At 41.5% G+C, this 72089-nt stretch overlaps 1 long non-coding RNA gene across 1 annotated transcript; it reads left to right on the top strand.

Annotated features, from left to right (window-relative positions):
- The first annotated feature begins 32014 nt into the window (after window positions 1-32014).
- LOC121924417 lies at window positions 32015-36334 on the top strand. The gene is made up of 3 exons (XR_006102591.1): window positions 32015-32178; window positions 33285-33366; window positions 36200-36334. It is a non-coding gene; the product is annotated as an uncharacterized LOC121924417 (long non-coding RNA).
- The last annotated feature ends 35755 nt before the right edge of the window (window positions 36335-72089 follow it).

The raw sequence follows: 72089 nt of genomic DNA, 5'->3' as shown, positions 1-72089 counted from the left end.
TATTAACCAGGATGTAAACAGTAACTAAGGGGCAAAACAGACCACCCCTTTGGAGCGATGTCCTGCCGCCCCTTTTCTCGCCAGATTGGGGCCATGGCAGCTGCATGCCACGGCCCCGATCAGGTGCATTGCCAGTGTAAAAAAAGTGCAGCAAAATGCCTCTCCTTTTAGCACTGGCAAAAAGGTGCCCTTGCTGCCATGGTGGCAGCTTTTTGGCGCTCCTTTGGCAAAGCATGTCCAAATGTTGCACCAACAGAGTGCCGTAAATGAATATTATTCCCATTCCTAATGTCAGTAAATCTGTTCTGTTGTTGTTGTGTGCCTTCAAGTCATTTCTGACTTATGACAGTGCTAAGGTGAACCTATCACAGAATTTTCTTGGCAGGTTTCTTTAGATGGGGTTTGCCATTGCCATCCTCTAAGACTGAGAGAATGTGACTTGTCCAAGAGCACCCATGGGTTTACATAGCCAAGCTGGGATTTGGACTCTGGTCTCCAGAGTCGTAGTCCAAGACTCAAACCACTACACCACTCTGGCTCTCAAAACCTTTTGTAGTAGTTTCTATATCCACTATATGGGCAGCTCTTTGGTAAAGATAATGGATCTTAATTCCCAGATCAAAAAGACAAGCCTTCTATATATTTTACATTATACAAGGGATGCATGTGTATGTGCCTTCAAGTCGCCAGTCAATGTATTGTGACCCCATGAAGTTCATAGAGTTTTCTTAGGAAAGGAATACTCAGAAGTGGTTTTGCCAACTCTGAAATGTAGCCTAAAGCAACTGGGATTCCCTGGCAGTCACCCATCCAAATACTAGCCAGGGATGATCCTGCTTAGCTTCCAAGATCAGAAGAGATCTGGTACCTTTAGGGATTTAGATTAGTGCATAATAAATCCACCTTCCCACTCCTTCCCTGTACTAGCAGGATTTTAGCTAAGAGAACAAGGGAAGTTGAGGATGTTGGCAGTCATGTTGCTGCTGCTGCTGCTGCTGCTGCTGCTGTTGTTGTTGTTGTTGTTGTTGTTGTGTGCCATCAGTTCATTTCTGACTTATGGTGACCCTATCATGGGGTTTTCTTAGCAAGATTTGTGCGGTGGTGGTTTGCCTCTGTCTTCTTTTGAGGCTGAGAGAGTATGACTCGCCAAAGATCACCCAGTGGATTCTTCATGGCCACGTGGGGATTTGAACCCTGGTCTCCAAAGTCATAGTCCAATGCACAGACCACATCACCATGCTGGCTGTCATAGACCCCTGCTAATAAAAATTTCTTAGAGCTTTGGCCCTATGGGTCTTCGCCCCACTACCCCATTGATTTGGACTTGCTATGGGAAGAAGATGTACTTGGATGGGGAATTTGTGTGGTGAAGGCATGGAGAGAAGTGAATTGGTGGGCTCCCAGTTAACTACAAGATTTCCTGCAAGCCAAGAAATTCTCCTTTTCTGTATTGAAGTCCATGGATGATAAAACTGAAGTTCTACATCATAAATTCCCATTTGGGCACTCGGTTTTGAGAGCCTATATCCTGCATCCTTATCATTTTGAAGGGGAGCCACAATCGGTAATGAAATCTGCTTGCTTTTCACACACTGAAATTAGCTTTGATTCTTTGCCTGAAACATATGTTTAGAAGGCAACATGCACATCGCGAACACTGACCCTATCAAAGCAATAAATACCACTAAAGTCATTTTGCAAAGCTGCCTAGAGCTTCCATTATTTTTTAAATTTGAAGCTTCTTGTAGAAGGAGTACAAGAACGCTCAAGGGGAAGTTTTGTTTTCCCCTTTTCAGATAAAACAGACAAATTCCCCACATTCCTTATTAAGGAACAGAATGACGTAAGACATGACAATCTGTTTTTTTGCCATAAATCATAATTTAGTTCCACTGGGTTTTTGAAAACATTTTTTAATTTACTGAGAAAAGTGATACCTTCTTTGGAAGTAGGTCTGAACTCTAATTCTCAGCCTGAAACAAGAGCAGCTATTTGTATGATCGCCTCATTCAGTACAGAGTTCCTTTTGCATGCTGATTTATTCAAGTGATCTGCCTTATTCAAACTCATCCATATTTCCACCCCAGCAATCTGAGGATGAATCTAGGAGACAAAGAGGAGGTCATGTGGAAATTCTGGCCTCTTCCACATGGCGCAAATGTGACCAGAGGTGGCAATATTTGCTTCTGTATTTCCTGCTCTTTTAAAAAAATCCAAACAATGTTTTTTCCCCAGTCACACAATATTTCAGGTTATTTCATCTTTTCTGCAGTATTCCGTAGTATTTTGTTTCTGCCCAAAACATCATTTTTTAAAATAAAATAAATGATAGTACGCTTATCACATGGCTTGTCATGTCCATATCTCTTCTAGCTATTTGCCATAATAAAATTTTATCCATTCATTCATGTCCTTGTGGTTGTGTCCCATCCTTCATCCTCAGGATATTTTTACCCCAGTTCCTTCTCTTTCCTTGCCCCTATACCTTCTTTTGAGTTGTTTAAAATGTCTAAAGCAAGGAAGGATATACTGTATTCTACCAGCTGGATGTTGTCACTGGAAACTACTTTTGTGGGATCCAAAGACCTCTCACCTTTTCTCCAAAGCCTCCAATTCCCTTAAAAAGATTGTGTGATTTGGAGGCATTTTTTGGCCTCCAAATCATGCAGAAAACTTCTCAAATGCATGGGTAAAAATGCAAAAATGCCACATTCCAGCCCTGAAAAAAGCAGAAATATCTTTACCTCCATTTTCCTCTGCCATCCCTCTCAATATGGTGGTAGGCAGTGATACCTCCACCATTTTGAGAGGGACAGCAGAGGAAAAAGGAGTTATTTGGGGTTTCCAAGTTCAGGGTATAACTCATAGCAGGCCGGGAGGGGAGAATTGGCCCTTGCCAAATCTTCTTTCACTTGAATTCAGAAGAGAAAGAAATATAGCCAGTAAATATAAGCATGTAAACCTTCACTTATTTCTTTCCTGCTTGACAGAAAGAATAATTTCAGCAGTTTTCTCCCAGCTCTGAGAGAATAGAATAATTTCAGGGCACTTTTGAAGCAGGCTTTGTGCTTTGAGACTTTGTTGGGGGGTAAAAATCATTTTCACTAACATGAACAGTTTTCCTGTGCAGAAAACATTGGGGGAGCAGACAAGGTGTACTTTACATAAAATACACTGATTCTTGTGCCAAAGACCCCATGGACAGAAAATACATGCTAGAAAACTGAGTACAATGTTTGTGTTGTTTGGGAATCCATGTTTCTGTATAAACAGAGTAAAATTTTATGCAACTTGTATAAAAACACTGGGTGGCAGGGGTTGCATGTTGATGGTGGGAGAAGAAATCTGTTCTTGCCACCCATTTAATTCTCCTTTTCAAAAAGATAGAGTGTGAACAGAGATGTGTCAAGAAGGGAAATGAAATGGTGTGGAAGAAACTGGCACAACTGCCAGTCTGGCAGAACCCTTTATGAAGCTCTACTACTTCACATTGCAGGTTGGCAATCAGCTCTCTCTCTGTCTTTCTATATATATTCTCAGTATAATCACTTCAGTATATATATTAATATATACTATTAATATTATAAAACACATACACATATATTGAAATATATTATTATAATATATAATATGTATATATATAATATGATAATATATATTAATATATACATTAACAAACTGATTAACAAACAAAAGTATATATCTAGAGCAAAACATCTTTACCGAGCTGTACACTAGGTTGCAGTTTAGAATACACTGTTATCATCCTGCTTAGTGGATGATGGTGTCACCCTCGAAGTTGAGGCCATGGGGCATTAGAGTTTTCAATCTATACATTCAAATATTCTCTCTTTTGTCCAAAATATCTGCCCCCAAGCAGGGACAATGCAGAGAGGCTGTGATGTTCCAAAGAAAAATGCCTGGCCATGGGTTGCCCTAACACACACACACACACACCCTACACCTCACACTCTTTTTACATAGACAAGCAGTTGATGGAGAGACAAAGCCCAGACTAGCTTGGCTGAATTTAAAGTAGATCAGAACTTTGGTATTATAGTCCAAAATTGATAACTTTTCTGAGCCCTAATAGAATTCAGGACCTGCCTGCGGTCAACTGTTTCAAATACTACCGCATGTACTCTGCACATCCTCAGAAACTCCCTCCATGTTGTTTCCAGTGCTCTTTTGGTTTTATCTTAGCTAACGGCTCTGAGCAATGGTGGTCTCTGACATTAACACGCTTATAGAAGAATGAATATTCTGCTAGACGAATTCCATTTAGAATATATCACAAATCTCAGTGTGCTGGAAAACACCATGTTTTTCGTCAGTGACAGTGACAATTAAATGACACCAAGGCTAGTCTCTTTCATCATTGTTCTTTAATATTGTCAGCACCTTTTTAAAATAAAAATAATTCTGTCTAATGCATGGCTGGACTAATTTATTTTTCCTGCTGGCTCATGTTTCTAGGTCCTTTAGCAAGAAAACAAGGTGTCCCACCCAACCCTCTGGTTTCATACAAGCAACACCAGACTATGTCAGGCAAACAGTGACAAACTGCTTGCTGTTTGATGCATCTCCTTATAGAACCCTAAAGGTTAATTTTATGTTTGCTGAACACACACCAGTAGAGTAGTTCTGTTGCATTCCTTGCTTCTAAATATTGTTCTATGGCAGACAATATTATTTGAAAGCTATCCTCTGCTAAGCCTTATGTATATATGGAAAGAACAAATAAAATACGCTAAACAATAAATGAACTGAATTGGAAAGGAAAAGATAGGAACTGAGGATAGAGTTGCCAGATCAAAAACTGGAGGAGGGAGGTCAAGGACCTTTAATGGTTTTGTAGAAGAGGAAATTTCAGCGGGTGTCTTGTCACCTGGTTGGTGACAAATGACACCTGCAAGAATTCTCTCTTCTATACAACCATTAAAAGTTTAGGAGCCTCCTCCAGTTTTCATTCTAGCAACCCTAGTTGAAAGGGGGAAAAATGGCTATACACTTAGTGGTGTCACTAGGAGAATGTGGGGTGTGTGGACTATACTGGGTGACACTCCACAGGGGCATGTCACCAGGGACATAGCCTGGATATTGGGAAGGGGGGGGTCCAGACTAAGTGTCCCCATTATAATGGGGATTGGGTGTGGCGGCGCGGTGGCATGCACCATTCATTGAATCTAACGGAAGGGGGGGGTCCGGACCCCAGGGACCCTGCCTTGGCTACATCCCTAATGTCACCCAGTGGGACAGTACATCCAGAGACTCGCACAGCTATTGGGTGAGTGAGACCCAATAGCTGTGCCACTCACCTTGCAGCCACACCAGACCCTCCTGGAGGCTGCAAGACCGCTCCCCTCAGTAGCAATGGCTGCTGGGGTGTGGTTCCTTCAGAGACCAGCATGGTTGCAGCTTTTCCATGTGGTGCGACCCCCTCAGCAATGTTTGGGTGGGTGGCCAACTGGGGAGAGGGTACGGCAGTCCTCCCCCCATGCCTGGTGACACCAACCTTAGTGATGCCACTCGTTATATTGGAAAGAAAACCAAAATCTGCAATAGGTCAATACCTTCACTAAGACCAAACTGTGTGATGTGTAAGTTTTGGGAGTTTTCCAGAATTCTTAATCAAGGAAAAATAAGGTGATGCAGTGGAAGAAATCAAACATTTCCAAAATTAGGCTAGCTGGTGTGGTTGTGAGGCCTGCAGTTTAGACCCAATCCCAAAATGGAAATTGCCAGTTAAATGAATCATGCATAGGTATGCAGGTCTGAGGGCCTTCTTCGACAGAAAGGGCACATGAGTTGTTGGTCTCTTAGATTCTATTGTGCCCTTTTCTTGTGGGTCACCTGAAGAAATGTTAAAAAAAAAATCCTGGGGAGAAAATATAAAAGAACCTTACAAAAAATTTACAAAGAACTATTTTCACTGTACTATCACTGAAAGTCTGTGATTATTTTAAGAGTAGTTATTGTAAATACTGTACTACTGTATTATGTTTTCCTATAGGTCTATTTTAAAATGGATTAGACAAATTGATCACAATGAAGGAGGACAGCTTCTAGCCAAAAGAGCTCATGGAACTACCGACTTAGATGTCCCTCCTTTTCACCTAGAAGATTTTCAGACCAGAGCTTACCATGTTTTAAATTGTATGTTTTAAATTGCATTATTCCTTTAAACTGTGAGCTGCTTTGAGTCCTAATTTTGGGAACAATTAAATAATACTTGCATTCAGAACACCCAGTATTCATAGCTTGTACACAATACACCAATACATCTACTCTGTGTGATGTCATTTATGCACTCCTATGACAGCTGATATGTCTGCATGAGTAGTAACCACAGCTTGGCTGGGTTTTTCTCCTCTCAGGCTTCATATCCTCTAATTCTGGCAAAATTAGAGGAGGGGACCAGGGCACAGCTTGGATAGGTTCTTTTACGAATGAATACAGTGACATGCTGAAATCATCCCTAGGTGAGCTGTAGTAGGATGATGCTGTGGTTGGCTATCATCCCACTACTGCTTAATTATGGATGGCTTCAATGTGCTATTTTACTTGTTCGCTTTAAAGTAACTTTCCAGGCTCTTTATACAAGGTGGAAGGAACTCTGGTCAAGCCTGTAAAATTCTGATGCAGTGGGCAACCTATCCATACCAAATAACAGTTTCCCCAGCAAATTCTCTGCACCATGCTGTGCTGATGCTCTTCCTCTGCCTCACCACAGGAAACCACCTTAAACTGATGCAATCCAATATTCAGTCCATCCAGTCCATCTAGCAAAGAGGCCGCCTCGACTGCTAAATGAGATCTTTTAAATGAAAGTGCCAAGAATGGAAACTGGGTGCTTAACCTATGCAAAGCATGTGCTCTGAAGTGCTGTCACCCATCTCCAATGCATTTTATTATAGGTCTGTGCTTGAGACAATGGACTGGATTTGTTTGCTATGAATGGACACCAAACTTCTTGCATATAAACGCCATTCCTCCATCCCACCCCATCCCACTTTCTGCCTGAAAGATGTTTCTTACAGCCAAATCCTAACAGGCTTATTTAATTGGAAGGTAGAGTGGTGTTACATGTAGTTGCTGAAAGAAACAGAAAATAATAATGCATACATATCTTTGAACAGACATGGCTTTAAGACTTGCAAGAAGATGTACATATATGTTCCTTTCACACCTTAGATTTTTCTGCTGGAATATCACATTACCTATGACAATTGCAATGAGTATCACTGTCATAAGTCCTGTTGGCTTTGAATTGGGTTTACTTTCAAGTAAGAATGCTTAAGACTGCAGCCTTAGAATGCAAGCTTACTCAGAAGTAAGTCCCTCTCTGTTCAGTGAAACTTACTCTTGGGTAAGCATGCATAGGATTGCAGCCCAAATCACTAAAGCAATTAATTGTCTCAAGCCAATGGTTAAAAATCTGCAACTTGCTCAAAACAAAAGCCAAAGCAACAAAAGAGGAGAAAAGCATGAAGCATATCAAGGAAAGAGACAAGGAGGAAAATGCAAACCCATCAGACAAACAAAAACAACAACACAGCCCTAGGTACCTTGCACCACCTAACTGCTACTTCTGTTAGAATTAAAAACAACAACAAAACAATTCCATATCTAGAACTACACTCATGGAGTAATGAAGATTTGTTGCTTTGCTGCTGAAATAAAATCAGCTTTCCATTTCAACAGATGCGTTCTTGTCAAATGTATGCATCTCAGGCAAGGAACATTGTAGATTCAGCTCCATCACACCCTCTGTAATACTGAGCATTTAAATGTTGATCTTATTTATAAAATGAAGGAGTGTGGAGTTATAGAGGGAGGGGGCAGGGAGCAAAAAGAGGAGAGGGAAAGGAAAAACAAGTCTATTTTCATTTGGACCACCACCTTATTATTATTATTTGCATTATTGCTGTATCTATAATTTTCATCTGCCCTTCCTTCAGCATATATATATATAGCGCAAACCTGCAGTGCAGTGGAAAGCGAGATTTAAATATTTTCAGACTGACTGTACCCATCATTTGCATTCCACTGACTCATTCAGAGCAAAGACATCTGAGCAGAAATACAGCAGATAAAAGAGAAACCATTAATCCAAGGAAGATTACTGGCACAGAATCTTTATCCTGCATCCTCCCTGAAATGAGACAAAGATCTTACTGTGTGCATCCCTCTGGCTTAGCTTCAGAAAGTAAGCAATGCAGTTGGGTAGATGTGGTACTTTAAAAAAAAATAAAATAAGGTGCATTATATTGGACTGAAACTTCGGCCTCTTGACAGACATTATTAGAGATAGGAGGTTCCAGTGGTTGCTTCCTCAGTAGATTCCTGCCCCTTCAATAAAAGCAATGTGCGACACCCATCTTATTTCCTTTCCAGTACTGCATTGGCAGGAGGAAAGGGGGGGGGGGAGGAATACACACACACTCACACTCACACCACATCACATATCCCTTTATCTCCAACCAAGTGTAATGTACGCAGTGCTATTAAATACAGCTTGCATTCTTCACAAACAGTTTTTCTGGCTGCTACTGCAAACCTTCCTTATACTTGGCAGTCCACCAGCACAATTCCCTTGGACATCTCACTTATTTCATTGGTAGGGAATTAGACATAGGAATGAAAGGAATTTATTTGCTGGTGAACTTTGCCTGGCTTGTGCCCCGTTCATGATTCAAATGGGTTGAACAATGGACCATCTGGAGACAAACTATGCATACATAGACAGCTTTCATGGTTTGTAGTCAAGTAGTAGTAGCATCTACTGTTCTAGAACCTTCCAGATTTATTGGATTATAACTCCTATCATCCCAGACCACATGATCATTGCTGGATGGAGATGATGGACATGTAGTTAAGGACATCTGGAAGGCATCATGTTGGACAAGGTTGTTTGCCATGAGGGAGACTGACAATTTGGCTTCATGAATCTGAGGAAGTAGACTATGTGCCGAAACAGACGGACGCTATCAGGGCAGCTTGGAGCTGCCCCGTTTAGGATGGACTGGGGCTGCAGCTAGAAGCTGGCTTTACCGGGTCGTCTGTTTCAGCCCAAAGTCTACAAATGCTTATGCTACAACTTCAGAAGTTGTTAGTCTCAAAGGTGCTACAAGGTCCCTTTGTAATACAGCTTCAGTTGACTAAAAAAGAGGGCATAAAATTTAGTCTACAGCTTTCCTGATATAAAATGTGCCTTCTTGATCTGTCCCCAAGACAATTCAGCCGATGTGATTTGACCAAGGCAATAGACAAATCGTGGACTTACAACCAACCTTTTTGTCTACTGAGAGAAGATCAGTTGTAGAAACTGGTCTTCACACAACTATAGAGACAATAGCCATTAGATTTGGCCAGATTTTAAAACTTTTTATTTGCTCCACCATTGCTTAAATGTTATGCCAGTTAGCCTGATGGAGAGTTTGCAGAACCATTTCAGTGATGCTAGTTGAGAGCTGGAATATTGTTGATGTCTTATACATTGTTAAGTTCCCCTACTGAAGCAGTTGGACGTTTTCGTCTGATGCACAATCTCTGCATTTGGTTCAGTGTCACAGAATGTCTCAAAGGTGCTACAAGATTTGGTGTTTAAATTATGAGGGAGATGTTGTTCTGAACGTGGTGTGTTGTGGTTTTGTCCTTTTATCTTTTGATTTATTTAAAATGTATTTTAAACTGTTCTAACTATGGACATGATTACATGAGGCCTTTAAACTGCAATTAAAGTTGGACAATAGCATCTTTGAAAATAATTATCACATGACATCGTCTTTCTTTTGTTACTGCTGTACCTGTAAAGCATTATTAGAGCATCCCTTCTCATTGATGGGGCAAACCCATCAATGTGTTGCCAGTTATGCTGCTTTTCCATTACTCTACAGGTGCAAAAGATCTCATCCATGGTAGTTTTGATACTGGCAGTTATGTGGTGTTAGGCGCATTACAGACCGCCCAAAACGGGTGGTCTGCCCCGGCGCCGGTTGCTACATCCGGGAACTGCAGCGGCCAAACCGCGCGGTTCCCAGGCGCAGCCAGAAAGAGGTGCCGAAATGGCGCTTCTTTCTAGGCCCCGGAAGTGGTGACATGAGGTGCTAGTCACGCACTCGTGGCGTCACTTCTGCTGTGCGACATCCGGACGCTATGCGTCCGCGACGTCAAAATGGTGGCCCCCGTGTGGACGTGGGCCACCATTTTGTATGGACTCAGTCTGTACTAGGGTTGAGGGGCGTCAGGAAGTGACACCCTTTCTCAACCCGATCATGCCCCTTTTCAACCCTTGCACGCCCCTTTGGCGCGTCTGTAACGCTCCTCAGTATCTCTCCCTCACTCTTCCCAAGTAGGCTGTTCTTTTATTTCCTGTGTCTTTTCTTTTACAAATTGCATTAGTATAACTCTGGGTGTTAAAAAACAAAACACACGATGAGTAGGGCATAGGACAGGAAGGTGGGGTTAAGGAGGAGAATGGAAGAGAGTGGAAGTGACCAATGGCATCAAGAACAAAAACAGCACCTTTGCACTATTGTAGAGATATGAGATAATTGAATGCTCCCAAACTCATATGTTTGTTTTCTTTTACTAATGCAATTGTGGCTAGACTGAGGCTCATATGATAATGTTTTATATGTTTGTTTATTTTAAAAAATGAATTCCCTGTTTAATTGTTTATAACCTTTGTAAGGAACAATTTTAGCTGGACTGTGTTACATTTTTAGTAAGCTGCTTTGAGTCCCTTTCTGGGAGAAACAGGGTGTACAGACCAGCGATAAACGATGGCCTGGGGGTGGAGTGGGGCTGTGGCATCTGCACAGCGTATGCCCCGACTCTGCCCCCATGCCAGCATGACACTGCATGCTGCACCATATAGAGCAGGGGTAGGCAACCTTTTTGAGCCGGGGCCCGAGTTGCTGTCCCTCAGACAACTGGGGGGCCGAAGCCAAAAAATAAATAATTAAATAATTTTAAAAACATTTAAATAAATAAATAAACCAGGACAAATGTAGGACAACATGTTCTAATGGTGGACACTTTTTTTAAAAAAGTGGAAGACACGCAAAAAAATTTGCTGATTTTTAAAAAAATATTAATATAAATGCATGTTTTTGAGGCGTCTATAGACAATTGCCCCTGTGCACGAGAGGCCAAAGTCCCTGGCGGCAATTGGGGGTAGGACCAGGCTGGGGCCGGTCCCAAGGCCTCACTGGGCCGCATCCGGCCCGTGGGCTGCAGGTTGCCTACCCCTGATATAGAGGGTGGTGTCATGGTGCTACTCTGGCACTGCATCCAAATGATGCAGTGCTAAAGGAGCACTGAAAACCTGCAACACCAGCGGTTATGGTGCCCTTTCCATGGTGCAAAAAGATCAGATCAGGGGTACAGCATGTAGTTGTCATGGCCTCGATCCAGCAAAGACAGAGGCGGTTGCAGGGCCTTAGGTGCGGTCTGTACAGCCCCAAAGACAGGGTATAAATTAATTAATTAAATAAATAATTTCCAAAAGCTATTTATAGTTATTTCTGGGAAAGGAACATAGAATTGGGTACATATTCCCTTCTTTGGAACTTGCAGACAAGAATTAAAACTTGCAAAGGTTTTTTTTTTCCCCTGCGGACAAGATTGTGGTGTGGGAGGGTGTTTGCTTATATTTTGATTTTTCTTTTCATTTATGAACTTTTTTCCCCTGGGGAAATTGCACTTGTGCAAAACAACATTTTGCAAAACAAACAAACAAACAAACAAACAAAAACCCATGTTTTTGCACCCAAACGTGATCCTTTTTTGTGCAAAACCCCACAAAAGCAAAGAGAAAAAAAAAACCCAATATAAAGCAAAGCACAAGACTTTTCACTCAGGGGAAAAAATCTCATAGTGGACCTTTTTTTAAAAAAAATGTTTTAGAGTTGCCCTTTCAAAGATGAGAAAATTTATGAACAGTCTTTATATGCCTAGAATAGGAGACATAATTTTTTACTTGTTTTCTAGAAATACTTGAAATTCTGGATATCACTTTATGCAGTTGATGAAGTGAGTGGTATTCCACAAAAACTAATGCCCTAATAAATGTTTTAGCCTTCAGGATCTCACAAGTCTCTTTGTTGTGCTAGCTGCAACAGGCTACCATGGCTATCCCATTCAAATTTCAGGGTTCTGGAAGGATGTAGAAGTGTTTTACTGATGTTGCTATATCTGCAATTACATTCTCCAGACTCAGTTGCACTTTGACACTTTGCCATTTGATTGGCAGCACTCCAAGGTTTTAGATCTTGGTTATTGAAGATACTCCATGGATTGACTTACAAATATCGTAATACAAAATGTGTTCTTCGCCACTGACACGGTCCTGAGCATTCATACTTGTTGGTGGTAAGGGGAAGTATTTATTCTAGACTTGTCATATTACATTTTACAATACAAGAAGTTTTGATATCCTCTTGTTCTGAATGGGATTAGAACCTTCAGTCCTTGATCTGACTTTGTTTTTCTCTCTCTCTCTCTCTGTTTTTCTAGATGGAGGGCTCCTAAGCGCTAATAATAAAAAGACAACTGGGCTCCTGTTCCATATTTTCTGCCTCAAAAGATTTTTCCTCTGGTTCAAAAAGAGGCAGAAGGAGCTGTGGCAGAGCCTTCCCAGAGTGGCAACCTCAGGTATCAGATAATGGGAGGTAGAAATAAGATGTTGAAGGAGAGGGAGCTGTGTGCCAAGTGGCCTGCCCTGCATCCAATAAGTTGCCTTCAGGAGTGATGGAGGATGCGGTTCCACTACGAGTGTTGACAAACATTGATTTAATTTAATTGCTAGTTCAGTTGGAACCATGGATTGAGAGTGGCACCATTTTGTTCTTTCCAGCTACATGCCTTTGGCTAGTCCTGAGTTTTGGAGAAAAAACTAGGGATTAAAAGTACAAGACAGTGTTATCTAGTTCCTTCACAAATTTCCATGACTGAGGCAGTAAACCTGGTACAATAGAGACTTCATCCAAAAACACCTTCCTCTGAGCACTATTGATCTTCATCCAAAAGACCCTCCGCCTGGCCAAACTAATAATTCACAGGGGCTCGATTTTTAATTTGGTCTTGTAAATGGCTTCATTTATTATAATGATGATCATGTTTACTCTTTTAAACTTTTTTTTTTAAATATAATGCTCAGTTCTTTGGGATTGGTCTACAGAAGTACATGATACAGCTTTTGGGGTTTTGCCAGGATTTGCCAATTGTCATAAGCTCCTGTCTACTTTTCCCATTATCTTCTGCAGTTGTTTGTAAGGATTTCTTGGATCATCAGCAAGACTCTTCCAAATATTTTAAAGGTTTTTTTCCCCTACTGGAGGGGCAAGTTTTGCTGAGGTGGTCCTATGATTTGGACGGCACATTCTCTGACTGTCTGTTGTTGTTTTTTTAATAACTATGTTAAAGTTATAGTGCAAAAATACAATTTCATTGATGTGCTGATGCACGGTACCAGTACAACTTATTATTATTTTTTTTAAAAAAGGAGGCAATAGTGACTTCTTTTGTTCTGGAATTAAAAAGAAACCCACTTAATGATTGGGAAAAATGTTGCAGCTGTTGCCAGAAGATGCCATAAATACTTGAAAACAACAAAAAATCCAGTGAGATTAAAAAAAAAAAAACTACCACACAGGATCTACAACAATAAAATCCTGCAACTGCCTAATACATTTGGAGGAACCCATCATTAGCTCCATTCACCTCTACTTTTAGTCTGAAGGTGGGATAAAAATGCAAATTGCCATCACTACAATAATTCCATGAAGTATCTGAAAGTTTTTCCCCCCTCTCAAGCAGCCCCAAGAATTCAGGAGATTTACAGAGAGAGATGTTTGTGTTCTTTGCTGCACAGTTTCTCAAGCTGCTGTGGATTTAAATTTCAGGAAGTGATTCATTTTTTAATTATTCCCTCTTAAATGGTAAGAAGACAAAACAAGTTCTTCCTGGAGCACCCATTTTTGTTCGATATCTATTGGCAGCGGGATAAATGATGCTTCCCTATGCCTGCTGAATGAGGACAACAATGCGCCCAGCTCAGAAGTGTGGGTTTGTAATTTTTGTGTCTTTGTAGCAGTTGTATTTACTCCCAAACAGGGAAAAAAGTGTAGGTAGCACATTTCAGGAGGAAAGATCTTGCTGAACAGCTCATTGCATCCTCTTCTTAAAAGAAGAATATTCAACTGTGTAGTGCAGGGGGCATTGTGTCACCCTTGAAGGCTGATAAAATCTAAAAACCAGGAAACCAAATGAAGATAACAGCAAGGCTGTGTGGTTTTGAGGGACCCTGAAAAGAATTTTCATGCAACCTTCATCCTCACCATGGTTCTAAGGGCTGCTGTTTTCCCTTGTCTTTCTTGCGCACCAGTACTTTGACTGAATGCCCGCCTGGTGCCCCTTTCCCCCTCACTGCCCCCCTGGATCTTTCCAGTGCTTTTTTTTTGGGGGGGGGGAGATACGGCCCACTTTGGGAATCACTTGTCTAGAGAAATATCAATGCAGGTAGAAGACACACAGGTTTTTTTGGAGGTAGGGGACAGGGAAACAGGGATGTAGCCAGGATTTTGGGAAGGGGGGGTCCAGACTAAGTGCTACCATTATAATGAGGCATGGGCACGCCAGCACACACCATTCATTGTATTTAATGGAAGGGGGGTCCAGACCCCATGTCCCCCCCCCTTGGCTATGTCCCTGTGGGAAATAAAGAGCAATAAAATCCATGCAATCAATGTTCAACTTCATTAGCAACAGAGAAGTAACTCGCCTTGAGATCCAAGCTTTTCCTGTCCCTATACTGAGCAATCTACTGGATCCTTTGTGTGTGTGTGTGTGTGTGTGTGTGTGTGTGTGTGTGTGTGAAAGGAGATTGAAGAGGCCAGTGGACCTTCAAAAGCACGCATGATGTATTTTGTGCTCTTTTTTCTTGGTTCAATAAAGGTATCACTGTTTTGTGGATCTTGGATTTTGTTGTATTTTGCTGCATGGCCAGAAAGGCTACCCCTGAATTATCTTTCCTTTAAGGTTCTGGAATGTCATGCCTGGCAGTTCTAAGCCACAATTCTTTGGTTGATTTAAAGTAACAGAGAGTGAAGTCTGAAGCAGATCCTGTTCTTCTCACAACCAGGAAGCTTGGAAGTCCACCCCTCCTGCCTCTCACACGAACCATTTCAGAGTGATGTGGTTTCTAGTTGAAAGCCCAGAGGTCTTTGTAATAATTGTTCTCTATAGGATGCACTTATTTACTGAGTGATCTTTGCCATTTTTAATTGCACTTTCCTTTCCTGCGCATATTAATGATCTCTCTGGCTCCTTTTAGGGTCTTGTCATCCTGCCAGATATTTGTGATGGAATGAAAGGGAAGGCAGGGAAGATAACTGACTTACTGCAAAAGGTATGAAAAGAGAGAAGGGTCTTCCAGTCCAGCGATTTTCTATTGTATCGTTGAATAGAACATGAAGTGAGAAATCAACGTTCTTAAGATTTCAAGTTTGGAAAGTGACCTTAATTCAGCCATGGGTCCAGAAACAGAAAATTGAAACAAAAATAAAAAAATAAATAAAAATAAACTCACTCACAAACTACAAAGCAATAATATCTCCCAAATGTAGGTTACCTTTTCATATTATCAAGGCAGTCTCTACAGCCTGGTCACTTCTCTTCCTCCTCCCTCCCTCCTGTACAGAAGTACCCCTACAGTGCTTGGCAATTTCTGGAGCGGTGATGGTTTTTGTACAGGGTTCAAGAAGCTAGACAGTAGCTCAGGGGCATGCAAAGGGCTACATACAGCCTCTGGAACCGACGCTGGTGGCCCCTGAAGTCCTCCACCAGTCCTGTAGCCCTCCAACTTCACATTAAACACATTTTGCACAATTTATGGCACGAAATCATGTAGAAAGACCTCAGAAGGTGGTAACATGAGAAAATACCACCCCAGGCATCCTGGAAAGCTGTACTACTTCCAAATGCTTCCATGTCCTCCTACAGACATTCTCAAAATGGTGGCCAAAAGTGATGCAGTGTTGCTTTGTGTCTCCATTTTGGGAGGGACTTCAGAGGAAAATGGAGACATTGGGCTTGCTTTGAGGAGGTGCAAATCATGGGGGTCTGAAAAAAAAGGTCCCTTGAACCTACATAGTGACCCATACATGGAATATCCCCTTGTGCTCCATTCAAAATAGGACATATGTGCATATGTCACAATAGGATTCTGGCTGATGAGTATGAGGAGATTTTAGGTCATCTTCCCAAAGGAGAATTTCTAGGTGAGAGTTTCCCCAGACTTCCAGTTTAAACAACATGATAGTATAATGTATAAAATTAAACATTATCATATGTGTAGGATTCATTGGGTTAGAGCCTGGATCTGCCTTCCATAGATGGAAAGAATATCCTCATAGAACTGATCTCTGCTTGATTTTGAGGATCTTCTTCCTTTGCCACAGCTCACTCCATTCTGCAGGGTCCTCCAGTCATCTACATGTTTTCAGATTATAGGAGGGAGGGAGGGGTGGGGAGGTCTGCTTCTGCTGGCCAACATGCCTGTGCCTGAATCTGAATCCAATCCATTGACAGAAAAAAAGTAAGGCTATGACGAAATTTCATAGTGGGTGAGATTTTTAATGAAATTGGGCATCTCAGCAACCTGAGGATTCTGCAGCCCTTTTGGGGGAATCTCAGTTTTGGCATGAGATTGTAATTCAAGGTGAGAATTTAAGGACTTATATCTTCATAAGTGGACTTGCATCTGTGGGAAATAGAATTAACCAGTTTTGCAATATCCATTTTCAGTAAGGACTGCTGTTACATAACTAGGTAGGGGAGCCAACAAATTGACCATTGTATATTGGGACCCAATGCACAACGGGACAGATGCACAATGGGACCAATGCACGACAGAACCCAATGTAGATCAGGATACTGGCTAAGTAGTGCCAATGCACATTGGTAGAGACTGATACACATCAGAACATTGCTGGTGCCCTATTATGCATCTTCCTAATTTAATAACAGGGTTCCTTAGGTTCTCTGCAACCTAGCTAAGTATGCATAAAGTTATGCAATGTAGACACAACAGAAAACTCCAATCACAATTTTTGTTGTGCCAAATAGACCATTTGTGCAAAATATACTTTCAATAATAATAATAATAATAATAATAATAATAATAATAATAATAATTTCTTATCTTCCTTGTCTCATGGATTGAGGTAGGGAACAACTAAAAGCATCAATTGAAACACATTAATTAAAACATGCAACAGTTTAAAAGTACAAATAAGACACATACAATTTAAAACAGTTTATTTCTTTCCCTCTGTAAAGCTAAGTATATACACAGCAAAGCAAAACAAAACATAACAGAACAAACTGCTTGATAAAAAACACACATACACACACCCACACCCAATTATTCTTTTCTTACCAGTGTTATCAAGTTTGGATTTTAATAAAATTTTGGAATAAGTGGACTATCACCCCAAACTGACCTCTGACCCCCTAGAGGAGCTGCCATTAACCCAAAAGCGAGGAGGACACGTAGTCAGCCTGCATGGGAGGAGGCAGGGTCCCTAGAAAATAGACTTGGAAAATCCCCACAGGAAGCTTGGGAGTTGCCAAACAGGAATGGCCCCTGCTTCCAAAGGTAAGACATTAACCTTGGCCTCACAACGGATGGGCCAGTGATCAGCTTAATGACCCAGTCATTGATCTGTTTGCCCACCTGACTGTGTCCAGACCTAGTCACATTGTTGTAACTTCTCTTCTCCTCGGCTTAACAATAGCCCAGGTAATCAAGCCTTTGTTTTGCACTTTATTTCATCGCTACAGGCTAGATTCAGCCTATAAAAACCTAGGGTTTGGGGATCCTCAGTGTGCTATTACCAGATTACAGAGTGGTCCATGCCAGTCTGAATTCTAATCTTAGCTCCCTCAGGCATCTTTCCCCAAGCTCCGGTGGCCGTGAATTCATCCAAACCTGCATCGGACTTCCCCGGAGAAGACTTCTATGGTAACGTCTCTCCCATAGTGGTGACTCTCTCTCAACCTATCTCCCGAATTCATCCCTTTACTTTCCACCAGTATTTAATGTGTGTGTCCCCTTGCTGTATGTGTGTTTCTACTTTAATAAACTTTAGACATTTAATTGGACATAGTTGGTACCCATGTCGCATCTCTAGGGATTCCTTGGTGACCTTTGGTATACACCACGGTACACGGTCTTGATGAAGGGCGTTGTTAGGGTCCCCTCTCAGCAATTTGAACTAATTAAAATTCCCCTAATTGAGAGACTTCCTAACACCAGTACATGCAATGATACAAAAATTGCACATTGTCCAATATTTGACATTTTACAAAAATGAAGAAAGCATTTATGACAATGTATACATCTTCTCCAAGATCAACAACAAAAAAGGACTCACAATGAGTTTTTTTTTAAAAAATGTTGCACTGTTTGCTGTAAGAGGATAAATCAAGTCAGAATGTCTGTCTGTAATGTTGGTATTATATAATTGGTCTGGAAGTGGGTGCTTTCAGAAGAGGCTAGACTTGGCAGCCACAACTGCCTCTAACTCCAACGAGAGAGAAGGGCAGTTGTTTTGAGCCATGAGGCCTCCAACTGCATAGTAGGAGCACCCCTGACATCTGGGATGGCTTAAAACATTTGATTGCCAGAAATGGAGCATCAAATGGCACTCTTAACCCACACAAGCCAAAAGTGCATACACTATCTAAAGTCAGCCAAATTCTTTTGGCTCATGGGAGAAAAACACACACAAATACCTCTCTTCCCTTTCCTAGCAGTAAAAGTACAATATAATAATACAGGAAATTGCTAACAATTTGCTTCTCTTTTATGATACTCTAAATCTTCTACCTGGGGTGGCTTCCTCATTCTGTCTAGTTGTAGGGCCAGCCTTGCACAAATTGGCCTGGTTTGGACAAAAGGACAAACAATGGTTATTCCTTTTATACGAGTCCTGAGCTTGTATATTTCGCTCACTCTCTTCTGGAATGACTGCAAGGGAAAGGATATACAGCTTTTGATTCCAGTTTCAATTAATGGTAGCTTAACATTTTGTCTCAACAATAAACTGGTTAATCAAAACAAGCCAGTTCTATAAACTATCCATTGTCATTTCTACCAACCATAGTCAATATGATTGCATACTGTACAATTGTATTGATTTGGTAGTCATCCCATCTTTCATTTGCTTTTAAAATGTCCCAGCTTCTCTCTTTTTGTCCTAATTTGTCCTCCATTTGAAAAAAATATACAGTTGTCTAGTTTTCATTAAAGGGCTCTTTGGTGGATAGGAGGGGAGCACAGGGTCTTTATGCTAGAATGGTAAGATTTTTGGAATACTGGAGGCATGTCTATCCAGGTCTCTAGAGCCAATAGTGAGCAAAAAGACAGAAGAGATTTGTCAATGGACTATTACCTATAACAGTCTTTCCCAAACTTTGATCCTTCAGATGTTTTGCACTTCAGATCCCAGAATTCTTGATTCTTGGCCCAACTGGCTAGGGCCAAAGTTTGGGAAACACTGATCTATAGCATTATGAAATTTGAATGTTTAGTGGCCAAATTCCCTACCCAGGTTTCTTCATTCTCCCAGCTGACTGGTGAGCTCTGTGTGAATTGAAAATGCTTTCCCAGGAAGTCCCAACCTATAATAAATGAGGTTTTCTGTTGTGAGAGATCTCACTTGCTTTGCAATAGTTTGGACAGGGCTAGAAACAGGGCTGCCTTCCCCTGCCCCAGCATTTTTCTAACACATTGTGTGGAGCAGGAAAAATAAAATGTGCAGCTGAAAATAGGTTTTTGTGCAGATGGTTATACAGGCTTCAATCAGGAACAAGATTTAGATAAAATAGATAAAAATAGATATCTATCACAAATGGATAAAAAGAGAAAGAAATGGAAAAATTAAAGTGACTCCTGTTACTTTTCAGTTTCACAACCTTATATTTATAGCATGTTTTTGGGATTAACCTGACTGCTCCATCTGTGACCCAGGAGGATATACGCAGGAGGAGATGTCCAACTGCTTAGGCTCCCATTATGTTGCTGAAGACATTGACAGCTGTACCCAGCATTCATTATGTAACATTGCTATAGGAGTGGACTCACTGGCACCTAAACAGCCTTTCTTTTCATCATCAGATTCTATAATCTCTTTCACCATACATAATTTTGTCAGTTTTGTTTTGGTCCACAGTGCCATCACACTTCAGACGTTATGCCAAATGTGTGTTCAGTCAGTGTCTTGATGAAGTTGTCTAACTGCCCATAGTTTACCATACATAAATCACAGTTATAATTAAGGGAGTATATTCACAGCTCCCCAGAGGATCTCTGTACAGTACGCAACTACCCCAAAAGAAGACACCCCTTTTCTCCTCCTCCTATTTTCCTGCTCTTCCATCCTTCCTGTCAGTTTCTTAATTTCATGATTCATGTCAATTTCCCTATTCTATTTCAGTTTTCTTCATGCCATGCCCAGTAGCATCACTGGGGTGCGGTGCAGGGGATGAGGACAGCACTGAGTGATACCTTAGAGGGGTGTGTGACACCCGGTCACTCCCTTGCCTTGCCCCGCCCTGCCCTGCCTTGCTGTGGCCTGGTTTTACTCAGAGAAGAACTGGTCCATGGCAAGGAGCCAGGCCAAGTTCGCACACACCCCACACACCTCCGTGCCATGGCAAGTGTCCTGACGATGCATACCAGGGTACCATGATGCCATGTGCTGCTCCAGGTGGTGTGCAGCATCATGGCACGCCTCAGGCCTATGTCCAGATGACACAGCACCAAAGGGGTGCCATACAGGCACACCACGGCAGCAATGGTGCCTTCCAAAGGCTGGATTGGGGCTGCGGTGTGAAGTTGCCACTGTCCTGATCAGCTAGGAAAACGACAGCATCCCACCGCCCCTTAGAGCGTAGAGCCCCTAAGCCTCCATCACCAACTACATATGTGGATTGTGTAATTATTGTGCAGTTTTCTCATTAGGTGGCACTGGATTTAATTACATCTTGGTGAGTGCCTCTCTTCCTTCTGATGTTCTGTTCATGTTTAAGAGAGACACTGAAAACCATGTCTACCTTCTACAATGCAGCGCTAATCAAAGTGGTGGTCCATGGAGCAGTCCTGGTCTATGAACCTTTGACTAGTGCTCTTTGGCAAGCGATAATGGAACACACTCCTTCCTTGGAGTGTAATGGAGTCTCCTTCCTTAGAGGTCTTTAAACAGAGGTTGGATGGCCATCTGTCGGGGATGCTTTGATTGAGATTTCTTGCATGGCAGAATGGGGTTGGACTGGATGGCCCTTGCGGTCTCTTCCAACTCCATGATTCTATGATTCTACTAGGGAATGATGCAAATATGACAATGATATGACATAAACACAGTCTCAGTTCCTTGTACATTGGGGAAAAAATAATGAGCCCGACACATCAGATATTTTGAGAAGAACTTCTCTAAACCTTCCATGACACATCAGCAGTAGAGCTCTGAAGTTACCTAGTGTTATCAGGGGCCTAGAAGTGGGGTCTTGCTAACAAAAAAGCAATAGCTATGTTAGTTTTTAAGGGGCTGGAGGACTCTGGTTTTCTTTGCAATGCAGGCAAACAGTTGTTCTTCACAAATTTGCTTCTATGGTAAAGGCCCGTGTGGGACACATAGCATAAACATGCCATACAGATATCCTTGATATTGTTGTTTACAGTGGAAAAGGCAGGAGGTGGTAGCATTTACTAATAATATTTGACTTATAAGGTTTCATATCCTTCATTTTTACAGTGAAGAATTTTTACAGAGAAGAGGCACGGTAGTAAATCTTTTTCTGCATGTCATGATCCAGGAGCCCATCAAATAACACAGACATTGCCTCCAAGGATGAAGAACAGCTGCTTCCATTATTTGTGCCATTTGGAGGGGTTTCTGTGGATTTTATCTTTGTTTTGAAAGGTACTTCTTCTTAGGCAGACTCCCAGGCTTGGAAGTAGTCATGAGTAATAACATTTTGAGGTAATGAGGACACAAAAAGGTTGCTTTTAAATGTGATGTTACACCTGTAACTTATTTATTCTTTTTCAGAGTAATGAATGACAATTCAGAAGTAACTTTGGGAGGGGGGTAATTTGAGAGATTTTAGGCTACACTGAGCCATTTTAAGTATGTATTTAAAAATATTCGAAAACTAACATTATTGGCATATTACTATGCATCTGGGGAAATAGACTAAAGTCTATGAAAGCTTTTACTACAATTTCTTTTGCACAGTCTCAAAAGTGCTACAGGATCCTTTTGCATACTGATATTCCTATGGGGTTACTCATAATTTTTCATATCTGGGCACCTCACTAGCATATTATGAGCATTATTACAATTATGCATACATTTATTTTTCACATTTAAATGCCTTGGTAAAATATTTTAATACAATTTTTTGACAGAAGTGGTATAAAGTCATTTATATCTTTGTTTGTTTTTTTAAAAATGATGCTTATAATGGAAAAAACACACACAGAAACACACTTCATTCAGTGAAGAAAATGTATATTAAAGTGAGAAAAATAAATGAGTATATTACAGAAAATGTGTGCAGAAAATGCACACAAATTTCGATGTAAGTGGAAATGATGAAGAGGCATGCATTAAAATGAAAGAATATTAACGGGTAGGAAACTTTAAATATAAAGAACCTGATATGAAGAAAGAATAGGACAGGAATGCAGATGTTTTGTTCAGAAACACAGTGAAATCAAGACCTGAGAGATTTTCACATCTCTACTGTCATGTTGCACAAATCTTGAAGATACAACAATGTTCTGTAATATACTCAGTGTTCAATCTGATCCTTCAGCAGAGGCAAGAAGGAAGGAAGGAAGGAAGGAAGGAAAGAAATCCAGTCATATCCTTACTAACTGTCTGGATGTCATGTACATTTCACGTTATAGTGTCTTCAGGGACAATGCAATGGATCAGCAGGCTATGGGGCTACTACAACCCATTGCCTATAGGCTTTACCACTCATTCTTTCATCTTGCCTGAGCTTACTCCCTAAGAATGGCCCTCTTTGAATGGAGACATGGCTGAATTCTCTTGCATTGTCTGATCTCCAAGTTCAAATTCTCCAGGGGACTAGGCAGCTGTGAACCAACCCCTCAGTAGGGTATCCAGGAAAGGCGTTCGCATACATCTCTTTATGTCTTGAAACTGATTGAGATTGGAAGGAGAAATCCTCTGATACAAGTGTATATGTTTTTATAAAAAAATCAAAGCATTTAAAAATACAATTAGATGACAAGAGGAGAAAGCTAATGAACTTTTATCAGAATTCTGCAGGCTTAGAGCCAGGCCGCTAGTAATTAAAGGACATAAGCTACATATGCAAGCGCATAGTTTATTAGAAGGCACATTTCTTGATTGCACATGCGTTATGAAGATGTCTGTCAAGGCTCTTGGTTAATTCTGCGAGGCACAGTTGTTTCTCTGCTTCTCCCTGTATTCCGCCCCACCCTATTCCTTTCATAGATTTTATATAATGCTTTGGAAATGTGACATCTTTCCCCCCCTTCCTCTTCTTCTTAGGCCAGATGTTTCATCTTCCTCTGCTAAGTAATCTTGACATGCTGCCACGAGATGGAAACAACTGCTAGTTTTAATATTGCTCCATATCTTTATTAAGAGGCAACGTCTCGTGCATCCTAATTCTCCATATGTGTGCGTTCTCTTTTCTTGCTTTGTTTTCTCTCTGTTCCCTCCCCCCTCCTCTACTTACCTTTTTTTGCCTGAAGAAGACTGGTGCCTGATAATTTCCCTGCTATTCTGCCCCCAAAAAAGAGCTAATGAGGTTCTAGATAACATATAATGAATATGCAGCCTGGTATTGATTCTGTATGGGAGCCCCTTTGTGTCTTTAATCACAGTTGGAATGCAAAATCAGGCTCCACCTTTCAACTCCATCTCCATCATGCTGAGAGAGCGAGGCTGAGACTGCTAGACAGCTCGAAAGAGATTGCAGCTCAGATGTCCTGGAAAACAGCAAATCCCTCAGACCTGGCAGAATCCGTTACCATGAGAACTGCAGATATTTCCATTGTGATGGCTTGCTCCAACAGCCATCTGTTACACCCATTTGATTAGGGAAGTACAGTTCAGCGTGTATGGGATTTTCAGCACACCTTACCCCATGGCAGTGAACACGGATGGTGGTGGTAGTGGTGGTATAAGTGGGAAGGGGGGGAACATGCTTCTCTCGTTCATATTTATATGCCAAACTCAGTGCTGTGATTTACCGAAGCCAAAGGCGTTTAATGAAATGCTACAAAGAGGTCACTAAGGGGCAGCCATCTCTCTCTCTCTCTCTCTCTGTCTCCTTCTCTCTTTCTATTGAAGAGAACTCATAAGGAATTATTCTGAAAAGGATTAGCATTTTGTGTGTGTGTGTGCAAAAAGATCAGCAGAGAAATTAACTGAATTTAGCTATTCCTTGAACTTTGCGTGGAGAAGAGTTTGAGAGCTGAACCTCCTGAAACCATTGTAAGATTCCACACGGATCCTTAATTCATAGATCTTCTGAGAAGTGGGAATACATAATCATAACATGTATGATATGACTATGCCAATTTCTCTCTCTCTCTCACACACACACACATTTAAATTGAGGGAAATTCTGACTATTGTTTCCATCCAAGATATAAATTTATCAAGCTGCCAAATAGTGAATCAGGTTCGACATGTTAGTGTTTTCTACTCTTGACTGCCAATTGCTCTGTAGGATCTCCAATTGGGATTTTTCCTGGCCTTTTTGATCAGATTAGCTGGGTACTTAAATGAGGCCTTCCACAAACATCTGATTTGTGCCAGGCTGTGGCATCTCCCTGATGAGGAATATCTGTGTTTTTGGATATTGATTCGCCAGTCCTGCTGCAAAGACTTCCCTTGATTAAGAATCAAACCTGCAGAATGAAAACCCCCATATTGTGACCACTAGGCTACCATCTACTAAAGGATAGATGAAGAACCTCAAAATTAGATTTTGCCTTCCTATCGTTTAAACATGGGATACCAGTGTTTCTTTTGTGGAGGGTGTTTGTATGGGCCTGATTTGGAAATGTGCATAGTACCTCAAATATGACAATGTTACTGGGCTTGTCTTGTTGATATTATTTTTAAAACATCTGTTGGGCCAGGGACGTAGCCAGGATTTTAGGAAGGGGGGGTCCAGACTAAGTGCCACCATTATAATGGGGCTTGGGCACGGCGACGCAGCAGCACACACCATTCATTTTTCTAATGGAAGGGGAGGGGTCCGGACCCCAAGAACCCCCCCCCCCCTTGGCTACATCCCCGGTTTGGCCATGTCTGACACTCAGGTCAGAGTGACACTGAGCCAGATTCTGGGTAACAGCCAACACCTAGGGCATGTCTGCAGAGGTAAGCCAGTTTGACACATTTTACCAAGGCTGAAACATGATAGCAAAATTGCAATTTTAAATGTGAAAATAAATGTATGCATAATTGTAATAATGCTCATAATATGCTAGTTAGCTGCCCAGATATGAAAGTCTGGAATATGGCAACCCTATGTATATACAGCTATGAAATTAAATCAGGAACAGAAATGTTAAAAATCAGCTTTAAGTGTCATGACTGCCACGACTCAACACTGTGGAATTCTGGGATTTGTAGTTTTGTGAGATATTTCTGCAAACAAACTACAAAACCCAGAATTCCTTAGTACTGAACCATGGAACTTAAAGGGATGTCAAACTGCTTTATTTCCTCAGTTTGGTTGCAGCCCTTCTCTACTCTTCTCTAGACGGTAGTATATGGAGGTTCCTTGAAATTAGAGGCATTGTGTATTCCTCTGAGAGTAAGCCCCATTGCTATTCAAATTGCTAAGTTACTGAGATGGCACCCACAAATTAAGATATAATAAGATAATTTTAATATTTCAAATTGATAGCATCAAGAGGTAACTTCAAAGAGTAAGGGTCTTGCTTTTGTCTAATGGCTTTAAAAAACTAGAACTAGAACTCAATTTTATTAACAGTAAAGGGGAAAATCCCCATTCATACAATGGCTTTCACACACAGACACACGAACTAACGAAATGAAAGATAGTAGCTTGTAGCAAGGGAAGGCAGTCCAGAAGCAGAGCTCCAAGCAGGGGATGATAGAAGTGATAGTGGCTCAACAAGGCAGCCTGAAACCTGGGGGGGGGGGTGGCAGCCTGTGTTGGGGGGTCAATATGAAATCTGTCAGCATTTCTGCCTGATTTCAGACTGAGCCAACGTGTGACTGCCGAGGCAGTTGGGTGGAGACTTGAGGCAGTTGGGTCAATTTTCCAAGAATGGGATTTCCACCCAGTTGATGGTTTTAACTTCAGAGTTACAAAAGGAATATTTTTGGTTGATGGCAGCGACATTGATTTAATCAAGTAGTAATAAGATCAGGACAACTCTAGGGAGTTTGAGATAGCTTCAGGGGTATGGGAAAATACAATGAGTGCTAGCAGAAAGATTATCTTAATGCTTTAGGCTTGGCAAACCTTTATCAGTGACCTTCAAGAGAAAATATACATACCATGGGGTAGAAAGCAGCAATGTTCACAGTGACAAAGTTAGAGGGGTCCCTGCCCCAGGTGACACCCAGTGCGGGGGTGGGACTTCCGGGGGCAGGACGTCCGGCACCAGTACATCCAGTGCTGGGATGTCTGGCTCTCGAGGTGTGTGTGGATGCCTGCATGGGCCAAAATGGCACCCACGTGGGCCGGATCAGTGCAGTAGTGCCCACACAGGCCAGAGGAACACCCACATGGGCCCCAAAGGGATCTTCACGGGACGAAAAGGGCACCTGTGCAGGCTGGAGCAGTGCTGACGCGGCCCCTAGGGACACCTGTGCAGGCCCGAGGAGTGCCTGCTCGGGCCAAAGTAGTGTCTGCGGAGGGCAGGGGGAGACAACTGGGTGTCACCTCCCTTCTGGGGTGACACCCAGTGTGGCCTCCATCCCCCGCACCCCCCCAGTGACGCTACTGTTCCTCAGGTCTGTGACCAGTCAGAGGTTCACTTACAGCTCTTCTGAGCTTTCCTGGTTCATGATTATGGCTTCTCTGTAACTGTTATTGTAATATAATGTCACACAATATTTGTTCCCCAAAATAATGCAAGGTATGCAGGGGTGCTAACACCACTGAACTCAATGTTATGTACTTCTGAATAGATGCATGTTTGATAGTATTGGTAGTTCTGAGAACAGCATTCTCTTTTAATTGAAATGGATTCCCAAACAATCACGCACGGTAATATAGAAACATATAAAACAGACAAGGCTTTTGTTAGGTTAGACATAAACAGTCAAGGCCAAAATGAGTTATTTAACAGTAGTACAATTTATTTATTTATTTTTTTGGGGGGGAGGCCATAGATTTGGACAAGGAATACTATTTTCTGTTTGTTTTTAATTTCTTGCCTAGGTAATATATTTCTACATCTGTCTTTGTTGCTTTAAGAGTATTTTTACTGATGTACCATAGGAAATTAATAGCTGTGCTTTCTTCCAGGAATACATTTTACATCTTCATTTAAGAAAATTAGCAATCAGGTAACAGGGGTAGACTGATATATCAATTTACATGCTCTATAGATTTTATAAACAATCCATCATATTAGTATCTCAAGGTACCTGTTAAATAGCATTGCTGGACTGAACATGCCTGAAAGAGTTGTAAAGTGGCTCTCCTGAGGACTTTGGAACTCCTAATAAGCTTATGAGAACAGTAGCAACAACAGGCAAACTATCTAAAAGATGGCTTATCCATAGTACCAAAGCAATCCTTTTATGAAGAGCTGCATTAAAGAACAGAGGTAGGTGGATTTAAGTCTTGTAGAGTCTACTTTGCTCTGTACAGTACTAGAACTCTGAGGTCCAACAACCAGAGCTTAGGAACAAAATAGTGACACAGCTGGGCAGGTGTACTCTTATTGTTGTTGTATACATTCAAGTTGTTTCTGTTTTATGGTGACCCCAGGGTGAACTGGATCACCTGGTTTTCTTGGCAAGTTTTGTTTAGAGGGGTTTGCCATCGCCATCCTTTGAGGTTGAGAGAGTGTGATTTGTCCAGGGTCACCCAGTGGGTTCCATGCCCTAGCGGTGATTTGAATCCTGTTCTCTAGAGTCATCATCTAAAGCTCAAACCACTACACCATAGTTGCTCTCCCCCACTAAAACTAATGAAATAGGTCCCTCTAAACACATGCTCAACACAGGTATTTGAGATAAATACTAGAAGGAGACCACTAATAATTTTTCTGCCTCACCCACTTTGCATGGAATGCAAAGAATATTAACATTTGTGTCCCGAACAAACAACAACAACAAAATTGCTTATTTCTGCAAACCTAGTGTTGGAGGGGAGAACACTTTTTTGGTGGGGCATAGAAATGCAATGTTTTCTGTGCAAAAATGATGGACTTTTTGTGCAAACATTTTAATAAATGGTTCCAAATTGTCCAAAAAATGTCCAAAAATTCTGAAAAGCATACCCAGAAAGGAGAAGACCATGGAAGTCATTTGTTCTTGCATAAGGACATGCATAACTCAAACTAATCACAGTAATCAGTAGGAGCAGTGAGCATCAGGAGCATTCTCTTTTGTATTTGGTCTCCTGGGAAGTGAAAAGAGAGATAAAGGCGGGTTATAGACCGCCCGTTTGGGGCGGCCTGCACCCGCCCCTTTCCTCGCTGTATCAGGGCCTCAGCTGCCAGATCGGCAGCCTCCGAGGCCCTGATCCGCCGCTTTGCAGGCCGCAGGGAAGCGGCAAAAGGCCACTTCCCCGCAGCCTGGAAAGGGGTGTCCTTGGGGCTTCAGGCCCCAAGGACAACCGTCGACGGCGGGGAGGAGGAGAAAGGGGCCGCTTGACCCTTTTCTCCTTTGCGTTGCTCGGTGCAGCCATGTAAAGGCTGCGCCCAGCGACGCAAACCCCAGAAGGAGCTCCGTTTCGGAGCTCCTTCTTGCACCGCGGAAAGGGTGCTCTAGGCGCCTTTGCGCGGCGCAAAGACGTCATGTCCGCACCACCTCGTTTGGAGGCGGCGCGGTTGTGATGTCGTAATGGCGGCGGCTGTGTGGAATGGGTGCCACCATTTTGTACGGACTGGGTCCGTACTAGGGTTAGGGGCATCAGGAAATGACGCCCCTTTCTAACCCTAATACAGACCCAGTCTGTATTTTCAGGCCCGGCTGTAACGGGCCATAGATGCTCTAGAGATGGACAAACAAATGTGTCATCATGTTGCAGATGTATTGATTTTTATTTCTTGTGCTTCTATGTTTTCCCCATCTTTCCTCCAAGGGTGTTAGAGGAGTTTACTGTATCCTTCCTGTTTTAATCTCATTCCATCCCAAAGAGTAGCAGCTATCCCAAGATCATCCATGGCTATACATCCAAGGTGAAATCCCACATCACAATGGCTCCTAGACTTTGGTCCTCCTCATGTTTTGGAATGCAAACCCCAGAATTTCTGATTGTTGTCAAGCTGGCTGGGACTTCTGGGAATTGAAGTTCAAAACATCCGGAGAACCAAAGTTTGGGGACCACTGCTGTATCAGATGTGTAGCCATGATGTTGTGGCTTTAATCCATCTCACCTTAAAATCCAGCTAATTGCACTGAGGACAGTTGTACTGGCAAGTGGAGTGCTGAAGAATGATATATTCAGCCTTCTCCTACCAAGCATTGGTAGTGAGATGTCCAGAAGCTCAGAGGGTTATAAGTCATCAGCACACCACTGATCACTAACAGGAGGGAGCTGGATGCATCATCCTTCAGTGCCCTGCTCACCAGTCCTGCAGATTTCTGTCCCGCAGTGCAGCTGGCTGGAAGTTATGATGGGGTTGGGAGGCATTTATGATCATAGTAAAAGTACTACAATTGTAAATGTAAATAGGAAACAGTTATGAGGTAGTAAGCCTAGCTTACAACATTATAACGGCCAGCCATAGTCTCTTTAGACTAAGGGAGTATGTCCTGCTTACCTCTATGGAGGACAGCACAGCTGTGGAGCATACAAAGGAATAATCCAGAGTCCAGTCCAAAGGTCACTTAATACCAGTCAGTCAGCTACTGCCAAGGGCAGAGGCAAGAGTGTAGTCGCAAGGCATGTCCAGAGGTCAGATAACCAGAGACATAACTCAAAGAGCAAGGAACAACAAGACTGCAAGACTGGTTATCAGCTGCAAAGAACCTCTGCAGCTGGAGGTCTTTTGAAAGACCTCTGCTTCTCTCAGCTGAAACCTATTACAGTGAGGCCTCCGCATACGTGGCCTTTTTATAAGCGGCTTTGAGCGTACGCACTCAAGCCGCTGGGCACGCGCAGGGCGGAAGGGGCGGCGCGTCCCATTCAGTTGAATGGGCGTGCGCGCCTGTTGTGCCGTGCGTGCGCCCGTTGCGCCCCACGCACCTCCGCACCGCCGCGCACGAGCCCCATTGTTTACAATGGGGCTCGAGCATAGGCGGAAATCGCCATACGCGGCGGGATCTGGAACGGATCCCCCGCGTATGGCGAGGTTCCACTGTAGTTCTCCTCTTGGGGGGTGTTCTCATTTGTGATTTAAAGCGAATTTAAATACAGCGGTTCATTTTAAAGCGATTCAAAATACAGCGAGTGTTATCCCGCTTTTCAATTCGCTTTATTTGTATCGTTCCCATTTACTTAACGTTTTATTTTAATTTGCTGTAATTGACCCTGTTTCGTCCCCATTCAAGGATGAATCGGTGTATATTTAAACCAGTTTTGTTACTTTTTCGTTCACATTCACTTGTTTTGGCTGTCAATCAAAGCGATGTCATCATGACGTCACATTAATTCGGAGTAACATACACCGATGTAGCCTGTACCTGCATCCCCACTACCTGGCCGTTTTTAATTCGTTATAAATTTCACGGTTGTTTTTTTAAAAAGAGCCAATCAGGAGGCGCTTATTCGTCCTCTTCTGTGTCTCCCCATATTAACTGCCATAACTCAGTGCTAGAGAATCCTGGGAATGGTAGTTTATTATGGCACCAGCACTCTCTGGCAGAGGAGGATAAATGTCTCACAAACACAACAAACACAACCATCCCATAGTTCCTCTGTAAAGAGCCTCGGTAGCCCCAAATTCGCTTTGGCTGCCCCATGGGGAGAGAATCTTTGGGGAAGATTGCTCCCTGGGCTGTCTGGAGATCCTTGAAGTGGGGATATCTCCTGCAAAACCCATCCCATAGTTCCTCCAAAGCCCATCTGCTGCTCAGGCAGAGGTGAAAAAGAAAAAAAAAAGAATAGTTAAAAATGGTGTTCAATGGCTCTCCTCACACATCGGTCTATGAAAGAGGAGCAGAGGGGAGGTTGCAATCCACCGGAGGAAAGGCTATTATGCGAATGGAAGAAAATGGTGCTGGCGATGCAGAAATAGACCAAAGAGGGTGACACCTCCAGGCCAGCCCATCGCGCTCCGCTCCTCCCATCCAGTTGACCCGATTCAAAGGTCGAAACGTTCCTATTTAAATACTCTGAATCCTATCCCGAATCAAGGAAAAATTGTAGGTTTGACCCTTCTATTTTTTTAACCCGGATTATATGCCATTAACACGGATTAAATAAAAATCCAGTTTACGATTTGGATTTTAGTGGGAACGATTGCGGGTTACTCTGGAACTGTTCTAGAGTTAATTTGGTTTCTAATAGATACGCTATACCTTGGATTTGATTTGTAACACGGAGTATAAGCCAGTGAGAACACCCCCTTGGTTTCCAGCCTGGAAGACCTCCTCAAGGACTCCTTGTCCTGCCTTCTCTCCATAGGTCCTAGCACCTGCAGCCTAAAGTCCATAGAGTCTGTTTCTCCCTCTGCAGTTTCCTGAACCTCCTCTGAGACTGCTGATCCAGGCAGCCCCAGATCTGCCCCTGTCTCAGCCTCCTCCATGTCTTCAGAGTCTGAATCCTTGGACTGTGCCTCTTAGTCAGGCTCATGGCAGTCCATGACACCCTAGTTCTGTGTCTGTAGTTGTTAAAGGTTTGCCCAGGACCCCAAGGTCTAAAAATACTACATGGATGCTGCAAACAACAACTCCAACATGATGGTGATGATTTTCATCAGCAGCAAGAGCAAAGGTGAGGCAACTTTTTAGGTAATGAGGATGTTTCCATCCACTGAGGGACATCTTGCAAATCGTGGTGTCTGGGCTACAGTGTGGAGATCCCTTTGCAGGCAGACCACTTTGCTTTATGAACAGAGTATCTGCTTTTGACAGGCAGCAGATGTATGAAGGCTCTGAAACCTGAAACAATGAATACCATTCAGCCTCTCGCCATTACACCTCCTTATAATAGCGCCTTTGTTAAGTGAAGCATTTAGAAGACTCCCTCCTCCCTCTTCTACCTCCAAGGCTAGGTTCTGAACTATGTTTTTAAAGTAAAGGTTAAGTACCTGAGGCATGAACAGTTGACATACAAAAGAATCTAGAGTAAATGTATCATTCACTGGCAGCAATGAGGGCTTTTTCTTCCCAGCTTCGGTGCATGAAGGAAAACAAAACCAAGTTACCAGAATAAAACCATAGGAGACAGATTTTTTCATTCCTGTGTTTCTCTTCAACAAGAATGTTAACATTTTGCACTTTGTGCCTAATGTATATTTCTTCAGAGCCATCAGTCTCAAGAGGGGTTTCTTGCCATCTGCCCCAACAAGGGCTTTGGGTTCCCATAAGAAAAGTTCCAACTGGCAACAGGAATAAGGACTAATGAAAATATTGAGGTTACAGTTTTGCCCATGGGATTTCAGAAGTCTAATGGGATTGCTGCCTTTGACTGGTTGCAGGTGAATATCTGTCTGTAAAGAAGCTGAAGGCAAGAAGTGAACAAACTCTAGCTTATGATAGTGCTGATACAAGGTTTTACTTTGTAGGGCAGGGAGGGCAGGGATTAGCTGTGCAACTGATAGGCTGAGCCACCTCTCTATCACAGAGGTGCTGGGTTGTCTGGTTTCTGAATGCAATTAGCTGAGCTGATTTGACCATCTGATGAGCTCCATCTGATGAAGGGGGCCACTGATCATGAAAGTTTATGGCTAATAACTAAAGAAAGGAAAAGGGGGAGAAATCCTTAGTCTTTGTTGTTATCATTGTTTTTGTGAACCATCAAGTCGTTCTGACTTACAGCAACCTAGGCTGAACCTATCATGGGGTTAATGTGCTGTTATTCTTTGTTTTTGATTCTAGGCTGTGGCTGTTCTGACCAAAGAAAGAGAAGGAAAGTTGTAGGAAAGGAGAAGGAACAAGGGACTACAGCTCAGGAAAAAAGGTGAGTGCTGGAAGATCTTAACGTGCAGTGATACATAAGAGCCTTTAAGTACAAAGATGTACTGTTTCTCTGAAATGTGGTGCTGGAGGAGAGTCCTGCAGATACCACCGACTGTCAAAATGACCAATAAATGGGTCTTAGAGCAGATCAAGACTGGACTCTCCTAAAACGACTAGAACGAGGCTATTGTGCTTTGGTCAAATCATGAGGCAACATGGTTCATTAGAAAATATGATAATGATTAAGATGTATGAAAAGAGGAATACCAAATTTCAGGTGGATAGACACAATCAAGGAAGCCACAACCCCGAGTTTGCAAGACTTTATCAGCTTTAAAAGACAAGGTGCCTTGAGATATATCCACACAGCAGAATTAGAGCAGTTTGACAATTGCCTGACTCTGTCCTACAGAATCCTAGGATTTGTAGTTTGGTGAGGTATTCAGCTTGGTCCGTGAGAAAGTTCTGTGGTTTCACCAAACTACAAATTCCAGGATTGTGGAACCCTGCTTTAATTCTGCAGTGTAGATACCCTTGGAGGTCCCTCATTCATAGAGTCACCATAAGTTGACATCTATTTGATTGCAACTAACAACAACAACAAGAGGAAATTTCAAGGAATATGGGAAGAAGTGAGGGAAAACAGAAGCAGGAGTCTGCATTTCAGTAGAAGAAAATGAGGAGAGAATGAACATATGGCTTGCTGCTGTTGTTATTCTCATCTTCATCATAATTATCAGCAGCAACAGCACCACCATATATTTTTATAGAACAATCACTGTACATGGTGCTATACTGTTTCCAGGCCTAAGGCTAACAATCTAAAGACACAACACACAAGGAAAAGGGGTGGCAATGGCGGCAGAGATTAAGTCCAGCAGAAACTCTTTTCTTCTCTCCCTCTGGTCAGGGTAGTGGCAGTTGGGATGGGTCAAGGATGGGCTTTAATCTGCATCTGGGCCTAAACTCCACTTTTGAACTTGTCATCTTCCAGATATGTTGGGCTAGAAAGCCCATCATCCCCAGGTCCCATGACCAATGACCATGGTGCTTAGGATGATAATGGGGTCTATAGTCTAATGATCATGGTGGCTTAAGACAATGAAAGTTGTAATCTGACTCCTCTGAAGGGCAAAGGCTAGAAGAGGCATCCATGTTCAAGAGCTGCAGGACTGTGAAATTCATTTTACTGATTTGACATACATAGCCAAATCACTGGTTGTAGCCAGGCCTCTAATCTAACATGGAAGTTCAACCAAAACTGACATACATCTCCTTGAAGTCAGGCTGTGCTTCTCTCCTATTTAATGAAGACCATCTAAGATCTCAAAAGAATACCAGGTAACTTACATGTTACACTTGGGTTTTTACAAATCAGGGTAAGATGTTAAATAACCATAAACCTGCTGCCTACTATAATGCATGTGTGTGTATATGTGTGTAAATGTGTGTATGGGCATGTGCATGTGCATATCTCTCTCTATATAGTTCTCCCTTCCTGCAGCTCTGAACAAGCTATAACTACTTAGATTAGCAAAACTTTTACAAGCAGGGATGTAAAGCAGATTTATCTCAGTGTCAGCTTTATCTGATCCTTTCAGTCTTGCACAGTTTGGATAGCTTCCTTTGTTACAATAACCAGCTTTCAAACATCTATATCCTCAAGGTATTAAATATCAGCCTCTAGTGTACCATTTGAGGATAAAGGATTGAGAATACTGAAGTATTCTTTGTGTGTGTGTGTGTGTGTGTGTGTGTGTGTGTGTTGGTATGCGTGCACACACATATACATGTATATACAATCAGGGGATTCGCTGCATACTACTGACCCAGGTGTGACCCACAGGAACTATGGAAAAAAAGCATGAAAAGGTATTTCATTTCATGTCTATTTGAAACTCAGTTCATTAACAGCAGACTTTGAGACTTCTTGGATGAGAACTTTCTTTCAGTGTCCTTATTTTGTAACTAGGTCTCCAAAATAAATGGTCAGTAGAAAATTCAGTGAGCAGACTTTTTTTTACAGTATCTTGTATTTTTTAAAAAACAGAACAAAAAGTATAACTTTCTGATGAGCCAATAGCACCATTACATGCCCACAGAAAATTCCAAGTACAACACGCTGAACTGGGAAAAAGTACCTTTTTTGGACAACAGCTCCCAGAATTCCTCAGTCAGCATGGTAAGTGGCTACACTGGATAGGGGATTCTGGGAACTGTTGACAAAAACTGTTACTTTCTCTAGTTCTCTTAGTACCTTTGGGGTGATGTAAAAATATTGGCGATGGCTGCCTTCTGCTCTTGTCTGTGGTGGCTCTGGCTAGTGAAGCTGGATACTGGGTTGTCTAATTCATCCACCATGATCAGTAGCTGCACGTCTGTCACTCAGCTAGCTAGGTCAGGTTTGAGTCTCTCCCTGCTTTGTTTATCAAACTAAATGTTCATTTATTATTTTAATTATTTAATCTATTTATATCCTGGCAATCTTCTGTCATGGAACTCAAGGTAACGTATCTTGAGGTTCCCAACTGGTCTCTTATTCAGGTCCTGAACACACTGCTTAGCTTCAGCAAGGTGGGTCTATTGTGTGTCCTCTTCTTGATGTTCTTAAGGAGGATCACTTGCATTTCTGGTCCATTCATTGGGCTCTCTCTTCACTCTTCACTTTATTCACTGGTTCAGCTAAATGAGACTGTACACCTGTAGGCATTATAGGACAAAGGGGCTTCTGGCCTACCTTGATGATACAGCGATTTGGTTGTATGTGTAAATCACTGCTTGTGAAAGTAGTGCTTACCCATTGTCTTACCACTTTGGGATTTACTTCTTTGTAGTCATGCGTAGGAGTATCTTGGAAGATATCTCAGCCTTGAGGAGGGACCAAGCTTGTTTTCTGCTGCTCCAGAGAACAGGACCCTGAACAATGGATGCAAGCTACAAGAAAAGAGATTCCACCTCAACATTAGGAAGAACTTCCTGACAGTAAGGGCTGTTCGACAGTGGAACACACTCCCTCAGAGGTCTTTAAACAGAGGCTGAATGGCCATCTGTCAGGTATGCTTTGATTTTTTTTTAAAAAAAAGTCAAAAGTTTAAATATCAATTGCTTTATGTTTCTGTATTTCTGAGATCCTTCTTTTACATGGTGATTGGTGAGCCTCTTGCATGATTTTTTTAGTTTACAAAACAGTCTGAATAATAAGCAACAGAAACATCCATAGAAAATGATCCATAAATCATATTAAAATCCATGAATCCAAATGATTGTTTTTAATCCCACTGAACGACTGTGGGGCAAACTGTTTATGCTCATTTTGAAATGAAATGTTTACAACCACCTATTTATATATATTCTCTTTAAATATTTAGCTACCTCCTGCTTCTCTGGAATAGAATTTGTGCCATTACCCTTATAAAATGAGTGTACAGTTCTAATATGGTTGTTCCTAACAGTAACTAATTTCCTATAAGCTTTAATAGAGTGAAAATTTTACCCTGGAAATGCTAACCAAGATGAGCAAGGCAACCTCATTCCCAAGCGGGCCATACATTTCAGCTTATGGAAAGCAGGGAATGACACATTAAAAGCAAATTCTGTATTAGATGATGATGATGATGATGATGATGATGATGATGATGATGATGATGATGAATATATATATATATATATATATATATATATATATATATATATCATCTGGGAGGTAGGTCTCAATAAATGGCTTTAATGTAAGCTAGATTCTAAGTACATGGATCCAGAACTTGGAAAGGTGCTTTTTAAAAAGTAATTCATTCTTATTATTTGGTATGGTATTTTAAAAAGTAATTTACTGTTGTTATACATTATCACTGTTTAAAATAAGTAATTCACTGTGTTATTTGTTATGTTGCTTTTCTGTTATTTTTGATTGCTTAAAAAATAAACATATCCCTTAAGGCGGTGTGATGACTGATTGTCAAAATACCTCTAAAATGCCCCCAAATGCCCTTAATACACAACTTTTAGTGAGGTAAACTGAAAAGGTTGGCCACAGTGCTGGGAAGTGCTTTTCACTTTTACATTGACAGTGAAATGCAACTTTGTCAACCTTTGCCCTCATCCTCAAAGGACCTTTATAGGTAACAGTGGGCTTGAACAGGCAGGCCAAAATAAAGCTGCTTCAGGCCACTTTGGAAGTGAGCTATTTAAATGAAGCATGTGTCCTAAAAGGCCGGAAGCCATGCCAAAGCCATGCTGCTGTCCTAAGGACTGGAGCGCAGCTTTGGCACAGCTTTGGGCCTCTTAAGATGCGTGTGTCATTTAAACAGCATACCTCCAAAGTGGCCTGAAGCAGCTTTATTTTGGCCTGTCTGTTCAGGCCCAGTATCCTTTAAAGCTCTTTAAAGTATCTTTTAAAAAAGTTTTTCCAGAAAATAATGGTTGCTTAAAGGTTAGAAGGGAGTGAATTGGATCCTTGATTTCTTGATGCTGGTGTTCTGTGGGCCAGTTTAGATACTCTCCACACAGAGTATGTCTGCCAGTGCAGTTTTGTGCAAAAACAGCTTCTCATCTGATGCAACAATGTTCACAGATTTCCCTGTGGTGATCCACATGAGTGCACTGATAAAACCTAGATCTTCCCCTCCATGCTTCATGAACCTTGATATGAATGAGTGTGAACTTGTGAGCTGAGACTGTCAAAATTATTTTGCAAAGGCCTTAGCCCTGAACAGATGTTCTAACACTAGGCACAGTCCTTGTGTGCTGTATAGATGTCGGCTCGGTCTGCATGATCTCCACGAGGGGGAAATCGTGCATAGAAAGGCAATGCTCTGTGTGGACGCTTGTAAGTTCCCATAGGCTTTGCAAATAAGGAACAATCAGTACTGTGAAGGTCTGAGCGGATGCTGTAATCCCAGCCTCCCTGCCAGTCACTGATTTACAGTTGCGAAGCATCTCTATAAGGACATGCAAAGAAACTTGTTGGATTGCACCAATGTTCTATCCAGTTTAGCAGTCTATTCCCATAGAAGCCAAGCAGATGTTTGGTCTGGACTGAAAGTTAGTTCAGTCTGTCATGTTTAGTCTACAGAACTGAAGACAAAGGAGAGACATATGCTTTCTCAAATGGAAAAGGCAGTTTAAAAGAACAACTGGCCCCCATGCTCATAGAAGATAAGATAAGGACAACAGGCTTAGATTAAATTTTGGAGTAGTAATGACGGAGGAGAAGTGTTTTAACTGCAGACCTGCAGTAGAAGGAGCAAGATGGAAGTATCATGAAATTTTATTTATCGGTCAGGCATGTTAGAGTTAGCAATCTTTGCATACCCATCCTCACCCATTGCTAGTTTGCATGTTACTCTACTGAGGTGTAGGCATAGCATATATTTACGGTGACTTCTATGCCCTCTCTTTTCCTGCACCCTGCAGTCTTTTTCTCTTCACATTGACTCTTCCATTAGACTATGCATATGTTTTTGCAAGTAAAGCTAACTTTATATGTTTTACAACAAAGATTAGACTTGTTTCTTTTTATCTACTAGATCCTGTGTGTGTGTGTGTGTGTGTGTGTGTGTGTGTGTGTGAGAGAGAGAGAGAGAGAGAGTTATCATTATCCAGATTGCCAACTGATTACTCTGCTTGAGAAACCCATGCATATCACATTTCCCAACTGTGTATATGTGTGGGACAAAACAATTTAGTGTGAAAACAGTTGGAGAGCCCTTGCAGTAGATTCTTCTGCCTTGTGGACTCAGGCTTCTTTACACATCAAGGTGTGTCAGGCCTAGGAATTAAATTTTTAAATATATATTTTTAAAAAAATTATCATCCCAGACACGAATGAATAATTCTTTTTTATTCCATGTTGCAAGAAAATTATAGAAAATTATTCCGTTCTTAAAGACTATTAATGGTCTGGAACTTATGCTGTGCAAAAAAGTGAATTCTTTTGGTGCACTGCCTGTACAGAAAACAAGTTTCCTGCTCAGAAAATAATGTTTTTGGTGTAGGAAACTTGTTTTCTATGCTCTCCTATGTGAATGTTCTCAGTGAATAAGCCTGGAACTTGCCTATCTATGATTCCCCTTATTAGGGACTTGAGAAATATTTGAGAAACCCATTTTTGGCCATTCTTGCATATTTTTGAATATTCTTTCTAAGCCCTAGTTAGGACCTAGTCCCACAACACAATGCCAAATATGTGATCAACTTTCACCCTTCAAAGCAGTTAAAGAAAAGGTTAGCTGGAAACAACATGGGCCAAAATGTATGAATCATGGCTATTCTTTTCTTTTCTTTTTCTTTTCTTTCTTTCTTTCTTTCTTTCTTTCTTTCTCTCTCTTTCTTTTTGGTGATTTAAACTGAATCAAACCCCAGACTTGCAGGATAGCCCCTCCATCCACACCCCAATACAGAAAAATTGGTGTGTCTTGAGGACAGTTATTATGCTTGTCTCCATTGCACTTAGATTTGCCTTCATCTCTAAACGAAGATTGTAGGTTGCAATAATGCCATACAGCAGTCTTCTTGATTTCTTTTTATTTCGCGTTCGCTTAGTTTTTCTTGCCCTGCCCTATAACATATATTCATATACACACCAACCTATATAACCTCTCGACAAAATGGTACGTTCGTATTCAAGGTTGATTGTTTCCCCTCATGCATCTCAATAAGACGGGAAATGTAAGCAAGAGCGCTATTTCTGCAAGAAATCACTGTGTGTCCTACACACCCATCTAATCGTGGAGGTTGTATCTATTGCAGGTTTCTCTCCCACGTCTCCCCAATATTTATGGATAGCAGTGTATCTTTCACCCTCATCCCTTTTGCAGGCTCTAAATGAAAAGCAACTTTCAAGCTATTACTGAAAAAAAAGAAAAGAAAAAGGGGGGGGGTATCGTAGAGAAAATGTTCACTTGCAAATTATATATTTTTTTCCAGGTTAAAAGTATATAATTTCACAAGGAACACATCAGGACTTATCCCACTGTGAAACTATTGCTCAATTATTCTCAGCAGTGGTGAGCTGCCTATAGTTCTTTACTGCCGCATAACCCCTGTGAATCCACAGATCCAGCATTGAAGATGACAGCTGATGCTGGGTTATTGGTGCATGACTCCAAATGCCATAACAGCATGAGCCCCTTTTCCAGGGGTTCCTGGTGCTTGCCTAGTTCATATATGTCACGAGCTTGGTTAATCATAGTTGACTTGTGCTGTATGGCAATGACATATTATAGATGTCTACATTCCGGAGCGGTTAATTAAAAATAATATTACCATGTCTGTCGTCTTTCTGGGTGATCAAGGCAAAACGTAGAAGCCATGGTTCCCACTTGCACTTTAAAGGCTCCATGTAAGTGGACAGACACGCAAGTCAAAACCAAAAGAGAATGGGTCACTAATGGAAAGATGATTAATTTGTAAGCAGTAGCTGGGACCTCCCCAAATGCAATAAACAAATAAGCAGAATGGAGAAATGTAAAGAGGAAAGCAGTGCCAAGACAGAAGGCTATGCCACAGAGGGAAACATACAGCCCTAATGAATTCATGCACTATCTTTGGTTTTGGAGTTCAAGGTTTGGGAAGTGAATGCAGAATCTCGTTAAAGATTTATATACAGGACACGCTGCCAGTCAAACGTGATGCAGCTGGAAAGAAGGAGGGGAGGGAAACGGAGTCTTTTGACTCATCAAAGTGGGAATCTATAACTCTTGTCAGTTCTGTTGGAAAAATAATTCTGTTAGGATGCAAGCAACACATTTTGGATCTTGCATTTCCCTTTCTTAGTCTGAGTAGGACTGTGATTAGAAGGTTGACTGAAAGTCACTAGTTGCTGAGCTGAATGAAGAATCAGGCAGAGTAGTGAGGATAGAAATGTATACATTATAACAATGCACGCACACACACACACACACCATCCAATGCATGGATTTAATTACAAGTGTGCAGCGGAGGGGATGTTAAGCAGTAGACCAGAAATAACATAGCAAGATATGGTTGCACGGAAAGGGGAGGCAAACCCCAGACCCATTTGTCTAATTGACTTGGAGTGCTGGAATTTATTATATATTCTCTGAACATTTATGTCAGCAACCTGATGCAAAATCTTGGAAAGGATAGCACTATTTAAAAGAGGAAGAAGCACCTTGTTGTTTAAAAACAGCAATAATTTAAACTCAAGACAGTTGCAACAGTATGCTATCTCCTCATCATCTTTCCTTGTTCCATCACTTGGGTAGATTGTGGGAAAGAGCATTTTTTGTAAGAAAAGAAAAGAAAAGAAAAGAAAGAAAATGACAGGATGGTACTGACTCCTCCCTAACAGCACAACCGATCCAAATAGAAATCATTTATTCCTTCAAGTTCAAGATATAGTGTCTAGAGAATACACATTACCCTTACTAATATTGCAGGTCTCAGCAACTGAATCTGCTCATTGGCTAGAGTGAGAAAGCAGTGACAGTTCAATCATTTCTTCAAAATGCCTACCGATTGGCAACATTTTCTGTCTTGAACATTGCCTGGAGTTTAAAATCCAACCGTTAGAACCCACACCCTTCTATACCCCTTTTCTCTGTTCTTCAGAAAAACAACTGTTTTCTACTCATTTTAGCCTACTGTGGCTCAGCAGACCAAACCAGAGTCCATCAAGACAATGTACTTCCTGAGATGAAAGATAAAATAGAACCTCTCCACTGTTTATTCTGAGTGGTAGTTGTACTGGCAGAGAGACAACATTGTCCACCACACCCAAAGACAAGGTAGCATAGGGATGTAGGACAGGTAGCATAGGACCTATGGCTCTGTCCTCTACCACTTCATTGGTGTCCCACTGATGGCCACCTGCCTGATGGTAAGGCAAGTGCAACAGAAGAGAAAAAGATACAAATAGTGACCGTAGCCATTTTTAATTATCCAGCCTTTGGGTAGAGCAGAGTAAGGAGCGTTACTAGAACATCTTGTTTGGCTGTCCTCTTCTAATAGGAGAGTAAGGTTCTCAGTCATGGAGGTGCGGGCAACATGCATGTATAGGAATCCCTTCTTCAGATCTTACCCCAATATGTGGGACGAGGGGGGCTGCTGATAAAATCTTGCTGTTTCATCTTACTTGTGTGTCACTGGGATTGTATTCTCATGGAATATAACAGCCAAATATGGCTGATGCTGCATGGTGGCGGCGGCGGAGGGGAGATATATGGCTTCTTTAAAGGTCTGTCCAGTCTAAGCCCTGTTTAAAGATAGGGAACCATAAAAAGTTTGCAGCTGTCCTTCAGCAATTTGCACCTGGACAGCAGGCTTACAGATCACCTTGGGGTCTTCTGCATTTCTTCTCCACTATGAGGAAGAAATGTTAGGAAGAAATTCTGGATGGTAAGAGCTATTTGACAGAATGGGTTACCTAAGAAGGTGGAGGAATCTTTTGTTGGTGGGTGGTTGAAATAAAAAGTTGGGTGCTCACCTATCCAGGCTGCTTTAGCTATGTGTTAGCTACAGCGGTAGAGGACTGAACCAGATTCATGCTACTTATGGTGGTACGCCAGTGGTGCTGTTTGTCCACAAACCATCAGTTGCTGACCCCTTGAGTGTTTCCAGGAAATTGAGAAACAGTTGTAGCCAATGGACACAAATACCTCTGGCACAAAGGGGGAAAAAATGCTGGTCTAGGTCCTTCCAACTTCATGATTCTAGGAGATGTGTGATACAGTATTTCAATTAAAATGATAAAATCTGGACATAATAATTTCTAAAATCGCACCTATGCATTTATGTATTTGTAAAATGTCATGCAATTTTGCATCTTTTTTTCTCTGATTGTAATATATTCTTTCCCCCTCCCCCCTTTCTGGCAATGTTTCAGTAGCAACTAGGCTTGGACAGCCAGCCAAAGATACATCAGTCCCTGAGGCAAAGGGCAAAATAATGACAATGTCCCTGAAAATTCTGTACACTGAAGCCAACTAGTCTACCAATGAAAAATATAATCATCAGTGTCCCCTGCAGTATGCATAATAGCCAGCTCTATGGCACATGCTGATTCTTGATCCACATTTGCAACTCCATCAGCATCCATTCACACCCATTCAGACTGATGTTGCAATGTGGTGGCAGTATGCCTCATGTGAGCAGAGAAGCTTCCTCTCTCACATAATGTCTACTGGAGTAATGGCCTAATGGTAGGGCTAGTCCTGCATTGGTGAGACGTTCTTCTTCAACAAGAACAATGAGGGAGGAGGAGGAAGTTGCAACTATGTACCTTTTGTTCCCACTCCAACCTGGCAGAGGTCAGCATAGGAAAAAGCAGATTGCATTACTCACACCAAACCAATCAGTGGACTATTTATCTGTTTGCAATTGTATCTTTATTCTGTCTTCTCTCCAATGAGTTCAAGGCAACATATATCGATCTCTTTCTCACTTTATCATTCCAGCAGTCCTGTGAAGTAAGGTAGGTCATGTAGAGAGAGCAACTGGCCCAAGATCAGCCAGTGAGGTTCATGACTCAGTAGGGGCTAGAAAGTGGATCTCCAAACTCAAAGGGCATTTTCACATACACAAAAAAAGTCGGGAGTAAAAGGCATTTTCCTGGCAAAGTCACCTGATCGTGGTGAAGATTTTCAGACACATCACGATTAGAGAGGACTTATCCTGACAAGGATCAGGAATGCTCAAGCAACAAACCATTCATGGGGAAATCTCATGAATGGTTTGTTGTTGGATCTTTCCTGATTGTTCCCAGGATAAGTCCTCTCTGATCGCGACATCATCTGAAAATCTTTACTGTGATTGCATGACTTTGGCAGGAAAATGCCTTTTTAATCCCTGATTTCCCCCTGTGTGAAAATGTCCAAAATCTCAGGCCATCATTCCAACCACTTCATGACACTGAAACTCATTTTAGATGGGGTTGGGAAGAAAGGTGGAGAATAATGGTGGTGACGGGAAGATGCTTACCAAAGAAGTTTCCAGGAGCCTTCACATTCTGGCCATCATTTCATTGCTTCCACCAAACATGAAGAGTCGAATAACTCCCTTCCATTTTGTCTTCCTATTTCAGGTTCTCGTTGACTTGGTTTACCTATAATCCCACCCAACTTTCCTCCTGTTTATTATTGTTCTTGTAATCCCTCTCTTTTATTGCTCTTTCCTTCCCTCTATATTGCTTTGCTCAAAATTGATCAGAATGTTTCAGGTGAGGCCTTGCTAACACTGTACAAAGAAATTATTGCCTCTGTCACCTGAACATGTAGTCTCTCTCTGCTTGTCACACTGTAGTATTTGCCTTCACCACCCCCTACTACAGTTTGAGTTCATGTTTAATCTGTTGTCTACCATCATTCCCTAAAGTCTCACAGCATCATTCTTCCCCAGTAATAAAAATGCAAGGGGAAAATGCTCAAAGAGCAAATCGAGTGACAATTCTATACCTCTTTACCTAGCCATAAGCCCTGTTAAACTCAGTGGGACTTACTGATGAATAGACATGTATAGAACTGATTTCTAATTGTCCTCTTAAGGAAACTCAATTCACTTGCATAAGGCAATCAAACAGAGGATAGAATCTGTGTATTACATCTAGGGAAAAGGAACTCTTGCAGACTGAATTTTGAGCAAAGAAACAGGAGGAGAGGAGGCAGTACTTTGCTATTTTTGCTGCTTCTGTGTTCTAAATCTCCCACAAGTTGTTTTTCTCCCTTTGAGGATCCGTGCAGATTTACTTGTACTGTTATGCCCAAGATTGTAAGGGCAACCTGTTTATCCTGAGAGCGTATGTAATGAAACCTCTCCTCCGTGGACCTATTCACAGCAAGGCTGACGAAAGACATTGAGACACCAAATTGGTTTTAAACACCATGCATGTAACGTTTATTGAATCACACAAGTAACACAAAATTGATTATAGAGCTTTTCACTCACACTTCATACAATACTCACACACACTTTCCTCCGCCGAACATTGATCAGTTGTTCTCGAAGGCTGGGGATGACACCGTTGCCGCGGTAGATGCCAACAAAATGGAGAGAAAGTCCAGGGTCTTATACTTTTTTCTTCTCCTGCGCTTTTGGCTGCTGAAGTCTTGCATATTGTAGCCCATTTCAACTTCCTCTTTGGGAGGACGACAGGTTGTTCAGATCAGTCCGTGTTCAAAGCAACTCGTCTGTTTCAAAGTTCTCCATTGTCCTGTCAGTCTCTTCATGGCGACTCAGGAGTTAAGGTCCTTCCCGGTCATGGTTGTCACACCTGGACGGCACCCCCTTCAGCTTCCAAGTTTTCAGACTTTCCTCGCCTGGTTGCAATACTTTGTCACTCAATGCTTTGCGCAGACTATCTTGTTTGTTCCTTTAGCTATGTTTAAAGCACAATTCCTGGTTTTTGTTCTTCAGCTCTGGGTTTTAGTCAGAGCTTACTCATTCGTCTTACAGTACAAATGTGTTGGACCTGTAGGAGAAAAATTGTTGGAGAGCTATTTGAAGCAGACAAAGCATTAAATATCTCGTGCCTGCCTCTGCTGAAATCGCAGCCTCTGAATGCTGTATTCTCTCTAGAACAAGGGTGGGGAACCAATGGCCTTCTAGATGTGTCTTAAGACTCTAGCCCTGTTATCTTGTGGAATAATTCCTCATAGTTTGGTTTTTGGGGCTAATATGTTGCAAGTACTACCATGAAATGAACTCAAAGAAACCATGTTCAGGAGTATGTTATGCAAACATAGTTCAGAGACAGGAAAAGTTGTTTTTGAAAATAGTTCCAAGAATCCACCAACACCTGAGGCTGTAATGTTAAATTGTGAAAGGAGCAGTCCTTGTCTAGGATAGTGTGTCTATTTCTGGCATTGTTGTTAAGAAGATATCCAAGCTGGATGTGTCCAGAGGAGAATTACCAAAGATGGTAATGGCCTGGAAACTGGTCTGAAGGTAGGGTATATTAGCTTGAAACTAACACAGAGCTCTCACATGGAAAGGATCAGACTTATGTTTGTTGCTCTACTGGGTAGGATCAGGATTAATAGAGTCAATTGCCGGGAATGAAATTCAAGCAAATATTAGGAAGAACATCCCGGCTTTGTGCTGTTCAACAGTAGAACAGATTGTCCTGGAAGTGAGGACTTTCCTTAAAAAAACAAAAACTATTAAAGAGTGTTTTGGGGCCTTGTATCAAGGTTGTTTTAGCTTGGATTCCTACACTGGGATTACGTTGGACTAAATGACCCTTTGAATCCCTTCCAATTTCACAATTCCATGATTCACTATCTCCCACATATATGAATGCCTATGACAACAATGTTCTGCATAGGATTCCCTTTCCATGTGTCTGTGCTCAGCACAGGACACCAAGCGGGGAGAGTTACATGGTGACACTAGGATCCCGAAGCACTTGCTACCCCCCCAGTGATTATTTTTCATGTATGTGCATATATTTAATAGCAATTGGTTTGTACTTATACACACTAAAAACCCGATTCAACCTGAACTTCTTCCTCATCTCATGCATTACTCGCAGTCCAATTATAGCTTACATTTTTGAGGTTTGTTCTTGTCATCTATTGCTATGAAGGAGAACAGGAAAGTAAAATCTGAACATTTCATGTTGGTAAGATGTACAAGGACTGAATGGATTTTCATTTCTTTGTAATGTTCTCTTTTTTCATAGTTCATGTTGATAAAGCAGGTGGTGTTGGAAAGGAATATGGACAGATAAGCAAGAAAACAAATGCTGAAGGCCAAACAGGACATGCATAGGAGATTATGACTGGATCTTCTGATAGCATACCTGTGTGAAAAGCAGCTAGCTGTGTCCTAGACCGTTTGGTTCAGGCTGCATCATTGGAAATGGAGTACAGTGGGGCCTCCACATTTGCTGAGGTCAGGGGCACAGGACCTCTTGAAGTGGAAAAAAACCACAAAATAATAAAAAAAACACTATTTTTTTTACCTGAGAGAACACCTCTTAGGAATCTCTAAGTCTCCAGCACAACTCTATGGTCAACATTGCTAGAGATTGACAATTGAATCATGCTGGAGGACCTACAATGCCAGGGAGTGTTTTCTCTAGGAATCTCTTCCAGTGTGACTCTATGTGCTGATGCCAGCAGAGTCACACTGGAGGACTCTGACATCATAGGAGAATCAAATCCATGAATAATCAAATCCACAAAAGCCAAATCTGCAAATGCAGAGGGGCAACTGTATTTTGTTCCTGAGATTCACTAATTTGAACCCCTCCACATCTATCATTGCTACAGAGAGAGAATATATGTACCGATATATGCTCTATACTCTCTCTCTCTCCCCTCCCCTTCCTTTTTTAAAAAGCTAATTTCAACTTTGAGGTGGCATTGAAAGGGGAAATACAATGGCATGGACAATCCAATTTTGTATTCAACAATGTATCTTGACACTTCAGATCTTGCCTAGTTTCTTCATAGCTGCTCTCCCATCCTAATCTCTTCTGATTTCTTGATGTAGTCTTCATTCTGATTATGTCTAGCCAAGTGTGGAAAAAGTCGACCATTCAATGTCTTCATCATCTTCTTTAAGTTATTCTTCATTCATTGTCGTTATTTTTGTTTTCTTAATATTTGTTTCTTAATATTCAATGTAAACCTGCTTTGCCTTTCTTCCTTGCTTTTTTTTGGGGTAATTTTTTTCAAGTCTTTGCTATTTTCTGCTAGTATTTGGTTCATCTACACATCTTAATTGTTGATGTTCCTTCTTCCAGTTTTCATGCCTCCTTCCTCCATGTCCCAGTCTGCTTACACATATATGTTCGTGTACAAGTTAACGATAGGGTGATAAATGTATCTTGCCGGTCCCCTTCTCACTGGAACCTTCATTTCTCCATTCTGTCCATAGTGCCTCTTGTCTGAGTACAGCTTATGCATCAGGTGTTGTTCTTTAGAGTGATCCATAGTTTCGAGATCTATGCAATCAAAGACTTGCTATATCTGTTAAGCACAGGCTGATTTTCTCTGAAATTCTTTGGTGCATCCATTAGCAACATAAGTTTCCAATCAGATCCCTAGGCTTCTTCCTTCTGAACCCAGTTGGACATTAGGTATCTCTCCCTCCATAGATGACAGTCTTGTTGCAGAAATTTGAGCATCATTTAGTTTGCATGGAGAGTAATGCAATGGTTTATGCTGCAATCCCTGGCAACCACTTTCTTGGGAATTAGAATGGAAACTGATTATTTCCAATCTGTGCTTGTTTTGTTTTTATATTGTTGACGATTCTAGTTAGAGCTCAATAGATTCTGTCTCTGTAGACTGGAGCCACTCTGTTGATATTAACAGTGTTGGATACAACGATATCACTATATATCTTTGTTAAGTAGCGATGACAAAGACAGGGACTTTCTGCATTCCAAAAGAGGCACCAAACTGTGTGTCAGTGGGGTTTAGTCTATAGGGCCAAAGCACTCCCTGCTCCTGATCTACAATAAAAGGGTGCAGTCACTGAATTATGTGATTTCTTTCAATGGCAGTGCAATGCCCCAACAGCAATCGCGTCAGTAGCAATAGCATTTACCACTTAATAGTGAACTCAGACACTCTCTAATGGTTTACAATCTGTAAGCCAATTACCCCTAACAAGCTGGGTACTCATTGTACCAACCTACAAAAGGATGGAAGGCTGAGTCAACCTTGGAGCCCTGGGAACGAACTCACAACGTTGTGGCTGCATACTTGCTTTGACCACTACGCCACCAGAGCTCTGGTGATCGTGAACTGTTAGAAACAAACCCTGTCATATAGAATTCAAAGATATAACCATGTTAGCCTGGAAAATCAATATGCAAGGGATCTTGTAGTATCTTTGGACTAACTGAAAGAAAGAGTTGGTAGCATGAGCTTTTGTAGATTGAGCCTACTTCCTCTGATGCAAAGCAGACTCAAGTCTACAAAAGCTATGCTACCAACTTCTTTCTTTCAGTTAGTCTAAAGGTGCTACACGATCCCTGTCATATAGAGTTACACTTCTCTAAAGGGGCCATACAGACAGTCCAAAATAAAGCTGCTCGGGTCACTTTGAGGTTTGCTGTTTAAATGATGCAGCGTCCTAAGAGGCTGGAAGCCCACGCCAAAGCCTTCCGGCCTCTTAGGACGCATGCATCATTTAAACAGCATACCTCCAAAGTGACCCGAAGCAGCTTTATTTTGGACTGTTTGTAAGGGGCCTAATGCTACCAGAGTTCAGTGGAATAGACTACAGAGAAGGGGCTCAGGTACCTTAGCAAAGGCAACCCTGAGTCAGGAAATCTGTGGGTAAGGGTCATAGAGGTACTGTTCCCCCTGTCATGCTATTTCTTAGGTTTAGAAATAAACTAATATTGTCATTTCAGTCAGCTAATGAGATGATTCACACTTGCACACACATAATTTGATCTCATATTCCTTGATGACTACCCAGTTTTGGAGGGCTCTCAACCGCATGTGCAAACTCTTTCTCTTGAAAATATTGATATCAGATAATGTGCAAGTTCTGTCTCTGTTGATTAATCAGCCATGGCCCTGTTCACATACACAAGCCCTTCTTCGATACCAGAGTCAGTGAATGATGAACATGGGTTTGCAAACAAGCCCAGTGACATTTCCTCTACTTGTGCTACACTAGTGCTGATGACCTTATGGAGGATGTGATTCAGTCTGCGTGATCACAGGCGCAGACTGACTCACATCCTTGTTTACTGCATTGAAATCCTTGTTTGGTCTTTTTAGTTCTGAACATGAAAAAAAAATGAGCAAGAGAAATATCTGGCACAGTTCAGACAGCAGATTTCAATTCTCAGGAAGCCCAGAACGAGGCATAAGTTTGGGCAAGCTGGTCTGCCAGTACACAGGATCTATTAAGTATGCCCAGTTCCCACAGGCAAAATGTTCACTTTGGGAAACAGGAAATAAATTATGGCTGCAAACTAAAGAGATGGAATGGAGGTGCATTTTCAAAGCATGGTTGAAAGGTACAACTTGCCACACTCCAATAGTGGAATTACCGCTTTTCCTGCCTCCAATCTTGGGATACAAGATGTTAGTAGAATATAAGAAAGCAAATTTCCCCCTACTCTGTCGCCACCATTTACCATTGCATTAGGAAAAGCGTCAGGCTTGGCACACATTGCTTCAATTCTGTTTAATCTGTACTTTTCCAGGCTCAAGACAGGGCTAGCCCTACCATTATGTAAAATTAGATAGCCACAACAGGAAGCAGATTTTGAATGTCATGAAATTAAATTGTTAGTTACTTTTATTATTGCATTTTTTATTGCCAGGGATGTGGAGAGGTGTTTGTGGGATTTTCTGCCTCATGTGCCAAACAATCTGAGCTGGTTTTGAGCGTTACCTACTTGATTTGAATTAGTGGGGGTCGCCTTTTGTTGCTCTGCTTCAGATAGCAAAATGTCTTGGATCAGCCCTGAAGACTATATATTGTTGTAGTTCATTTACTAAAAAGCCAAGATGGTTTTGTAACCAGCACTATCTTTTAAAAATTATTATTGTTCAGATGGGCTTTTAACAAAGGTAAGTGCTCTATGTTCTTTTAAAATGTATTGTGCAACTTTATAGACTTTTTAGACTGTATTTTTGTAAAATATGGTTAATAGTTTAATGCTGACTTTTTGTGTGTTTTTAATTGTAATCTTTTTCAATGGGTAAGCCACCCTGAGTTCCAGTCTTAGGGAAAAGGTAGCATACAAATGAAGTGAACAAGGAGAAGGAAAAGAGGAGGAGGAGGAAGAAGAGGAAGAGGAATAAGAAGGAGGAGGAGCAGGAAGAGTAGTAGTAGTAGTAATAGTAATAGTATAGTCACAAGCAAAAAGACTTTTGGAAGGGAATGATGGATGTAGCATGTGGCTAAAGAGGTGTATCCCTTCTTGCAGAAGACAGGTTTTAGAGATGCACACACTCCATCACTACATTATCTTAATTTGATCCTATATAGATAGAATGGTGACTGGTGGCTTCCATATCAGTGGGTCAGTGAATCTACTCCAGGTTTTGGTCACAATTTAAAAAGTTGTATGAGTCCTATCCCAAAAGGTTCAGTACCATGGATAGTTACTTGAAAGTTCAAGCTGGGATCTGTGCCCCAATGATATGGAAGCCACCATCCCCCAATGTATGTATAATATGAAGTATATATTACTGATGCACTCCAAAACAGTGGGGTATGCTGTCTGGCAACAGAAGTAGAATTGAATTCTCATCCCTACCATTTGCTGCTGGGAAACCACAATTACCACTGCCTTGAAATATTGTGAATATCTATAGGTCAAAAGCAATTCATAATACAACACTCTTTACTGATTTTCAGTGTGAAAAACAATGGCTCTCGACTCTCCAGCTGTTGCCAGCCTAAGGACAATGAAGATGTTATCTCTTTCTTTTTCTAAAAAAGTTCTCTGGTGTATGGTTGCCTCTTACCGTGGCTGGATCTCACACCACTGTGATAATGTCTAAATTGAACAATTTCACAAGACAGGTAGAACATAATGGAATGTTTCCATGCCAACATTGTGCCACCCAAAGGCACTTCCGTGTGAATTTTCGCTCTGAGCCACCTTTCTTGTGTGATTAACTGATTGAAACATCCGTGTTGAAGATGGGATTTGCCCATGAGGAGGGTCAGTCATGCAAGAAAAGTTTAAACCGCCTCCAGAGCTGAAAGATATTGGAGCAGAAAAACTAGCAAACAGGTCCATGTCCTCTTTGTTCCTTAACAATTGGTGTAAGATGCAGTTCAACCATTAGGGCTGTTCCAATATATTTTACTATCTGAAGTTAAGAACAGAATTGTGTCCTTTCTCCAGTCAGCTGGGCTGATATCTAACTATTTCTTGCAAGGCTAACAATAGGACAGTGTATGCCACCATGCCAGGTGCATCAGTCCAGTTTAGAGCACCAAGGAACATTGTGAGATATACCCAAATTTGTTCTTCAGTAGAAGTGAACAGCACTTGCACTACCACCTGCTGCCAGAGGCACTCTCCTCATTCTCCTAAGTGGTAGTAGTGAAACACACTGTGTTTCTGGAGGAACTAGTTAAGAGTAACATCCTCCCAATTTGTTGGATGAATCAAAACATGTATGTGTATGTGTATATGTATGTGTGCCTTCAGGTTGCCTGCCCACTTATGGATACCCTGTGTGTTTTGTAGTTTTTTCTTAGGCAAGGAACACTCAGAGTTGGTTTTGCCAGTTTTGTCCTCTGAAATATAGCCTACATCACCTGGTTTTTGCTGGTGGTCTCCTATACCTTTATTTCATTTTTTTAAAAATTGAATTTATTTCAATTTTTTTTTAAAAAAACCTAATAAAGTATCTTCTATCTTGTCCAAGTGTGGCAATCATATAAGTGTTAAACTGCCAGGCCTAGCAGCCCCAGCCAAGACAGAGAAAGGTAAAAACAAACAAACACTGGGAACTTCAGTCCCGCAAAACCCAGAGACCCTCATAATTCTGACACAGGAGATTATCACACAGACGATAAGGACAGGAACAAAGCAGATTGCTCTCATCTTTATCCCATCCTATTTGCCAGATTGCACTAAAAATTACCACACACAGCACACTTACCTGTTCTTCTCCTGTCTGTGAAGTGTAATGGCCCCATCATTTGGTATTAACGGAAACTCCTATTAATACCAAATGCCATTACACTTCACTGACGGGAGATGAATGGGATAAGCGTGCCGTGCCGTGTATGGTACTCTTTTGCACGATCACGCAAATAGAATGGGATAGGGACAGGAGCAATCCATTTTGCTCCCATCCTTATCTTCTGTGTGATAATCTCTACAGACTGTAAATGAAAATATTCTCATGAATCCCACAATCTTAAAGTAAACTTTAAAATAATCCTCCAGAAAAACTTACTGTCGACTAGAATATACCCATGATGCTGCATTCTCATTCTTCAGTTTCTGTTTTAATTTCTTCCCTTATTATTTTTCTTTAAATTTCAGGTCAAGTGTCTTAGTCTGAAAAGCCAATGAAGTCTTTTCTTGCCTTGGTTTATTCTAATAGGACAAAAGAATAACAGTTATGTTCTCTAGAAACAATCTTGCAGCAGCCTGCCACCTTTTCACTGAATTTTTAATCTGCTTCTTCTGATTAGATTCACCCCAAGGAATCTCTGCCAAAATCTGTTTTAAACAGAATCTGTTTGGTCTTCAGCTTCAAGAGCTACGTGCTGTTCTCTTAAGATATTCATACAAAAATTGAGTCCTAATGCCAAGTGGTATTGTTTCTGAGGGCTTGTCAGGAAAGTGGTTTAGGATTAGATGGAGGAGTTAAAGGCCAGATACTTAAGCTGAATTCTTAAGGAAATTAGTGAAGTCTGAGAGCAGGGGTTTCATGTATGATGCATCACATCATGCTTGATCACAATTTTCTTCTGATAAAAGGGCAGCCAGTGGTTGCACGTCTCCAATCTGGGCAAATGATTTGCATCACCCATTTGTTTTGTAGGAAGAGAGTTTATGCAGAAAACTTAGATTTTATTTCCTACCCAGGGGGACATTTCTAATTAAGAAAACTTAGGGCCTGAACAGTCAGGCCAAAAAAAAAAAAAGCTGCTTCTGGTCACTTTGGAGGTATGTTATTTAAATGATGCATGCGTCCTAAGAGGCCGAAAGCCACCCCAAAGCTGCGCTCCAGTCCTTAGGCCTGGAGCATGGCTTGGCGCAGCTTCCGGCCTCTTAGGACACATGCATCATTTAAATGTATCAGCATCTCTACAACCACCCTACCACTGTTGTTGAGTAACTTAAAGTTGTTTCCAACTTATGACAACCCTAAGGTGAACCTATCATGGGGTTTTCTTGGCATGTTTCTTCAGATACTGTTTGCTGTTGCTTTCCCATGAAGCTGAGAGAGTGTGACTTGCCCAAGATCACCTAGTGGGTTTCCATTGCTGAGCTAACATTCAGACCCTGGTCTCTCCAAAACATGCTGCATGCAGTGAACTGTTTCATTCAGCCCCACCATTAGGCAGAGTCAAACAGTTCACTGCAGGAAAATGTTGTGGAGGGAGGGGAAAACAGAGAGTGCCAGCAATTTGCTGGGAAACAGAACTATGTATGCCACATACCCTGCTCTGTACCGCCTTTATCTAACCTGCTGTCCTCATGTGTGGTAAAGTATCTGCACTGCAGAAATAATCCAGTTTGACACAACTTTATCTGCCATGGCTCAATGCTATAGAATTCTGGGAATTGTAGTTTGTTGTGGCACCAGAGCTTTCTGGCAGAGAAGCCTAAGTGTCTCACAAAACTACAATTCCAAGAATTCCATAGCATTAAGCCAAGGCAGGGGTGTCAAACTTATTTTGGCAATGTGGGTCCTAGTCTCCTAATCATTGGCTGCCATCCCAGATTGCGTCAAGAGTCAGCGTGGTGTTTTGGTTTAAACATTGGATTATGACACTGGAGAACAGAATTCCAATCGCTGCTCAGGCACAGAGACCCACTGAGTGACCTTAGGCAAGTCACTCATTCTCAGCTTCAGAGGAAGGAAAGGCAAACCCCCTCTGAACAAATCTTGCAAAAAAAACCCCAGTGATAGGATCACTTTAGGATTGCCATAAGTTGGAGATGACTTGAAGGCACAAAACAACAACAACAACAACACTATATTGCTTCATTAAGTGGAAAAGGGCTGCACTTCATCAAGGCAGGAAATTTGGGGGCTGGCCTCACCATCCCAGTCAGCCTTATTAAGCTTCAGAGAACCTGGAGGAAATCTTCCTTCATCTACTGTGACTGTGAACCCAAGAGCTTGTTTAAAGAGGGTTAGTCCATTTTACGGAGTACTAGGTCTCCTCTATTGTGCAAGATGCCCCATACTTAACCATTCAAAAGCTTGTTCCACAGGGTGTTCTGCAGGATGCCCTAAACCAAACTTTTCATTTCATTTGCCATATGAATGGGAAGAGTGATTGCCAGCTGTGCTTGCAACAGATGGATTCCCCAGCATTTGATATGCAATAATGGCCTCACTTTATATAATACTATTTCATTTATTGTATTTGACTAAAAGCCATGACACATCTAATAAAGGAAGACATACATATATGCACATACATAAATAGAAAAAAAAGTCAAATTAACAAGCCCCCTGCACATTTGACAGCAATACCTTTCAAAGAGATAGCACACATACTTTGAGCAGCCTTAGCAAATAAGGCTGTTCTATATGTGACATATGGTCACAGTCTGACCATAGCCAGCATATTTTCACGTAAAAGCTCTCACCCTGGAAGGGAGCCAAAATCTGTCCCAGGAATCTCTCCTTGGGATTCTGCTATAACTGGCAATAAAGTACATAGTGGGAAGTATCCTCTACCTCTACCACACTATAGATGCAGAATCTTACTTTTCTTGGGATGTTTCTATGACCTTACTTTATATAAGAAATGTGTGTGTGTGTGGGGGGGGGGGCATTTGTTCCAATGTTTTTGGTACCCACTCTTCTTATCTTCCAGGCCATTCACACTCTCACAGTAGTAACATTCCTTATCTTGCAATGGCTGCTGCACAGTCAGTGTGAGACTTTCTGGGGTCTGGGTGTTCCTGCAACACAGATCTCACAGGAGCCCAGCACTCTTTCTATAAGCTCCATTCTTGCTAGACTGTAAGCTGGCCTTACATAGGTCTAGTTTACATGTCCCAGCTAGTTTTGAGTTGGAATTCAAACTGTGAGGACATCATTAGATTGGGCTGAAAACAGGGCCTTCTCTCACTTTTCCTTCTCCCTCTGCTTCATGTTGCTCCATGAATTTTGTCTGTCTTGCATTGCTATTTTGAAAACCTGACAAACCATGTCTTATCAAAATTACTTATTGAAGGAAAGTGCTTATTTTATTTTTATTTTTATTTCATTCATGCCCCACCTGGGATTCATATCTCAGGGATTCAAAGCAGTTAGTAATATAAATAAAAATAAAAATAATGTCTGGCATCCTATTCAGTGTTTGTGAATTTGTAAGAAAGGGGATCAAACAGTTGGGAGTCCAGCAACCACACAGCCCACTCCCAAAGCAGGTTGTGCCTTCAGTCTCAAGCCAGCACTGCCAGGAGTCGGTTTAAACTTTGGATCAAAGCATGGCATTGGCTGAGCTTCCAGCAGCTTTGGGGCATGCATTATCTAAATGCCATGCTCCCGAAGTGGCCAGAAGCCATTTCTTTTGGTCTCTGTGTTCCGGGCCATAGTCTAACAAACCCATAACCTTCTGGGATTCACATTTACAGTCTTGCTCCAGCACAGTGACCAAAAGTGCTTCTGAAAATCTACAGTATATGCCTGGGAAAGTGTGGTATAGTGGTTTGAGCATTAGACTAGGACACTGGGAGATCAGTGCTTGAATCCCGGTTTGACTATGGAAACCACTGGGGAACCTTGGACAATCAGACTCTTTCAGCCTCAGAGGATGGCAATGGCATCCCTCTCTGAAGAAACTTGCCAAGAAAACCTTATGATAGGGTTGTCTTAGGGTCACCATAAGTCAGAAAATACTTGAAGGCACACAACAACAACAACAACAACAACAACAACAAGACCAAGAAACCTGGTACAAAAATGTTTCTGGCTCTGTCTCAGCAGTGAGATGGGAAAACACTTTGGAAAACCATATTTTTGCAGAGGTGCCAGGCTTATATAGTAGATTTTGGGAAGCTTGGGTCCAAACATGTAGTTACGATGACAGAGCTCTGTCATCATAACTACATCTGATGTTGCAGGATCTCAGGCAATATAACTATAGACAACAACATAAAAAAAATGGAGATTAGCGCACTGGATTTTATTCCCATGCTACGCACTGGATGTAAACGTACAGTTCGGATTCTATCACACAGCTCCATTTCTGGGTAGTACTCATCCCATACCTGATCCGGGCTACTCCCAGACCTTTTAAAGAATGGGATATTAATATACTTTAATATATTATATATACTCATCCCATACCCTGGGTTGGGTATGGGATGAGTACTGCCCAGGGACTGAGCTGTGCAACAGAATTCATCCTTGTGCACTTACATCCCATGCCTAGCACGAGAACAGAGGCCGGTGTGCTAATCTCCAGCAACAACCCTTCTCATTAAACTGATATATCACTGATGTTAAAACCCCATAGCCATTAAAATACATATAGATACTTAGTAAAATATTACAGATTTCTGGGGATGAGAAGAAACCATATATTTCTCATATGTTCTTTGAAAGTGACACATTTCCAGGTGAACCTTCAGATAAATGAATAGAGAATCAACTTTTCTCATGGAGTGAGGAAACCTGGCTAGTGTCTTGAATTGTAAGAGAAAAATGTTCAGTAAAGAGCCTCTTGGGTAATTTAATGGGGTAATTCGATGGTTACTAATACCTCTCTCCTACCTGGCATGCTTAAAAATGCTTCTCCACCTGAATCACATGTAGCCCCTAAAACGTTTTGGATCCCTGTCAGAAAAAATCTTACACTCTTTGGCTGTTGGAATGAAGAATTTCATTGTTTGTATTGTCTTATTTCATTGTTAATATTGTTGAGTGAGAGGCTGAGATTGCAGAAGATATCATACAGGGATAAGAAAAGTAACCAACTAAACCAGATCCCTTTAATAGGAGTTAAAAGGAGAGGAACCATCTCCTTCTTTATATCGGACCACCATATCTCATTAATTAACTGTAAAAGCAGAAACCCAGAGAGGCCAGGCCAGCCATTTTTGAAAACATGTTATATAAAGGAGGAAACATGTCAAGCAAGAAGTTTACTAAGCTTTATATTCCAGATCTGGAAAAGGTGTAGTAAAGGGCAATCAAAATGACCAAGAGTTAGGAAGAGCTCTCTTGTGAGGAAAGATTATGACTAGGGAATTAAAGAATACTTTTTTGGGGGGGTGTTTGACATGAAAGAGTGTCTTGACAGCCCCAGACAACCTATTGAGAAAAAGATCAAGTGTTGCAAGCTTTTCCACTTTTTAAAGTATTTTTTCTTTGCAAAAAAAAATTTGCAACTTGGGCCCAAATGCAGCTGAGGAAGTAAACTGAAGTCAATGAAAGTTCATGCTACCAACATCTTTCTTTCAGTTAGTTTCAAAGGTGCTACAGGACCTCTCTACATACTGATTCCACAGACTAACATGGCTATATCTTGGAATTCTACCTTTTTGGACTGGCGTTCTTCATGAAAACCTAGTTTTCTCATCTGTTCTCACCTGTTCTGGGGACTGCAATTGTCAAGTAGTCATGTATCTTCCAGCATGGTCTGTTCCATTGTCTTCTATCTCTTTTGTAGATTCTGCATGGCTTTGTTTATATTATCTCAACCTATCAGTGTAGTATGCCCATTTTAACTCCAGAGGGACAACGCAGCAGCCAAACCGCACAGTGTCTCTCTGGAGTAAAAAGAACCCAGAAAAACTGGGTTCTTTTTGTGGTGCCTGGCGCATGTCATGACTGGGCCATTGGTGTGCTGGTGATATGAGCGACACGCAGTGATTTCTGTATGATGTGTATTGCTTACGTCAAGATAGTGGCTCCCGTATGAATGGGAGGCCACCATTAGGCCACCGCCGTGACGTGCTATGGTTCCAGAGCATGCAGTTGCTGCACGCACCAGAACCCTAGTATTAGCGGTGGTATACCACTTTTGCCCCATCTGTCCTGGGTCAAAAACAGCAATTGGATTACACTAACCCCAGGGTGAATGGCAAGAAAGTTGGCTGAGAGTATGTCAGAGGATAGGCAGAAAGAGCTGGATTCTCCTCTGGTTTGTAGTGCAAGAGGATATCTGAGAGCCTGAAGGGAGAAAGGGGCAATTAGTACATTCATTCAGTATTTCCTGGGTCTTTCCACATGCCTTTGGGTCTTTGGGAATTTCCCATGGGAAGATTCACCTGGTTCTGCAAAGGTCACTATGACCTCTTAAGAACACGCTTGGCCCTTGATATGAAAAATATGAAAATATGGAGATATAGATCCCCCACCCAAAAGTGGGCTATGCAGGGTATACTAACATTGTGTACATCAAGTGGTAACAGTGACAATTAAATCAGTTCAAAATGTAAACGACAAGAAAGGGAAAACAAAAGTAGAGTCGGTGAACACTTCTGCAAGGTACTGCATTTCATTTGTTGTACAGCACAAACGGTGTGTGTGTTAATGTCCTATTTGTGGGCAATTGTATGCACAGACAGCTTGGAGCAATCAGGTCTGTGTTCTGATCTGGCAGGGTGCGCTCTCTCTCTCTCTCTCTCTCTCTGTGTGTGTGTGTGTGTGTGTGTGTGTAAGGCTGAATCTGAACTGCAGAAATAATGCAATTTGACTCTACTTTAACTGCCATGGCTTAATATGTTATGAAATTTTGGAATGTATAGTTTTGTGAGATATTTAAACATTTCTGTAATTAGGCTATTTTTGCAGTCCAGATTTAGCCTCTCTCTCTCTCTGTGTGTGTGTGTGTGTGTGTGTGTATGTGTGTGTGTGTTTAGTCCTCATTATCAATTATTTGGGGAGCAACACCACCATCCTGCCTGAGATCTGGAAAAGTTAGCAGTCAGTCTTGACAATAGTGCTCCTCTGAACTATACAAATGTGGTTACATCCTCTCTCTGGTCATATTCTCCTTCTAGCTAAGAGGCAGGATGAAAGCATCCTTTTGTTTGAAGTTTGTGGCTTAATGAGAATTTTCCCATCAAAATTCCCACCTGGCCTTCCTAAATCAATCTGGGTGGAATTAGCCCTTAGGGTTTCCCCAGCCAGTCAGGTGCTCCTTGATCCCCAGGCACAAAGGTGCCTTCCCCATCTGGGGCAAAAGACCATAAAAGCATCAGGGCCAACAAATAGGCGAACTCTCTCCCACCCTCCAGTCTGGTAAACAAAGATTTGAATCAGGCCACTGGCTGCCTGGAAGGATCCCATTAGAAGAACTGATGGAATGTACTTCTTGCTTTTATCGGTGAGCTCAGGGGCATTGTCCAGCATAGGAATTATGATCCCTCCCAATGAATTTTTCCTTCAGTCCCCAAATTTCAAGCATTGGAGAGAGCGAGACATTGAAAGCCATTCACACATAGAACTCTTGCATTTGCAGTGTTCACATTCCCTTGGTATTTTTAATAGTGTACACATGCACATGTCACCTGTCAAATGGCAACCCATGGATTTGATAGGGTTTTCTTAGTCAAAGAATTCTCAGAGGCAGTTTTGCCAGTTCCTTCCTCTGAAATACAGCCTACAGCACCTTTACTCACTGATGGCCTCCCATTTAAGTACTAACCAAGGCTGACCATATTTAGCTTCCAAAATCAGACAGGATCTGGTGCCTTTAGGGTATTTAGGCCTCTTGGTAATGCCTGCACAAACTATAGTTCCAAATGTTCAATGGAAGTTTTAAGTCACCACAAAGCTACAAATTTGGGCACTGAATTTTTTTTTTTGGGGGGGGGGGGAGAGTAGGATTCTCAATTTGTTTCTCAATTTGTTTGTCTTTTTGGCTGTCCATGGTATGCTCAGCACTCTTCTCCAACACCACATCTGAAATGAGTTGTTTTTCCTCCTGTCTGCTTTCTTCACTGTCTAGCTCTCACGTCTGTACATGGCAATGGGGAATACAATGGCTTGGGTGAGTCTAACTTTAGTGTTCAGTTGTATATCTGCAATTTAGGATCTCATCTAGTTCTTTCATAGCTGCCCTTCCTATTACTAACTGTCTTCTCATTTCTTGACTGCAATCTCCATTCTGGTCAATATTTGATCTGAGGTATGAGAAATCTTTATTTCAATTATTTTTTGTTATCTAGGTTGAATTATGTAGATCCTCTGTGATCATTATTTTTGTTTTCTTTATGACCAGCAGTAAGCTTGCCTTTGCACTTTCTCTTTATAACTTGTTTAATTGTGTTTTCCCTTTCTATTACCAGATTTCTGTCTTGCTTTATCTTGCTTTATCTTTGTTGTAAACCAGGTTGGGTCTCATGTTCTTAAAAAGGTGGGTTATAAACTAACTAAGAGTCATCCCTTGGCCTTGCCATTAAGCAGAGAGTATGCCAGTCACATAAAAAAACACAACGGACTTCATCATACCAACATGCTGTCTCTACACAGTCACACTACTTTAAGAATGGAAGCATACCACTTCAACATCATTTATTATCAGACTTTTCTCTGCAATAGCACTTTGGCAATCCATGGTTGCATGGTCTGTTTTCTGCACCTCTGCCATAACACCACTTTCTGATCCCTGTATGCCTTACCCTGCTCATGCATATCTTCTGACATTATTTATTTATTACTACAGTTGAGAAATTACTGCAATACTAGAAAATAAAATAAAAGAAATAGAAAAAATAAATAAATAAAAATTAAATAACACATGAGGACTACACATTTTTTTTCCAAGTCAGTGCTCTTACCTTGATATCCTTTCCCTTTCCCTGAGGATAGCAGTTTGCGCCTGGATAACTGGGAATCCAAAGTTAGACTGCAATTACCATGACACCTCATTATTGTATATGGTGGCTGGAGATGATAGAATCAGCAGGCAGGGACGTAGCCAGGATTTTAGGAAGGGGGGGTCCAGACTAAGTGCCATCATTATAATGGGGCTTGGGCATGGCGGCGCAGCAGTGCGTGCCATTCATTTTTCTAATGGAAGGGGGGGGGTCCGGACCCCTCGGACCCCACCCCTTGACTACGTCCCTGCAGCAGTCTGAGAACATGTGGAGAGTTACATGCTCCTCAGCTCTGCTATATGCAGTAGATTACATCGAATTTGCTAGCATTCTTTTCTAAATGATGGTTACCATGAACAGTGAAAGGGAAATTTGTTAGCAGTCTCAATTCTTGAGTCTGGCTTCTAATTTGAAAGGCATGGTTTCTGAGAAGCCACATGTTAATGTCTGTAGCAGGGCCCCTTGGTCCTAAGATTATCTTGATCTCTGTTTGAACCTCATGGCTTAATGAGAACTGAAATATATGTTCCCATTTACTTCGAGTGCTCTCACCAACTTGCTCAGATGATCCTTGGTAGTTGAAAGTGTTGCCTCCTCAGCTTCTGAACTGTTTGGATTGTACAATTTCATTTGCTGGTGTGTCTGAAAAGATTGCTACTTAACAGTACTTCTTCTCAGTTTTGAATTGAAATGGGAAGACATGAGCTATACAAAAGGTTTATCCCTCTTGCAGAGAACAATAGGGGCAGCAAGTCATTGCACAAAGCTACAGGAGAAGGGAATTCTTTATTTCTTATGTCCTAGATGAGGTTGGCTGAATTGAATTTCGGTAGAAGCTGTTTTTAGTTCTTCCCATAGATCTGAGCACAGAATTAAGATACAAAAGCACCTTCCTCGTCTCTTTCTTTTTCTGATGAATCTTTATTCTAGTTCTTTCTGCTCACCTCACACTCCACTCCAGACCATTGTGCAAATGATCCATGAAAGCAGGCCTTGACTTGACTGAAAGAAAAACAGGATCAAACTCGCCCACAATGGTGCTGCTGTTACAATATTAAGAGTGAAATAACATGCTCCTTTTGTAGTGGAAGTTTTATTTTTTGTATATATATAAAAGAGTTCATTGAAAAGTCACAGTGAGTGCTCTGTGAAGATGCTTATCAAGAGTGAAAGAGAACCTGGAAACCAATGTGTTAACCTGGGGGGAAAAGCCATTCGTTGCATAGATGTGAAGCTCTACAACACAGCAAACCATAAGGTGATGGAAGTTTAAGGTGCTGGGGCTTGGATTAGGGTATGCAGAACTTGTGGTATTGATCAGAAATATGTATCCCTGCTTATAGTATTCAAACTTCTTCAGTTGTGTATGAAATTATCAAAGCCAGAATGGAAACACATAGGGTTGTCAGACTGGATCTGGAATGAGTCTCCAGTAAGTTTAAACTCTCACTACATCCAGTGTGGCGCATTAGAGTGTTGGACTACAACTCTGGAGACCAGGGTTCAATTCTCAGCTCAGCCATGAGACCCACTGAGTGACCTGGTGCAAGCACACTCTCTCAGCTGCAGGAGAAAGCAATGGCAAGCCTCCTCTGAACAAATCTTGCTAAGCCAACCCCATGATAGGTTTGGAAGATGTGGGAAGACAGATTTTTTTCATTGACAGAGCTTTATAATATCTCATCTTGCTCCAAGATCTGTTAAGGATTAAAATTATAAGAGCCTGTGCTTGACCCAGTCTTACAACTTGAGGCAGGTTGTTGTGTTGGTTGAGGAATTCTGGGAGTTTTAGTCCATAAAACCTGAATGCTTCCAAGCTCTGACAATTCTTTGCTACATATAATATATAAAGATGCTTCTGACTGTCCGACTTCATTTCTCACACAAGAGGGTTGTTGCTATGTGCTTTCAAGTCATTTCCAGCTTATGGTGACCCTGAAAGTCAAATCTATCATGAAGTTGTCATGGTAAAATTTGTTCAGAGGAAGTGTGCCATTTCCTTCCTGAGGCTGAGAGTGTGTGATTTGCCCAAGGTGAGCCAGGGGGTTTCATGGCCAAGCTGGAACTTGAACCCTGATCTCCAGGGTCATAGTCCAAAACTCAAATCACTATGCCATGCTGACTCTTACTTCACCACAATCTCAACAAAGCCAGGTCTATTGTGAAGCAGAATGAGATGGTTGCTTCAAGCAGCAGATTCCAGTTGTCATTATTTAATTTGCCATGGTTCTTTTTTATTTCTGCCAGGAATAGGGAGAGGTGTTTGTGGAATTTTCTGCTGCATGTGCCAGAATAACTTGGCTGTGTCTGGATAAAATGCAACTTGAGCTGGATGAGGTAGGACTCTTCTTTGGACAGGAAATTGCCTGGGGTTGACCCCTGAATCTAGAAATGTAAATTTGGCATGAAGCTAGTCAAGACATCCTTGTTTCCCAAGGGAGGAAAGCCAGATATTTGTAGAACTCTTTCTCAAAACATTAGAAGTTTTAGAATTTCTTTCTCCCTCTCAAACTGCTCCAAAGAAAAAATATATATGGCTAAACAATTCTTAGCAATTAACTTTATAACCAGCATGGCATACTGGTTTGAGTGTTGGACTGTGACTTGGAGACCAGGGTTTGATTCCCAGCTTGGTCATGAAATCCACTGGTGACCTTGGGCAAGTCACACGCTCTCAGCCTCAGGGAAAGGCAATAGCAAACTTCTTCTGAACAATTATTTTCAAGAAAACCCTATGATAGGTTTGCCTTAGGGTTGCCATAAATCAGAAATGACTTGAAGGCATACAACAGCAACCAAAAATGACACTCAGTGACAGGAGAGGGAGATGGAAACATCATTCTCCTTGTGCCTCAATCAGAAGCTCAGTGGACCTCTGTCACCAATCCAGGTGCTAACTCTTAAGGTGAACTGGGATGGCATTTATGTGTTTGAACAGTATAACTACACAATCTTACAGAATATAGATCAGAGACATAGCTGTGTTAGTCTGGAATATCAATATGCAGACAGATCTTATATGTTTCACATTTGAGTCTGAGTAAAAGATATTGGAGCATAAGCTATCATCTAAGGAAGTAGGTTAGGTCTACAAAAGCTTATGCTACAACTCCTTTAACTCAGTTAAAATATAAAGCTGTTGCTCTAGGATGCTGACAGAATAGGATGTAGTTTGTTTGTTTTCAACTTATGATGACCCTAAGGCAAACCTATCATGTGGTTTTCTTGACAAGTTCCCTCATGTTGGTTTTGCCATTGCCTTCCTCTGAGGCTGTGATAGTGTGATTTGCCCAAGATTATCCAGTAAGTTCCAATGCCCAAGCCGGGATTCAAACCCTGGTCTCAAGCATCATAGTTTAACACTGAAACCACTATACCATGCTGACCTACCATGAAATTGGAGGTAGACTGAGATGCAGGTGGTGGGATATGCAGTAAAGCAATTACTGTAGAGAATAGATATGGATGGTGTCATAACAAAATAGAAGAGACAGCCATATACCAAAATGCCCAAGGTCATTCGGCTGGGGACAAAGTGGATGAAAGAACAAGAAGAGGGCAATATCAGATAGCAAAATGTCTTGAGTATGTAACAAATGAATAACTAGCCTGCCAATATTTTGAAATTATGTGTGTTTTTGTAGGCTTTCATGGCCGGCATCCATAGTTTTTTGTGGGTTTTTCAGGCTATGTGGCCATGTTCTAGAAGAGTTTCTTCCTGACATTTCGCCAGCATTTGTGGCTGGCATTTTCAGAGAATACTTGCCTGGAAAGGAGTTGGCTTTATACAGTGTGTGACCTGGAAAGGCAGGAGTGATTTGCATGTGTATTGTTCTGTTGCAGACCTTCCCACCTTGAGGCCTGCCATTAGCAACAGAACAATACACATGCAAATCACTCCTGCCTTACCAGGTCACACAATATATTTATACCCAACTCCTTTCTAGGCAAGCATTCTTTGAATATGCCAGCCACAGATGCTGGCGAAACGTCAGGAAGAAACTCTTCTAGAACATGGCCACATAGCCCAAAAAACCCACAAAAACTATGTGTGTTTTTATTAGGCAACATTAATGCTTGCTGTTCAGTTCTGACAATGAAAAGATTTACCATGGACCTATAGTTACTGAACAAAGGTTTACTGAGTTTTAACTACTTAAGCCAGAATTTCTGAGCTTGATTTATTGCTGGAAGTGACAGAGAGCAAGGCTGTGACAAAAAGAAACAGGTCCCCTGTTGCAACTTATTTCTCATTGCAGCTTCACTTGCCTCATCTGGCTTCACACTCTTAAGGTGGCCCAGCGTATGGTGGGCCAGCAGCGGTTAGTTATGTAAATGTAACTACGTAAGTGAAGTAAAATATCAGTGGTACTGAAGGGAAGAAGTAAGTAACCTGATCTAGCATTGGGACTGAAAGGCCTAAATGTTGCTGTTTGTCTTTGCAGGCTCTGAAACACCTGAGTGGTGCAAAAGTAGAAGTTGTTATCCCAAAGGAAGAAGTAGCACAAAGAGAAAGAAATGCACGTTGCGTGCCTGTGCGTGCAAATGAAAGGAGAATCAGGTGGCTTTGCAGACTGCTGTGTTTGAAGAACAATTTGACAGAGACCGAGCAAGATGATGATAACTTTGGAAAAGTATAATTTGTTATGATTGCCTCTTTTCCCTCCTAAAGCAGTACAGTTTTGTAGTTTGTACCCATTGCAATTTATACCTGGGTAAAAATATGGCTTGGGGGAAAAAGGTAGTTTGCTTTCAGACATGCTTGGGTAAAAGATAGCTTACTGAAGCAATGTATAATTTTATCCCTCTGGCTACCCAGGCATGCACAAAGCATTTTAGATGGAACATTGTTTCACGCAGACCTTCATAAAATTTCATTTGCTTTACTGTGGGCGAAGACTGTTCTGTCGAGGACATTCGGTATTATACAGGAGTGTCATTTCTCACGTACGAGAACACTCCAATAATTCTGTGTCTTCTCGTTTTAACACAAATAAATTATATGCATCTTTGTCAGCTCTGCCTTTTGTTAGTCAGTCTTAGCCAACACTGTAATCTCTCTATCGGCCCAAAACATACATTTCAAAGACTGTGAATGGCTAATGGTGCATCAGCTAATGATGCTTTGATTATACAGGCCAGAGCATCAGAATAGTGAGTGGAGCGTCATTGAAAATAAACATATGGCTGTAAAACAGTTCAGAAAATAATAATAACAGTAGTAGACATTTGAACAAGTAGGTGTGGGAGGAGAGGCAACACAGGTTTTACTATTTGACATGGTCATAAATAACTATATGTAGAATATGAATAAAGAGGAAAAGAATACAAGTCATAGCCCATATGTTGAGCATTTTGGTAATGTATAGTCAACTTTATTCTTTCGGAATTTATTTTGGACCTGAATTCAATTTGTAGACTCAGCAAATCGATTGCTGAATGGTGACCTAACACCTATACAGTCCCCCCTCCTTAGACATGTTTTTTTTATCCATGGATTCAAGCATCCATGGTTTGAAAATATTTTTTAAAAGTATAAATTCCTGATATCAAACCTTGATTTTCCATTTTTTATAAGGGATACCATTTTGCTATGTCATTATATTTAATGGGACTTGAATATCCACGGATTTTGTTATCCATGGGGGATCCTGGAATCAACCCCCAGTGTATAACACGTGTCCACTGTATCAATCCCATTGGTTCAACAGGTCTATTTTAGTTGGGATTATCAATAGGATTCAGACATTTGTTATTCCTTTAACTAACCCTATGGATGGGATGAAATTGCGTTTGTTATCTTAATGCAGAATATTTGTAAGGCTGTGCATGCCTCTCCCATTTGTTGTGAAACCTAATTCAGTGACTGGAGTTCAGGCCTAATCTGGTCTAGATTAAATTGGTTTTGGTCTAATCTAACCCCCAAATCTGAACTGAGATTTGGAAATCCAGACTGGCCATCCTTCTGTTTACATGTATCAGGAAAGCAAAATAGTTATAGTTGGTTCTTTCACATATCAGCAGGAAATCTGGGGACGTGATAGACCATAAAGATGGATTAGCCCTCCTAAATTGCAGACAGGTAGCTTCAGGTGTGCCAGACATCTTGGAACATTACTCCCCCCACTTTTTTTTGAAACTATGGATACTTCATTGAGTGTTCAATATTGAAAATCCATGCTGCTTTTGTCCTGGAAATTCCCCTCCCCCCCCGCTAGTATTGTAGGTATCATTTTAGCATCCTTAGAGTACCTCCCAAGCTTCACAATCCAAAGCACTTCAAGAACAAGTTAAAAATACTGTTCTGAAAAGTAAATAAGGCAAGGAGGCAGCTGTGCTTGGCAAAGGTGGGTATGGAGCCTGGCTAAGAGCCACAGCAAAGTGGCAGGTAGCTAACCAAAGACCCCTTTCCAAGCAGACACAAGCTCAAACTCCAAAGAGCACCTGAAGGACTGAGAACTAAAGTACTGCTGAACTGCTGACTGTAGCAAAGCCATACGTAATGGTAAGAGATTAAGAATTTCACCTCAAAGCAGCTTGGCAGTTTACAATGGTTGGCAGATGTGGGCATGCTGAAAGGTTAATAGGTGGAGAAGAGCAGCAGGCATATAAGTGAGTTAAGAAGCCACCTTTCTCAACTAGCACAACTGTTAAACTTTTGGAGATAGACTTCTATTACATTTTTATTTAGGTACTTTTACAGCAAATTGCCATGACCTTGTTAACAAATGTACACTGCAACAATGGAATTATAACCAGTTATAACATATTTAACAACATAAACACAATGTATAGCTATAAAGAAATAGTTCACATGTAACTGTAAAGTTTATAGGAGAATATGCTATCCCTACTTCTGTAACTATGGTTGTAAGAGATTATTAAAAAGACCTTTAGTCAACACCGTTTCAAGGCATCCATGTCTTGATGGGAGACATGAAGAAGTAGTTAGCAATAAAGAGCTTGATTTCTCTCACATATTTCTTTCTTTCTTTTAAATACATCAACAGTTGCAGAAGTGTAAGGCAAATATGTTGCAGGACAGTTCTTCCCCAGGTAGTTAATGAATGGTTATAGTTATATGTGAACTTTGTGTTTATATTGTTAAATATGTTATACCTGTTCATAATTACATTGTTGCACTCAACATTTTTTAACAAGGTCATGACAATTTGTTATAAAAGGAAGTAACTTAAAAAGGTAATAGAATGTTATCTGATTGCTAATTGTATTATAGTTAGCATATTCAGGGTATTCCTGTATTCGTTTATGTTCAAACTTTTGGAGGTACAGTCACTCCTCCATATCCATGCATTCTTTATCCATGGATTCAAGCATATCCATGCATTCTTTATCCATGGATTCAAGCATCCATGGCTTGAAAATATTAAATATGGCCTGGTCCAGATGGGTGCGATAGGATGCCCTCGTCACGTGCAAGGGGCGGCACTTCTAGACACCCTTTGCCCCTCGCATGTGATGAGGGCGTCAAAATGGCAGTGCCCTGTAAAGATGGGCACTGCCATCATTACGTGATGGATGCCTAGTGTCTGCACGTCGCAGCACCATTATGACTTTGCGAGTGCGCCATTGGTGCACTGCAGCATTATAATGGCGCCGCAAGAAGAACCTGCTTTTTGTGAGTTCTTTTTGGTCCATGGGGAAGTCCTGTGGTCTGGAGGCTACGGATTCCTCTCGGACCAAAGCTAGGTGCCGCAAGACCATCCTTTTTGGACGGTCTGTCCCGTGCCTATATATATGCAAATAAATTCCAAAAAGCAAACCTTGATTTTGTTATTTTATATATAGGGCACTGTTTTTCTCCGCCACTGTATTTAATGGGACTTGAGCATCCATAGATTTTGGTATCCGCGGAGCATCCTGGAACCAAACCCCACTGGATGCCACAGTACCATGAATATCTAAAAGCATCATAAAAGAGTGTCCTGAAGGTTCAGTGCACAGGAAAGCCCATTTAGTCATCTGGTGTCACCAGCTAGTTCAGTCAGGCACCTTCTTACTTGTGGCCCCCTCCTTCTTCCATGCCATCTCCCCCAGGATTGCTTGCCAAAATCTCAAATGGAGATGGGAGACTGAGAGCTACTGTCAGGGAACAAGCTCTCCTTATTCTTGCCCTCTGGATCTTGCCCTGGCTGCCTGGCTGCTGGGATTTTTTTCAGCCTCTGCCTTGAGCAAGAGTACTTGGTGCTACATCTTAAAGTGCTTAAGTAGGCTAGTGCTGGAATGTCTTGGTAACTTACTTTTGCCCACTTGCTATCTCCCAGTGAAGGTTGATAGCGATTCTGGGATCTGCTTCCACCTCAGACTGGCCCCAGACAATGCTCTTGTGGTGACTCAAACTCACTGCCTACCTTTCATTTCAGGGACTGCCTCTGCTCCGGTGCTTCTGCTGCTACCTTCCTCCTGATTTCTTAGATGCAGACTTTCTCCACTACCACAAGGAGTGTTATCTTTGACAAGTCTTATTGGTGGTGAAGGAAAGTCAGTCTCTTTCTCTTTGGCATTAGGGGATATTTATTGTATTTATTTTTCTGCTGTGAAGGCCTTTCATGATTGATTAAATTAAACTAATGAACAGGTGCAATGGTTATAATGATCATTCTTAAAACTGTAATGGATACATACATTTAATAGGGAGATATAATGAGATAATGCAGAGATATAATAGAAATTAAATTTAGTGGTTTGTTTGCTCGCCTGAAATGAATGAAATGGGCAATACAGTCGGCCCTTCTTATACACGGATTTTTTATACACGGATTCAAGCGTACACGGTTTGAAAGTGTTTCAAAAAAGTATAAATTTCAATTACACATCACAATTGCAATTACATCCTTACACCTCATTAGGTGCAATGCATGAATGGTGTTGTTGTGTGTGCCTTCAAGTAATTTCCAACTTATGGTGCTCTGAAGGAGTTTTCCTGGCAAGATTTGTTCAGAGGAGGTGTGCCATTGCCTTCCCTTGAGGCTGAGAGCATGTGACTTGCCCAATGGATTTCCATGGCAGAGTGGAGAATTAACCCTGGTCCCCAGTCACAGTCCAATACTCAAACCACTATGACACACTAGCTCCAACATATGGATGGCATCAGTCTACAAACCAGTAATGGCAACCATTCAGATGTTGTTGAACAGTAGCTCCCAACATCTCTTAACATTCATTGGCTAGGCTGGCTGGGGATGATTGGAGATAGAGTCCAACAAAATTTCACTCCTTTTTGAAAGCCAAGCCTAGTATCACTTTTATATGAAGAGAAAAGATAAAACCAGCTCAATTATTGAAAGTCATGCCCTGCCCTGCCAAAATGTGGAAACCTCATTAAACTGCAATCCTTAAATGACAAAAGAGGAAAGAAAGTACCATGCTCTTCATTTTTGTACTGTTCCAAATGGACTACGCACTCTGCTTCATAAAGGCTATGCATTCATTTGCAAGTTCAAGGTTACATGTAGGCTCATAAACAGGCATGTTTTTCTCTTTGCACCAAACTGCGCTGGATTTGTGCCAGCACATGAAAATCTGCAGTCAGCTTCTTCAAGAATGAAAAGCTAAACATTTTTCCCCTCCTGAAGAAAAGCAGACAGCTGCTAACTAGTTGTCTAGCTGTCTATTTGTGGACAATTTCTTTCATCTTGTCATACCTTTTGTGCTGTTTTGAAATGTTTGGAGTTTAGACTTGAAGAACACGCAGTGGATGCCTGACTTGTATTAAAAGAGAGGTGTTGTTTTTTTTTAAGGCAGAAAAGTTGTGTGAAGGAATGTGTGTGTGTGTGCGTTCCTACATTGGGGTCTTATTCCATCTTCCTATCAGGTGTGGCATTGATTTTATTTTCAGCCGAATGAAGGAAATCTTTTCAAACCCCAGTCGCACAAACCTCCAGTAACAATGAGGCTCCTTGGAAAAAGTCCTTGTCCTAGATTACAAAGCGAGAGGCAGAGAAAGAGAATATTCCGTGGCACCTCTTCAGTACAAGCAAGCAAGAGCCATCTGGTCAATCACATTCCCCTGCTTTCCTGTTCTGCTTGTTTTAATTCTTTCTCTGCTTAGACAAAGACTATGTGATTTCAATGGCTGTCACCTGTTTCCCATGTTAACCGGTGCTAGCATGCAATTACATGTCTGCTATGCAAGTTGAATTCCTTTGAAGTTGCATTTTCCACTCACTAAAAAGGGATGCTGACTCCAGAGATCTTTTAGACAGTTTCATGGCCATGCAAACAAAGCCAAGATATTCTATATTTAAAAACCGTCATCTTCTTAGGACCCAGCT

Source organism: Sceloporus undulatus, chromosome 2 (genome assembly GCF_019175285.1).
Source record: "Sceloporus undulatus isolate JIND9_A2432 ecotype Alabama chromosome 2, SceUnd_v1.1, whole genome shotgun sequence".
Lineage (NCBI taxonomy): Eukaryota > Metazoa > Chordata > Lepidosauria > Squamata > Phrynosomatidae > Sceloporus > Sceloporus undulatus.
This window is presented reverse-complemented; position numbering and strand designations above follow the sequence as displayed.